The 72,089-nt window shown below is 36.7% G+C and overlaps 3 protein-coding genes across 5 annotated transcripts; 2 read left to right on the top strand and 1 right to left on the bottom strand.

Annotated features, from left to right (window-relative positions):
• The first annotated feature begins 756 nt into the window (after positions 1-756).
• Positions 757-1,600, top strand: LOC122304701. The gene is made up of 2 exons (XM_043116971.1): positions 757-1,032; positions 1,340-1,600. The coding sequence occupies exons 1-2, from the start codon at positions 757-759 to the stop codon at positions 1,598-1,600; spliced, it is 537 nt and encodes a 178-aa protein (XP_042972905.1).
• Positions 1,601-29,843: 28,243 nt separating this feature from the next.
• LOC122304055 lies at positions 29,844-44,708 on the top strand. Of its 3 annotated transcripts, none has more exons than XM_043116090.1 (5): positions 29,844-30,108; positions 30,209-30,747; positions 31,740-31,852; positions 32,980-33,084; positions 43,894-44,708. In XM_043116090.1, exons 2-5 carry the CDS (start codon positions 30,369-30,371, stop codon positions 44,575-44,577), a joined length of 1,281 nt encoding a protein of 426 aa, XP_042972024.1. In that variant the 5' UTR covers positions 29,844-30,108; positions 30,209-30,368; the 3' UTR covers positions 44,578-44,708. The 3 variants fall into 3 exon arrangements, with proteins under 3 accessions (XP_042972024.1, XP_042972023.1, XP_042972026.1); XM_043116089.1 differs by having other exon boundaries at positions 29,844-30,035; XM_043116092.1 differs by having other exon boundaries at positions 29,856-29,995.
• Positions 44,709-45,337: 629 nt separating this feature from the next.
• LOC122304056 (glutaredoxin-C9-like) lies at positions 45,338-46,127 on the bottom strand. The gene has a single exon (XM_043116093.1). It carries the CDS (start codon positions 46,029-46,031, stop codon positions 45,579-45,581), a length of 453 nt encoding a protein of 150 aa, XP_042972027.1. The 5' UTR covers positions 46,032-46,127; the 3' UTR covers positions 45,338-45,578.
• Between the last annotated feature and the right edge of the window lie 25,962 nt (positions 46,128-72,089).

A 72,089-nucleotide genomic window follows, 5' to 3' on the forward strand; every position in this document is an offset into this window, starting at 1 on the left:
TCAATGAGGGAACCATGTATCAAGGGTTTTCAAATATTTTTCTGCAACCATCTAGCCCCTCTTCCAATACTTGTCTAAATTGATTGAAGGAAGGAGATGGATGTATTGAAGTTGATTTAAGTGTGCTATTGTTTTTCAATAAAAACTCTTTGTACAGACTAAGTTTACCATATTTAGTCTTTGATGTTTATTAGCTAATCTTGGAAGTTGTTTTGATTAATGTTGATGTGAATTACAAGATTTCTTTATATATCTGTACATTTGGAAATGTAAAGAAGAGAACATTCAGAATCAATCAAACAGGTTGTTGATTGAAATTTCTCTGCAATACTTTGTTTTTCCTTTGTTTTCCAACAATTGGTGTCAAAGCTTGCCAGGTTGATCTAGGCAGTCTTTAATGGCTAATCACGGACAATCTACAATAGTTCCCATCTATGGTGGTGAGAACTATGATTTTTGGAGCATCAAACTAAAGACTTTCTTCCTATCTCAGGATCTCTAGGATGTGGTAAAAAAAGGTGTTTCAACCCCTGCATAAGGAGCTTTAGATCTGCTCAACTCAAACAGGAGAATACCAAGGATGTCAAGGCTTTGTTTATACTATAGCAAGCCGTGAGTGAATCCATTTTTCCTAGATTGATGAGGGCTTCTACATCAAAGGCGACTTAGGAAATTCTGCAGTTGAAGTTTCAAGGAAATGCTAAAGTAAAATTAATCAAACTTCAAAGATTAAGAAGAGAGCTTGAAAACTTAAAAATGAAGGAATTAGAAGATGCAAAAGATTATTACTTCAGATTGATTGAAATTGTCAATCAAATGCATGCCTATGGTGAAAAAGTTGCTAATCAAAGAATTGGTCAAAAAGTTTTGATAAGTCTCTCAGAAAAATATGATCATATTGTTGCTGCAATTGAAGAATCAAGGGATCTACAAACCTTGACTATTACAGAATTGATGGGATCATGGCAAGTTTACGAACAAAGAGTTGCTAGAAGAAGCGATGGCTCACTGGAGCATGCTTTCCAATCCAAGGTAAATCTGAAAAATAAGAAAGTAAAGGATTACAAGAAGAAGCCACAAGGTAATAAAAAAAGGCATATATAACACTCAGAAAGAAGGAAAGACAAAAGGGAAATAAAAGCAAGGTGAGTTTTCACCTTGGGGCATTTGCAAAAAAACCAATCATCTTGAGAAAAACTGTTACCATGCCAGGAAGCCTCAATGCTGGAATTGCAAGAAGTTTTGACATATGGAAAAAGATTGTCGATTCAAAAACAATAATCAAGCTCATTATTCAGAAGAAAAAGAAGATATTGAGCATTTGTTTTTTGCTTGTCAGACTCTTACAAAGGATGAAGATTTATGTTTTATTGATAGTGGTTGCAGCAACCACATGGCATCAGATGAAAGTATTTTTACTGATCTGGATTCCTCTATCAAAACTAAAGTTAAGATGGGCAATAGAGATTTAGTTGAATCTAGAGGCAAAGGTACAGTGGCTATCTCAACAAAGAAAGGTACAAGGTTCATTAAAGATGTTTTGCTTGTTCCTAGTCTTGATCAAAATTTGGATGATGAATGGTTATTCTTTATACTCTGAGAACAATCTGTGCAAAATATATGATGAGAAGAAGAAAGTTGAATTTGCTGAAGTTAAAATGGGAAGAAGTAGAAACTTTCCTGTTCAATGGAGTTTTCCTAAAGCTATGGTGGCTACAGAGGAAGATTCAATGTTATAGCATCAAAGGTTTGGACACTACAACCTCAACTCTCTAAGACAACTGCATCAGAAAGAAATGATGAGAGACGTGCCTCTCTTAGAAAAGAAGACACAAATATGCGAGGGATGCATGCTTGGGAAACAACACAAGCAACCCTTTCCTTCTGAAAGTACACGAAAGGCAAAGGAGAAGTTAGAGCTTGTTCACACTGATGTGTGTGGTCCAATGAGAACTCATACCCACAATCAAAAAAGGTATTTCATTCTTTTCATAGATGATTTCACTAGAATGACTTGGGTGAATTTTCTTTGTGAGAAATTAGAAGTTTTTGGAACTTTCAAGAAGTTCAAGTTAATGGTTGAAAATCAGTGTGGGAAAAAAATTAAAACTCTGAGAAGTGATTGTGGTACTGAGTATAACTATAAGGAGTTTGAGAAATTTTGTGAAGAAGAAGGGCTAGAGCATCAACTAACAGTTGCATACTCACCCCAATATAATGGTGTTTATGAGCACAAAAACAAAACAATGATGGAGATGGCAAGATCAATGTTACTGGATAAGTGTTTGCCTAAAAACTTATGGGCTGAAGCAGTTAACAGTGCTGTATTTTTGCTCAACAGAGTACCAACAAAAGCTGTAGAAAACCAAACACCTTATGAGGCTTGGAGTGGCATAAAACCCTCTGCAAGTTTTCTAAGGGTGTTTGGTTGTATATGCTATATTCATGTTCCATCTCAGAAAAGGCACAAGCTAGAAGAGAAGACTGAGAATGGCATTTTTCTGGGATATAGCACTAAGTCAAAAGGTTTTTAGAATATGAAATTCAATGCGTATGCTTCCTAGGATTAGGAAGCTGAGAAGGTGATTCAGTAGAGTGTTGAAGTTTCAATTGCTCAACCACCCGAGATAGAGGAAGAGTTGGAGGATGGCATGAGCAGTACTATGGAGGATGAGACGAGCAGTCCTATATCAACTCAAAAATTATCCTCTTCTAATAGTGATGATGATTCTTCACCAGGCTCACTTATAAGAAGAACAAGAATATTGAGTGAAATCTATGGACGTTGCTATTACTCTTCTCTTGAACCAGAGAATGTTGCAACAGCATCAAGGGAAGAAGTTTGGGTGAAAGCAATGGAAGAGGAGATAAAAATGATTGAAAAGAATGGAACTTGGGATTTGGTGATCAACCTGCAAACAAAGAGATCATTGGAGTTAAATGGATCTCCAAGATGAAACTGAATCTAGATGATTCAATCTTGAACAATAAAGCAAGGCTAATTGCCAAGGGCTATGTACAACAGCCAGGAGTTTACTACAATGAAACTTTTGCACCAGTAAAGTTTCACCAGTTGCAAGGATTGATACAATTCAAGCACTTGTTGCACTTGCAGCTCATAAAAGTTGGAATATTTACCAACTTGATATCAAGTCAGCTTCTTAAATGGTGTCCTGGAAGAAGAAGTTTATGTTTATCAACCAGAGGGTTTCATAGTAGAAAAAGGAAAAGTTTTCAAATTGAAAAAAGCACTATATGGGCTGAAGCAAGCACCCCGAGCTTGGTATGGGAAGATGGATATTTTTCAGACCAAGACTTCAGGAGAAGCAAAAGTGAACCAACCTTGTATGTAAAGGCACAAGGTAATACTGAAATTCTCATTATATCCTTGTATGTTGATGATCTAATTTTTACTGGAAACAGCGCAATAATGATTGAGAAGTTTAAAAAAGATACGATTGCTAATTTTCAAATGAGTGACTTGGGACTGATGAACTATTTTCTTGGAATGGAAGTAAGCCAAGAAAAAGATGGAATTTTTGTTCACAAAAGAAGTATGCAGAAGATTTGCTAAAGAAATTCAATATGTTATTATGTAAGTCAGTTGCAACACCATTGATTCCTAATGAAAATTGAGAAAATAAAATGTTGTCGAGAAAGTGGATGCATCAACCTACAGAAGCCTAGTGCGAAGTCTGCTTTATTTGTGTAATACCAAACCAGATATCTTGTTTGCTACAAGTTTGCCATCAAGGTTTATGCAAAATCCAAGTCAAGTTCACTTTGGAACTACTAAGAGAATTCTTAGATATTTGCAAGGAACAATCATCTTTAGTATATTGTATGAGAAAAGATAAAAAACAAAGTTAGTTGATTTCACTAATAGTGATTGGGCTGGATCAACTGATGGCATGCAAAGTACTTCAAGGCATTTTTTTGGTCTTCAATATGGTATATTTTCATGGAGCTCGAAGAAAGAAGGAAATGTAGCTCAGTCCACAGTTGAAGTTGAATATGTTGCTGCAGCTGGGGCAGCAAATCAAGCAATCTGGTTAACACGAATCCTAGAAGATATGAGGGAAAATCAACAAGGTCCAATTGATATCTTTTGTGACAACAAATCTGCAATTGCTATCACTAAGAATCCTATTCAGCATAGTCGTACAAAGCACATAACAATCCAATATCATTTTCTAAGTGAAGTGTAAGGACATTGAATTAAAATTTTGCCGCTTTAAAGATCAGCTTGCAGATATCTTTACAAAAGCTCTTCCTAGAGACAAGTTTCAGTTTCTCATAATGATGCTTGGAGTTTTAGAAAAACACATCAATGAGGAGTATTGAAGTTGATTTAAGTGTGCTGCTGTTTTTCAATAAAAACTCTTTGTATAGACTAAGTTTACTATATTTAGTCTTTGCTATTTATTAGCTAATCTTGGAAGTTGTTTTGATTAATGTTGATATGACTTACAAGATTTCTTTATATATCTGTACGTTTGGAAGTGTAAAGAAGAGAACATTCAGAATCAATCAAACAAGTTGTTGATTGAAGTTTCTCCGCAAGACTCTGTTTTTCCTTTGTTTTCCAACAAAGTCATGTGCATGTCTTGACTGAAGCACTCCACTTAAGCTCTCTCTTCTTTTCTCTACAAACCACCATCATATGTCCACCATTCAACTACTAGTCTTCATGTTGGGAAGCATCATTGGCAGCACCTGCAAAAGCTTAAAGACCATGGCACATGAGGGATCAAAATTGAGAAGGGTTGGACTGATTTAAAGCCAAAAATAGCCAACAGCTCCTAGTATTCAATGGGGAACAAAAAGTTTCAGATGTGAAGCTTGAAACCTTTGCACCTTTTCCACTCACTTGGTCTTGGACCTTAGGATAATAATGCATTGCACACACAAAGGAAATAGCAGCTGAAGTGGGTTAGCTTACAATGGCCAAGGGTTGGTAGTTCGACACAAAGGAAATGGTGGCTTGTGTGGCGGGTTCCATGGTAACTAGTCCTTGGTGGCAATAGATGGACCAGTACAGAAAGGGATCTGCAGCTTGAGTGTTTCCATGGTGGTGCTATGGGCATGGAAGAGCTACTGGATGCGGGGTTCTTTGCTGTTGTTTCCCATGGTTACCTAACCTGGGGGGGGGGGGGGGGGGGGGGGGGGGGGGGGAACGAAGAATAGGGAGGAAGGGTTCTTGTGTGTGTGTGTGTGTGTGTTATTGAATCCAATGTTTCAAGTTTCGTGTAATTATATATCTACATATTGATTTTGATGATAATAAATGAATTCAAAGAATAAAAGAGTCTCAAACTCAAGTTGTCTACACAATGGAGTTAAGCACATCAAGGAACCAAGTATGAGCAAGAAGGGAACAAGTTCACATTAAAGCTTATAGAGTAATTTTGTACATCTCTTGAAAAATTTGAAATTATGATTAAGGTTCAAAATTAATAATTTTATCATAAAACATTAAAATACATTTTTCACATGTGCATAAATATTTTGAAAATTAAATTTGAAAATTTTGAAAGATGATTGATTGTCATCTTTTACATGTGTATGACATAATTAAAGGTTTGAATTTTGAAAATATTAAAAATAATTGATTGTCATCTTTCACATATGCATGCTTTTTTTTTAATATTTTCAAAAGTGATTAATGCTCTTTTTTACTTATGCAAAAAGTAGATGATTTTTTTAAAAAATTTTGAAAATATTAAAGATGATTGATTGTCATCTTTCACATGTGCATGCTTTATTTGAATATTTTTAAAAGTGATTGATACTTTTTTTGACTTATGCAAAAGGTAGATGATTTTGTTTGAAAATTTTGAGAAGTAAATAGTACTTCTTTTGTCATATGCGAAAAGTAAAAAGATTAGGTTTGAAATTTTTGAAAAGTGAATGATGTTGTTATTGACAAATGAAAAAGAAGAAACTTTTATTTGAAATTTTTGAAAAAGTGAATGATGTTGTCTTTGACATGTGAATCTTTTTAAATTTGAATATGAAGTCTCATATGCCTATTAATAGATCGTTTGAGAGTTTCAAATTTATAACACCAAGAGCATATAACATTCATTCAAATCTTTCATTCTCTTTTCTCTAAGCATTAAGCCTTAATCCTTGTTCATTTTGAGAGAGATATAGTTTGTGTTGTATTGTTCTTATTTCACTCATTGATGAGTGTTCTTTGATAACCTAACCACTATCAACTCTTGTATCAGTAAAAGGGTGTGTATAACCCTTGTGTGTGTAGAATAATTGAATTATCACGTGTAAGGTGATTGCAAGTGTAGAGGGTGTTCTACATGTATCCTTTGTAGATGTGTTGTTCAAATGTGTAATAGGTTTCTATCTCCACCTGAAAAAGTTTGAATAGTGAATTTGGGGATCCTCAAGGGGTAGCTTGAGGGGAAAACGTAGGCAGTGGGGCCGAACCCCGTTAACATACTGAGTTTGCTTCTCTTTTATCCTTACTCTTTATATTTATTGCTGCTTTGTATTTTGTTTATATTTTATATTGTGTATTTGATATATAATTGTTAATTCTTAAATACAACTCAATTCACCCCCTCTTGTGTTAGTCATCTGGGCAACAATCAATATCAGAGTAAGGACTCTATTATAAGATTAACTATCTTTTGAGTTAAGATCTTATAACTAATATTGCAGTTTTATTTGGTGAAAGTCAATCTAGCAGTCGGCCTTCACTCTTTTGTGGAGATAATTACTCATTCTGAAAAATTAGAATGAGAATATTCCTTAGGATCAAGGTCAAGAAATCTGGAAATGCATTGTAAATGGACCTTATATTCCAACAAAGGTGGTTGATAGAGTATGGGTCAAAAAAGAAGAAGAGGAGTTTGATCGTGAAAACAATAGATTTTATACATTGAATTTAACTACTATGAATTTTTTATATAATGCTTTCAATGGAAATGAGTTTAATAGAATAATGACTTGCGCTGCGGCAAAGGAAATTTGAGATAACTTGGAAGTTACTTATAAAAGAACTTCGCAAGTCAATGAATCAAAAATTTATATTCTTACTCATGAATATGAAATGTTTAAGATGATTGATGATTAATCTATTTCTAGTATGTACACTCATTTTACTAACATCATAAACAGTTTGACAGCTTTTGGCAAAGTTTATTACAAGGTGAAGATAGTAAGAAAAATTATCAACTCTCTACCAAAAAGTTAGAAATCAAAAGTGACGCGATTCTTAAAACTAGAGACCTCATGTGACGCCCCCAAATCCCCACGCACGGACACGGGGAAATCGAGACGTCCGGATGGTGACAACCCGGGTCACCACCCTATCGACGAGTGCCAAGTGTGTGCAAAAGCAACATATGTGCACGAAGAAACACGCAGCGAATAACGAAAGTCATATAACTAAGTACCAGAATTTTTTCTTAATATAAAACAAGCTGTTTAAAACATACATAAATAAAATATTACAAAAACACAAATATAGTTTTAAACCAAACTATAAAGCATAACTTCGACTCAAAACTCTGGCGGAGCCGCATCCTCGGGCTTAGCCTCCTCCTCCTCCTCGAATCCTGCACCAAAATCTACGGAACCAAAAATGGTACCGCAGGTAAGTAAAATCCAAACACCACCAGATAAAAGCATATAGAACTCAAGCAATATGCATGAAGTGATGCCAATACGCAAACCCATAAAAACATATTTTTTTCCACACATGCCAAAAAATCTCATTTGGCCCAAAAACAAACCCTTTCCAAATATCACGCCAAAAGTCACATTTGGCCCATAACCATCACAAACCATTATCCAATTTAATCCGTATGCACCATGACCTCCCCTAAGGGTCATCCGCACACCCTGGCTCCAGTGCCACACCGCGGGTTACAACCACGCATGTGACACCTAACGAGCGATACCCAGTTCCGCGCCCCGCGCTTTCGTAGCCAAGCATCCTCTAGCCCTCACCAGTGAAGGGCCACGGAGTCAATGCGTAGAGCGATGTACGGTTCCGCGCCCGGCGCGTTCGTAGCCAAGCATCCTCTAGCCCCCGCTCCCGTTGTCCCAGCGACAACCCAGGGGATATCACTTAGTTTATTCTGCTCCCGAGTGACCAGAGGAGCTCCACCAAGATAATACCCCATCCCGGCTTGGGGTCGTGATACAGACGCACTCGTAAGTCCACTTACGCCAATAAACAGGCTTTTCTCAATTAAACAAAAACACACGTGCATTCACCATGTAAATGCTATATCAATGCAACAAAATAATCAACCAACATAAATCAATAAAACAAGCAACTTCGTCCTCCATCCATCCGACCCCCGAACTCCTCGGACTCAGTCCGGAATCAACCAACCAGCAGATAAAATTATTGAATGAGCAATATATATTTAAATCTGAAAATAGGGTTTGGAAAATACTTACGGCGCTATATGGTATTTTTAGAAAGCTTGCAGCGTTGCAAACGGCGGAGAAGAAACAACGTAACAGTGAAAATTCACTGTGGCCGTGGGTTGTAAAATATCCACTTTTGAACGGGGACAAACCAGGGCTTGGGATTGATAGGAAATGGTCTAAGGATGATTATGAAGCTATTGGAAGTGGTGGTTGGCCATGGGTGGCGGCGAAAACGGTGAAGGGAGGCCGGATTTTCCAAAAAGGAAAGTTAGCTCGTGGTAGCTGTTCCGGTGGCTATTAGGGGCCGGAAATGGGTGGGTTAGGACGGCAAGGAACCGGTGATGAAGTGATGAAGAAGTGGTGGCAGGAGGTGGAGCGACGGCGGTGGATCGGGGCAAAAACCGTGGGGCTTCAAGGGCGTTTTCCGGCCAAACAACTGGTCGGATGGGACTGAGGTTCAGTGGGGAGGTGTGCCGGACGGAGGGGCTTCGACTGGTGGGGGTGGTGTCGCCCACGGTGGCCGGAGGGCGGTGGGTCGGGGCTAGGGGTACTTCCGGCGTGGGAGAGGAGAGAGAGAGAGAGAGAGAGAGAGAGAGAGAGAGAGAGAGAGAGAGAGAGAGAGAGAGAGAGAGAGAGAGAGACGATCAGGAGAGGAAGAAAGAAGAAAAAGAAAAGAAAGAAAAAAAAAAAGAAAAAGAAAAAGAAAGAAGAAAAAGAAAAGAGAAAAAGGGAAAAAATGAAAAAGGAAGAAAAAGAGATGTAGGAAGAAATGAGGTCCAATCCTCACTCCGGACAACAAAACAAAACCGCCGAGAAAGAGATTAAAAACCGTAAAACAAATAAATAAATAAAACACAACATCCAACAAATAAAAGCTAAATTTAAAACGCAATAATTTAAAATAAATAAAGCAATATATTAATTAAATTAAAAACAACCCTTCAGTGAAAAAACACGTGAAAGCGGGTCATCACATCCTCCCCCCTTAAAACAAATTTCGTCCTCGAAATTTGCAAGATCAACCATCAACTTAAAACAAGCCACATAAAAACACATAAAGCAGCTGTGACCAAGATTAAGATACATACCTTCATTATTCAAACAAGTACGGGTACTGCTCCCTCATGTCCGCTACTCGCTCCCAAGAGAAGTCTTGAGCTAACGGATCTCCCCAAGCCACCTTAACCAGAGGTATCGTCTTAGACCTCAACTGTTGCTCCTTCCAATCCATGATCTGCGACGGAACAACCTCATAAGTGAGATCCGGTTGCAACTGAATACCCTCTGGGTCGACGAAGCGTGGCTCTTGCTGTCCAAAGCTCTTCTTCAGGAATGATACATGGAAGACATAGTGAATATCCCCAAAATACTCTGGCAAAGCAACTCTATAGGCGACGGACCCTACCTTCTCCAGAATCTGAAAAGGGTCGACATACCTCGGATCCAACTTCCTCTTCTTACCAAAACGCTTAACACCTCTCATGGGAGAGACTTTAAGGTAAACCCAAACACCAACTTCAAAAGATAACTCTCTCCTCCTGGTATCAGCGTAGCTTTTTTGCTGACTCTGAGCTGCCGCCATTTTATCTCTGATGATCCGGACTTGGCTTTGCATCTCTTGAATTATTTTGGGTCCAATTATCCTACTCTCCCCGACTTCATCCCAACACAAGGGCAACCTGCACTTTCTCCCATAAAGAGCTTCATAGGGAGCCATCTGAATGGTCGCATGGAAGCTATTATTATATGCAAACTCGATGAGCGGCAAATGGTTTTCCCAACTCCCTTGAAATTTCATGACACATGCTCGCAACATGTCTTCAAGGGTCTGAATGGTGCGCTCTGATTGGCCGTTTGTCTGCGGATGATATTCAGTACTGAACTTCAACTTAGTATCCAAAGCTGCCTGCAAACTCTTCCAGAACTGCGACGTAAACCTTGGGTCTCGATCCGACACTATACTCTTTGGTATGCCGTGCAGCCGCACTATTTCTTTCACGTACAAGCGTGTCAACTTACCCAAGGAGTCAGTGTTATTAACAGGCAGGAAATGAGCACTTTTCGTTAACTGGTCAACAATCACCCAAACAGAATTTTTCCCACTAGGCACTCTCGGCAAACCCACTACAAAGTCCATCGTGATGTCATCCCATTTCCACTCAGGAATAGGGAGGGGTTGGAGTATACCTGCAGGTCTTTGATGCTCGGCCTTCACTTGACGGCATGTGTGGCATTTCTCAACATATAAGGCAATATCCTTCTTCATTCCATCCCACCAGTAATTTTTCTTCAAGTCCTGATATATCTTTGTACTGCCGGGATGAACTGAATAAGGGGCCACATGAGCTTCTGCCATGATCCGCTCCTTAAATTCTTAATCTTTAGGGATCACTCTGCGATCTCGGAACCGAAGTATCCCATCTTTATCCATGCTATAATGCAACGGCCCTCGAGATTTTCTGACTCTTTTTCCGATATTCAGCAGCTTTGGATCCTTCCTTTGAAGAGTCTTCAATTCTTCAAAATCAGTTACCCGAATATCAAGAACTGAAGATAAAATCTCTTCTTGCTGCGAACTCTCAATAAGGAGCCTTCTCATCCCACAAAGCAACGAATCCAATTCTGACGGCTCGGCTTCATCTTCCAAGTGTGACTTTCGGCTCAAAGCATCAGCGACTATATTAGCCTTCCCCGGATGATACTTGATCTCACACTGATAGTCACTGATTAGCTCTAGCCATCGCCTCTGCCTCATGTTCAGATTTTTCTGGGAAAACAAATGCTTCAAGCTCTTGTGATCAGTAAATACCTCGCAAGCTTCCCCATACAAGAAGTGCCGCCAGATCTTGAGAGCAAAAACAATCGCAGCCAATTCTAAATCGTGCGTCGGATAATTCTTCTCATGGTCCTTTAGCTGACGAGATGCATAGGCAACAACCCGTCCTTCCTGCATAAGGACACAACCCAAACCAAACTTAGACGCATCACTGAAGACTACGAATGGCTTATGCGGTTCTGGGAGCGCTAACACTGGTGCCGTCGTCAACCTGTTTTTTAATTCTTGGAAGATTCTCTCACACTTATCTGATCAAACAAATTCTGTATTCTTCCGAGTCAAAGCTGTGAGAGGTCCGGATAGGCGAGCAAAACCCTCCACAAATCTTCGGTAATATCCGGCAAGTCCCAAGAAACTCCGGATCTCGCGCACTGTAGTCGGGCGCTGCCATGACAAAATGGCTTCTACCTTACTAGGATCAACAGCCACTCCGTCTCGGGAAATCACATGCCCAAGAAATTTAACTTCTTCCAACCAGAATTCACACTTGCTGAGCTTGGCGTACAACTGGTGTTCTCTCAATTTCCCAAGTACCAGACGAAGATGATACACATGCTCTTCAACATCTTGGGAATAAATCAGAATATCATCAATGAATACTACCACAAAGGAATCCAGATAAGGTCGAAATACTCAATTCATTAAATCCATGAAAGCAGCAGGGGCATTAGCTAACCCAAATGGCATCACCTTAAATTCATAATGCCCATACCTCAACCTGAAAGCAGTTTTAGGCACATCCTTGTCTCTGATCCTCAGCTGGTAGTATCCCGACCTCAGATCAATTTTAGAGAACACAGCTGCTCCTTGAAGCTGATCAAATAAATCATCTATCTGCGGGAAAGGATATTTATTTTTGATGGTCACCTTATTCAATTCCCGATAATCGATACACATACGGAGGGTTTCATCTTTCATTTTAACAAACAAAACTGGTGCACCCCACGGTGAAGTGCTAGGCTAAATAAATCCCTTCTCTACCAGCTCTTGCAACTGAGTCTTCAACTCTTTTAATTCAGCCGGTGTCATGCGATAAGGAGCTTTATGCACAGGAGTCGCTCCAGGTTCCAAGTCTATAACAAATTCCATTTCCCGCACAGGGGGTAGTCCTGGCAAGTCATCCACAAACACATCGGGGAATTCTTCCACAACTGGAATGTCTGCCAAAGACTTCTTCTCAGACGGCGTGGACACCATCTGAACCAAGAATGCATCTGCTCCCCATGCAATCTCTCTTCTTGCTTGAATTGCCGATATAATTATCGGCTTTTCTTTCAATTTACTCCCCGCAAATTCCAGACAATCACCATCTAGAAGCTGAAAGCTAATTACCCGACTTCTGCAATTAATACTCGCAGAATATCGGTATAGCCAATCCATCCCGAGGATGATATCAAAACCCAACAGCTTAAACACCACCAAATCAGCATCCAAAAACCTTCCCTCAAAATTTAACGGGCATCCCAAAGCAACCTTGGAACACCACACCATTTCACCATCGGGTAGAGCCACTGCCATAGACTCCGGCAACGGTTCCATGACCAAATTACACACCCGCGCAAAGGAAGATACAAACGACTGTGACGCACCAAAATCAAACAAAGTGCAAGCATAAAACTCATATAAACGGACTCTTCCTGAACCAAACACATTAACCCATGAAATCCAAAAAACAAAGGAGGAACCAAATACACCCAAAAATTAAATCCAACTTAAAATTAAATTAACCCATACCTGTAATTACTCCAGCATCATGGGTCGCTGGCGCCTCATCATCCACCTCTCCAGGTGTGACAGCATAAACCCGGGCTTGCACTGCTTGTCTCGGATTGGTTCTTGCACCGTGTCTACCTCCACGGCTTCCTTGAACTCTGACGGGGCATTCCCAAGCAATATGTCCCACTTGGCCGCACCGGTAACACTGGGGTCCACTACTCAGCCGGCACTCGCCCTCATGGGCTCTATTACATGCTCCACAAATTGGCACCCGTCCTCCCATACGAACACCTAAGGACGCTTGAGGTCGAGTTCCAGTCCGCTGAACAAATTTCTTAGGTGAACCCGAGCTGCTTCCTTCACCGGAAAAACTCTGCCTCTTATGTCCTGGAGGGGAGCCCATGCTCAGATTATTTTCTCGCTCCACAAGGGTGGCCACATCCATTAATTCCTGAAAAGTGGATATCCGATGGCTGACCACCATACGGCGTATATCAGGGCGTAGTCCCTCCTGAAAACGATTAGCTCGCATCTCCTCTGTGGCGATAAGGTGGGGAGCAAATCGCCCGAGTTCTATGAATCTCCGGGCGTACTGTTCCACTGTCGTGCCCCCTTGGACCAAATTTGAGAACTCTCTTGCCTTTTGCTTCCTTACCGATGCGGGAAAGAAGAGGTCATTAAATTCTTTCTTGAAGCACTGCCAGGTCACAGCAGCGAAAGATCCCAATTCTGATTTCAGCATCACCCTCTTGGTATCCCACCAATCAGACGCAGTGCCTTGCAACAGATAACTGGCGTAAAGTACCTGTTGCGCCTCGGTGCAACCACACACCTCAAAAGTTCTTTCCAGATCTTTGATCCATTTTCCAGCTTGAAGTGGATCCTCTTCTCCAGTGAAGTGTGGGGTTCTATGTGCCAGGAAGCGCTCATAGGTGCATCCGTCTTGCACCATGCTACTGGACCCTCCTGGGTACATCCAAGGCCCTCCCTGATGTGGCCAAGGACCTCCTGGTTGTGGCCAAAACCCTCCTTGCTGTGGACAAGGCCCTCCTTGTTGTGGCCAGGGACCCCCTTGTGGTGGCCAAGGTCCTCCTTGTTGTGGCCAAGGCCCTGTCTGTTGTGGCCTAATATTCTGCTGCATAAACTCCGTCATCTACCGTATTGTTTCGGCTATGGAGTCATCTCTTGAGATATTGTCCCGTGGCTCCTGAGTAGATTTCCTTGGTCTCCCCATTTTCCTGCCACCACAACCTTTGACCCCCTTTCAGAAAATAAAAAATAAATAAAACCAACAACCAACAAAAACAGAACCAAAAACCAACACCACATCACACACAACAAAAGAGACCAACTTGCAAAAACATAACTAAATAAATAAAAACAAACAAACAAGTTCAAACAAATAAAGCAATTAAAACAAATTAAATAATTATACTTAACATAATTTTTTAAAACACAACCTAAAAAAAAAACATTCTGGTACTACCTACGGGACATGTGGTTTTACCCAGAGCCAAACCGCTCTGATACCACCTGTGACGCTCCCAAATCCCCACGCACGGACACGGGGAAATCGAGACGTCCGGATGGTGACAACCCGGGTCACCACCCTATCGACGAGTGCCAAGTGTGTGCAAAAGCAACATATGTGCACGAAGAAACACGCAGCGGATAACGAAAGTCATATAACTAAGTACCAGAATTTTTTCTTAATATAAAACAAACTGTTTAAAACATAAATAAATAAAATATTACAAAAATACAAATATAGTTTTAAACCAAACTATAAAGCATAACTTCGACCCAAAACTCTGGCGGAGCCGCATCCTCGGGCTCAGCCTCCTCCTCCTCCTCGAATCCTGCACCAAAATCTACGGAATCAAAAATGGTACCGCAGGTAAGTAAAATCCAAACGCCACCAGATAAAAGCATATAGAACTCAAGCAATATGCATGAAGTGATGCCAATACGCAAACCCATAAAAACATATTTTTTTCCACACACGCCAAAAAATCCCATTTGGCCCAAAAACAAACCCTTTCCAAATATCATGCCAAAAGTCACATTTGGCCCATAACCATCTCAAACCATTATCCAATTTAATCCGTATGCACCATGACCTCCCCTAGGGGTCATCCGCACACCCTAGCTCCAGTGCCACACCGCGGGTTACAACCACGCATGTGACACCTAACGAGCGATACCCAGTTCCGCGCCCCGCGCGTTCGTAGCCAAGCATCCTCTAGCCCTCACCAGCGAAGGGTCACGGAGTCGGTGCGTAGAGCGATGCCCGGTTCCGCGCCTGGCGTGTTCGTAGCCAAGCATCCTCTAGCCCCCGCTCCCGTTGTCGCCCAGCGACAACCCAGGGGATATCACTTAGTTTATTCCGCTCCCGAGTGACCAGAGGAGTTCTACCGAGATAATACCCCATCCCGGCTTGGGGTCGTGATACACACGCACCTGTAAGTCCACTTACGCCAATAAACAGGCTTTTCTCAATTAAACAAAAACACACGTGCATGCACCATGTAAATGCTATATCAATGCACAAAAATAATCAACCAACATAAATCAATAAAACAAGCAACTCCGTCCTCCATCCATCCGACCATCGAACTCCTCGGACTCAGTCCGAAATCAACCAACCAGCAGATAAAATTATTAAATGAGCAATATATATTTAAATCTGAAAATAGGGTTTGGAAAATACTTACGGCGCTATATGGTATTTTTAGAAAGCTTGCGGCGTTGCAAACGGCGGAGAAAAAGCAACGTAACAGTGAAAATTCACTGTGGCCGTGGGTTGTAAAATATCCACTTTTGAACGGGGACAAACCAGGGCTTGGGATTGATAGGGAATGGTCTAAGGATGATTATGAAGTTATTGGAAGTGGTGGTTGGCCGTGGGTGGCGGCGAAAACGGTTGAGGGAGGCCGAATTTTTCAAAAAGGAAAACTAGCTCGTGGGAGCTGTTCCGGTGGCTATTAGGGGCCAGAAATGGGTGGGTTAGGACGGCAATGAACCGGTGATGAAGTGGTGAAGAAGTGATGGCCGAAAGTGGAGCGATGGCGGCGGATCGGGGCAAAAACCGTGGGGCTTCAAGGGCGTTTTCCGGCCAAACGGCTGGCCGGATGGGACTGAGGTTCGGTGGGGAGGTGCGCCGGAGGAAGGGGCTTCGACCGGTGGGGGTGCTGGACGGCCGTGGGTCGGGGCTGGGGGTACTTCCGGCGTGGGAGAGAGAGAGAGAGAGAGAGAGAGAGAGAGAGAGAGAGAGAGAGAGAGAGAGAGAGAGAGAGAGAGAGAGAGAGAGAGAGATGATCGGGAGAGGAAGAAAGAAGAAAAAAAAAAGAAAGAAAAAAAAAAGAAAAAGAAAAAGAAAGAAGAAAAAGAAAAGAGGAAAAGGGAAAAAAGGAAAAAGGAAGAAAAAGAGATGTAAGAAGAAATGAGGTCCAATCCTCACTCCGGACAACAAAACAAAACCGCCGAGAAAGAGATTAAAAACCATAAAACAAATAAATAAATAAATAAAACATAACATCCAACAAACAAAAACTAAATTTAAAACGCAATAATTTAAAATAAATAAAGCAATATATTAATTAAATTAAAAACAACCCTTCAGTGAAAAAACACGTGAAAGCGGGTCATCACACCTCAAGAAGCTCGAAGTAAATGAACTCATCGCGTTACTTACCACCCATGAGTACACTTTGAAAATAGGAGAATAAGAAGAAAAGCCAAAGAAGAGCTTGGCACTTTAAGCTGTTCTTCATGAAAGTGAAAGTGATGAAGATGAGGAAAATAACAACAAAAATAAAGAAGTTGCAATGATAACAAGAAGAATTAAGAAGTTCTTAAAGAAAAATAAAGCTCATCCGAGAAAATCTTTCAAAAAGTTTTTTAAGAAAAAATCAAGTAAAAATGACTCTTTAATTTGTTATAAATGCAATAAACCCGAACATATCAAGCCAAATTTTCATCTGCTAAAGAAAGATCAAAACAAGGGCAATAAAGCAATGAAAGTTATATGGGATGATGATTCAAGTAGCTAAGATAGTGAAGCAAGTAATAAAGAATCAGCAAATCTTTGTCTTATGGTTAAAGATGACTTTGAGGTAACAAATCTTAATAATATTAAAAATCTTTCATATGAAGAATTGCAAAATCTTTTAGAAGAGGTATATGAGGAATTTGAAAAATTGGATATCAAGTATACTACTTTGAAAAAGAAAAATTCTTCTTTAACAAACGAAACTAATGTCTTGAAAAAAGAAAACATTATTTTGAAAAATGAAAATCTTGAGTTAAAGAAGAAAATAACTGATTTAGAAAATATTATTGAAAACTTTACGAATGAAAAAAGAAATTTTGAAAAATTTCTTGGTAGTCAAATATGCGTTTTTGGCAAGGCAGGTTTGGAATATATGCCAAAACAAAAATACAAACCTTATAAAAACTTCTTTGATAATCCTTTTACATCAAAGTCCAGTATTCAAAATTCTTTTCATAAAAATAATTTTGTCAAATAAAAATACTATTACAATCACTTAAGTTTTTCATATATGTCGCATGCTATTTACAATTTTTGTAATAAAAATAGTCATAATTATCATGATTGTCCTATTAGAAGAAATCATACAATGACTATTAGGGTCATATGGGTATTTAAAAATCTTGTTTCTTCTAATACTAATAAATAAAGGATCCAAAGAACTTAGGTAGCAAGAAAAATCATTTAATTTTTTTTTATAGGTATGCATGAAGTCCTCCACAGGCAAAAACAAATAACTTTTAGATAGTGGATGTTCAAGACATATAACAGGTGACAAGACCAAGTTCTTTGATCATAGATCTAAAGAAGAAGAACACGTCATATTTGGAGACAACTTGAAAGGAAAGATCGTGGAAATAAGTAAAGTCGGTAATGAATCTTCTCTCATAATTGAAGATGTTCTACTTGTTGAAGGTTTAAAGTATAATCTTTTGAGCATAAGTCAATTATGTGATAAAAGATCTACAGTTACTTTCAAAATGGATAAGTGCGTTATTTTGAATAATCATGATTGCAATGTTTTTTTATTAATTTTAGAAGCAACAATGTTTATACAATCGATTTTGAAGAAATTGTCTCATAAGATGCTATTTATTTTTTAGCTCAAAATAAAACTAGTTGGCTATGGCATAGAAGACTAGGTTATGTCAACATAGAATTTATTTCCAAATTTTTAAAAAATGATCTTGTGAGAGCTTTACCAAAGGCAATTTTTCTTAAAGATAAAATTTGTGATACATGCCAATTTAGTAAATAACCAAAAACTTCTTTTAAAATCAAGAAACATATTTTCACTACTAAATCACTACAACTGATACACATAGATCTTTTTGGACCAAATAGAGTTGCAAGTATATGAGGAAAATATTATGCATTTGTTATTATTGATGATTTCTCTAAATATACTTAGGTCATCTTTCTTACTCATAAAGATGAGGCACATAATGTCTTTACCAAGTTATGCAAAAGAATTTAAAATGAAAAGGGTTATACAATTTCAAATATCCAAAGTGATAAGGGAAAAGAGTTTGTTAATAAAAATATTGAAACTTGTTGTGATGAAAATGGTTTTGTGCATAATTTCTCTGCTCCTTGAACTCCTCAACAAAATGGGGTAGTAGAGAGGAAAAATAGATCTCTTCAAGAGATGACAAGAATAATACTCAATGAGAACAATTTGCCTAGTTATTTTTGGGCTGAAGAGGTAAGTACTACGTGTTATGTTATAAATAGAGTTATAATAAGGTCTAAGTTAGAAAAACCCTCTATGAGCTTTGGAATGAGAAAAAACCCAACATTGGTTACTTTCATATATTTGGATGCAAATGTTTTATTTTAAATGATAGGAATAATTTATGCAAATTTGATACAAAATATGACGAATGTATCTTTCTCAAGTATTCTACTAATAGTAAAAGTTATAGAGTATTCAATAAAAAGATTTTGACTGTACAAGAATATATGCATGTAGTATTTGATGAATCGAAATTCTCTACTCTCCAAGAAATCCGTTGATGAAGAAACAAGAGGTATAAATAACACAGAAAGTCTCAATCTCAACAAAGAGAACACAATAGAGGAAGTCTAACATGGAGACATCAGGAAAGATCATCAAAATTTAATACAATATGCAACCAAACAGTAGAAATTTTTGAAAGATTATCCAGTGGAACAAACTCTGGGAGAACCCTCATGAGGTGTAAGTACTCGGTCATCTCTTAGAAATATTTGCAATCATTATTTTTCTATCTCATATTGAACCTAAAAATATTGATAAAGTACTTCTTAATGAATTATGGATTCTAGCTACGCAAGAAGAGCTGAATCAATTTGAAAGAAATGATGTTTGGACACTTGTTCGTAGACTCAAAAATCATACTATTATTGGAACAAAATGGGTTTTTAGAAACAAAAAAGATGAGTCCAGAGTCATTATTAGAAATAAGACTCGACTTGTAACCCAAGGTTTCAATCAATAAGAAGGAATCGATTATGATGAGACATATGCACCAGTCGCAAGATTAGAAACTATTCGAATGCTACTTGCATATGCTTGTTATAAAGATTTCAAAGTTTTTCAAATGAATGTTAAAAGTACTTTCTTAAATGGTTTTATAAATAAAGAGGTATATGTTGAGCAACCTCCAGGTTTTGAAAATCATATTTCTCCAAATCATGTTTTCAAACTCACAAAAGCACTATATGGACTCAAACAAGCTCTTAGAACTTGATAAGAGAGACTCAATGGTTTTTTTATTGAAAAAGGTTTTTCAAGAGGAAAAATCGATACAACTCTTTTCATTAAACACGAAAATGATGATATTTTTTTATTCAGATTTATGTTGATGATATAATATTTAGTACTACTAATGAAAATATGTGTCAAATTTATGCTAAGACTATACAGGAAGAATTTGAAATGAGCATGATGGGAGAATTTACATTCTTTCTCGAATTACAAATCAAGTAAGCAAAAGTAGAACATTGATCAATCAATCAAAATATATTAAAGAATTACTCAAGAAGTTTGAGATGAAAGGCACTAAGGAAATTAGAATACCAATGAGCCCATCCACTAAACTTGATAAAGATGAAACTGGTAAGCCAATTAACTCGAAAGTTTATTGAGGTATGATTTCTAGCTTATTATATTTGACAACCAGTAGACCAGATATTATGTTCAGTGTGTACTTATGTCCACGCTTTCAATCATTTCCAAAAGAATCTCATTTGATTGCAGTTAAACGCATTCTTATATATCTTAGTGGTAAAATTGACCTAGGGTTATAGTACCCTAAGCACACATCTTTCTATCTAATCAACTACACAGATGCAAATTATGCTGGTTGCAAAATTGATCAAAAAAGTACTAGTAAAGCATGTTATTTCTTAGGTCATGCACTAGTTTTCTGATTTAGTAAAAATTAAAATTTTGTTGCATTATCTATTGCTGAGGTAGAATATGTTGCTGCGGGTAATTGTTTTGCTCAAGTTCTTTACATGAAGCAACAACTTGAAGATTTTAAACTCATGTATAATCACATTCCAATCAAATGTGATAATACAAGTGCTATAAATCTTTCAAAGAACCCAATACAACATTCTAAAACTAAGCATATTGAAATTAGATATTATTTTATTTGAGATCATGTGCAGAAGGGTGATATATTACTAGAGTTCACAAACACACACAATCAGTTAGCAGACATTTTTACAAAACATTTACCAAAAGATAGATTATGTATGATTAGAAGAGAAATAGGTATGATGCATGCTATGAATATCTCTTAAAAGATAGACCAGAGTCAATAAAAATAGAGAGAGATTTTTTATAAATGCTTTTACATAAACTTGAGGTTCTTAGCCTCATGTTTGAGATGCTTATTCTCTTCATACAATATCATGTCATCCCTATCCAAGGGAACTGGCAAGTGGAATGAAGAATCCAATAGGGATTTCAATTGTTTATTCTTCTGCTAAAGGATTCCATCCCTTGTGTGAGACTCTTGAACAATTCGTTGAAGTACAATAATTTGTTCTTTAAACTTTTCAACCTCATAGTTTCTAGCTTGTAGCCGTTAGAAAAAAGTAACTATAGAGGAAGAGTAGCGAGTCTCGAGACTCACCTAGTCGTAGATAACATTAGAGCCTGACTTATTAACAAAATTATTATTCTCTTGCTGCAACATGGCACCAATGGTAGCTGTAGAAAGGACAGGAGATTGAGGTGTAGAATACCTTATTGATGAATCCAGAGAAATGTTAGAAGAATGAGCCATTGAGAAAAAGAATTGAAAGCTTAAAGTGAGAATATTGAAGGAATGCAAATGAGTTACAGAAATGAGAAGAAGATTTGATGCAGATTTGATGAACTTTAAGACTGATTTTATAGAGATAGCATAAAGAACAAGACAAGTTATCATCTCTTCAAATCTTATTTAGTCAAAAAAATACAAGTCGGGAATGTGATTTCTTTTTGGTATCCGATGGATGAAAATAATCATTTTTTAAAAAATTCAGGATTCTCAATCTCGTTTGTCAACAACATCAGGCAATTGTTTAAATCTCTAGCCGCACTAAATTCATAGAGTTAGGCCTCAAGATTTTGCAGCACTTGTTAGGTCACGGGCAGCTCTAATTTTTAACTATCTACAGTTGTTACTAACACACCATTCTTTTAGTCTATTTATTTACTGTGAATCTTTTTGAATAATGCCAAAAGGAGAAGTTTTAAACTAGAATATTAACATTGTTTGAATTGCTAAACTTATTATATATGCTTGGAATTATATTTATACTTCTGCTTGAAAAACTAATGCACATTCTCAGAGGAAGTTTAAGTATTAATACATGATTCAGGTTCTACCAAGTATTTGTCATCATCAAAAAGGGAGAGATTGTTGAACCCAAGGTTTCAAGATTCGTGTAATTATATATCTACACATTGATTTTAATGATAACAAATGAATTCAAAGAATAAAAGAGTCTCAAACTCAAGTTGTCTACACAATGGAATCAAGCACATCAAGGAACCAAGCATGAGCAAGAAAGGAACAAATTCACATTAAAACTCATAGAGTAATTTTTTACATCTCTTGAAAAATTCAAAATCATGATTAAAGTTCAAAATTAATATTTTATCATAAAGCATTAAAATACATTTTCTACATGTACGTGAATATTTTGAAAATTAAATTTGAAAATTTTGAAAGATAATTGATTGTCATCTTTCACATATGCATGACATGATTAAAAGTTTAAATTTTGAAAATATTAAAGATGATTGATTGTCATATTTCACATGTGTATGCTTTTTTTGAATATTTTCAAAAGTGATTGATGCTCTTTTTGACTTATGCGAAAAGTAGATGATTTTGTTTGAAAATTTTGAAAAGAACAAAGATGATTGATTTTCATCTTTCACATGTGTATGCTTTATTTGAATATTTTCAAAAGTGATTGATGCTCTTTTTGACTTATGCAAAAGGTAGATGATTTTATTTGAAAGAACACCAAATACTCTCATGGATAGCTTTTAAGAGTTCTTTTGCATGCCCATTTTGAAGTTTTTTTAAGTGTTTTATCATAACATTTCCTTCATAAAAGTTTTTCCTTTTTGAGTCTAGTTTACGTGGATATCTTATTTGTTCTATTTGAAAATCATTTGGTCAGTAAAATATTGTTTAAATTTCAAAAAGATCATTCTAGGCAATAAATTGGAGAGTAATAATTTCACTAATTACAGTTCCTCATGATCACACCTGAGCTTTCATAAGAAACACGGAGATCGAGGTAAGTTAGCCCTTAATGTACTAGTAGTTTACTGTGTATGTGTGCTAAGTAAAGGAATTACAGTGTATGTATGTGTGTTATCATATACTTCATGACATGCCAAGTTATTACATATTTGTCTATTACACAGAATTTATTCTATCATAAGTTACCCATCTATTACATAAAATATTCTGTCACGCATTACTATACACTCCAAGTACATTATGTTAAGTATGTCATCTATTACATGTATATCATGTCATTTTCATTGTTGCAAGTATGTCATCTTAAGTATGTTTTCCGTTACGTGTGATACTATGTTATGAAATATTATTTGTTACATGTTTATGTCACATTATGAATTATTTTTATCTCAAGTTAGTCATGTCTTTCGAGTTATGTTCAAGTCACGTTATGTTACGTTAGGGATTCTGTCATTTTGTATTCCAGTCACGTTTCGTCTTGAGTACATTGTGTGTATTTCGAGAACAATCAAGTCAAGTTATTCATGTCAATCACAACCCTAAGTGAAACACCTTTGTTCACGCTTGAGTGTTTAAATAGGTGTGAAATTTCCTGAGTTGATGAAATACTGTCAACGGGTAGTAAGCGGGGACCTAACAAGCTGGTCACCGAAGCGCGCCAGGCACTAACGCCGATGGAGCTACATTCAGTTTCATGGGGTCCACAGTGAGTGTGGCACACGAATTATGGGGTCACAGTAATTGTGCCGCATACACTACGTGAGACACAGCAATTATGACACGTACAATACATGGGACCACAATAACTATGGAGTATGTATTAATGCACTCACAGTTTGTCCATAGACCTGTGTTGTGATGCGGTAATTGGCAGGGACACATGGCTCTAGGGGACCCATGTAGCACCCAAGAAGTTGAGTTTAAGTAGTTAAAGAATAAGTTTCAGATCAAGTTCAAGTTAAGTCAAGTTTCAAAGCAAGTTCATGTTAAGTCAAGTTTCAAAACAAGTTCATGTTAAGTCAAGTTTCAAATCAAGTTCATGTCAAGTCAAGTTCAGTTTATGTTTCAATTTAAGTTATGTTAGTTATGCTATGTTGTATGTCAAGTTATGCTATGATTGCTTATGAATTTAATTATGCATTCATACTTTTACTATTATGCATGCATCATTAGCCTGTGTGGAGGTTTTTTGTTAACTTGCTGAGATTTGTAATCAAATCTCATTGTGGTAGTCTCAACTACCATTACCCACGAATGATAGATCTTGTTATAGGACCTAAAGGAGAATCGGGAACTGACCAACTGGACACAATCGACTGAGCGACTGTGCGACGTCAATGTTAATACAGTAGTTAACTTAAATTACTACTTATACTATGGAGTTGCATCTCCAGTACTCTTTTGGATCATAGCCATTTTGGACTAGTGTTGTGATCTTCGTTATTTAATGGGTCTTTATGTATGAAATATGTTTTAAGTATTTGAGATATTTTCAGTTTGGTACATAGTATTGCTAAAGAAAAAAATTTATTCGCTGCGAATATTACATAATCTTATATGCATGTTAGGAACATTATGTGTTATATGTCATGAACGGGGGCAAGTAACCTTGTGTTGCATGTGTCGACGCTTCAAATATCCATTCGATCCCAAGCGAAATTTGGAGGCGTCACAGTGATTGTGTTAGTGTTAGTGATGATAATACTTCTGCAAGTTCAAACACTAGCACTATTGTTACATCCCCTACACCTATCCTTACACCTATGGGTACACCAAAGAAAAAAAAAATGTCTCCATCGGGTGGGAACATTTTATAAAATTAGATGGTGTTGATCTAATAATCCACAAGAAAAATGTAATTCTTTTGGTGTTGTTTATCGTTGTCACTATTGTACATAACAGCTAAAAATTATTTGAAAGAACAATATAAAAAGAATTATATAAGATGACGTGTCTACCTCCCATTAAAGGCCCATTGGAGGGTGTGAACTTAACATTCACACCATATTCAATTTGAAGGCTTTCTCTATTTAAGATTCACATAGGCAATCTAGCATGAGAAAGAGAAATATCTTCAAAGAAGTTAGTCATATTAAATATTAATTAACCTACTATGTACATTTTGTAGATGTGGAGCCCGTTTCAAAGGTTGAGTACCTAATCCGTTTAAGGATGCATTACTTTTTGGATAGTCAGGTGTAGCTAGGTTGGGCCGTTTTGACTTTATGTTTTCCTTTTTCTAGCGCTATGGATCTTGTCCCTCTATCATTACAACCCATTTGTTTTCGGCCCAAGCCTGGGCCAAGTCCACTAGTTATATTAATCCATCAACATCGTTCTCTTCTATCAGTTGCTCTTTCAAACATATTCCGCATTAAAGTTGAGCAAAAGTCTGACTTGGAATCTGACAATCTAACTCAGCATCGTGAGAGTTAGAAATGTGTTTTGACCGACTTTGATTTGTACATATATTATAAAAATATATATTATTTATATATTGATAATATACATTATCTAGAATTTATATAATTAGATTTTATATATTAATATATAATAGCCAATGGCTCTGATACCATATACATATCCTAAGTAATATATAATAGATATATATTTAGCAATTATAATAATAGGTGGTATAACCTGCTTGTATTATATAAATGATAAAAGCTAGTAGAACCAGCATTTTGCATGAATTAAAATATTAGATAGAAGAGAATAAAATTGACTTCATTGAAAACATATCATAATACTTATAAGGAGATTAATTCTCAAATGAGTTGAGAGCATAAGACATAAAGAGAAGCTTAGTTTACAAGAGAAAATATTTGGAAGTAAGAGGACAAGAGAATGAATGGTTTCAGATGAAGAATTCTGAATGCCTTCTTTTACATATAGATTCTTTTTATATAGATACATGTATAAGGTGGATCAATAATATGTGTCATCAAACACTAATATAGTAAACACTTATAATATGTGACATCTGATATCCTAAAGATTAGAAATATACAAAATCTATTTTCCTATTAGACTAGACTTTGTTTTCTTATGTACAGTAAATATAACTCAAAATGTTCAAAGTCACTTGTCTTTTTAGTAGACATGAAAAATAATCTTGAAACACATATGTCTTTACTATTTTTGAATAGTGATTCTTGTCCCCTTGAATAATTATTACATTGAATCTAATAAGAATGGTGGATAGTAATAGATAAACTATTCCATTTATATAATACATCTGGTGAAAAAATAGGTCTTACTATATATTCTCTTTCTTTAAATTGCATATCTGGTAGAGTAAGCCTTGGATACCAATTACGAGTAATAGAGACATATTTTTTAGAATCCATAGCTGAATATTCATTAGCATAATCCTCTCTAATCTTATTTATTTGTAAATCTTTAAATTGATTTTTAATATTACTAATTTCATAATCAAATAAATTAGGTGAGTCTGTTTTACTTAATACATTAGTATGAGATTGTTTTGAAGTAGACGTAGTATTAGTAATATCTAATTTTTCTAATTTATTATAGATTTGTTCTAATAAATCATTTTTAATTTTGGAAAAATTAGATTTTAAATGAGAAGGAATTTCATGAAGAATAAATAAAGGAATTTCTTTTGCTTCCTTGATAGTAGTATTGATAGGAGATATTTGATTTTTAATTTTTTCTAATTTTTTACTCATGATTTTTATATATAAATTAGTATAATTATTTTTTTAGATTATATTATTAGTATTTTTACTTTCTGATATAGAATTATATTTCTTTATTAGCGAGACTAATATTTGAGTATTTCTTTGAATGTACTTAATAGCTTCAAAAATAGGATATTCTTCATAAATAATTTGATTATTAACTTCTTTAATACATTGATTAGTAGTTCTATTTATGGTTGATAATTGATTTGATTTATATATTTCAAACCATATAAAAAAGGGTATATTGATATGTATACTTTCTAAGTATTCATAATATTTTGTTTGGATATAATTTTTTTATATTTTTGTAAAAGTAGAGAAAAATGCTAATGTTTTGTGTTTATTTTCTTTTTTCATATACTATTGTTTTAGATAATTTTTATTAATTTTAAATTCTTCTTTAATTGGGGTAAATATTTGGGTATCGTCACCAACTACTTGTGAATATGTCAGATAAGAAGGTTTTTTTCTTTGTTGGAGATTTTGAGAGGTGGATGTTATATTATGATAATTAACAGTATATATTGGTGTATCAATAATATTTTCAGAAATAATTTTCCAGATCTGGGTATCTAGATTCTGAGATCTGATGTCAAAATTTTGAGATCTATTTTTAAAAATTGAAGTAAGAACAGATCTGGGTTTATGATAACTAGAAGGTGCTAGTGAAGAATAATGTGATTGTGATAATAATCTCTTAAAAAGTTGAAAGACAATTTGAATTGTTCCGTCCGATTTTGATCTATGTAATCTAGATCATTTTTAGAATTATTTTTTATTTTTTGGTAATAGAATAATATTTTCTAATTATCATTCATTAGGGAAAGTAATTTGATTTCAATTGATCTGTTTAGCAATTTGTATACTAGAATTTGGTATGTTAGATTGTAATAATAATATATAGCCTTTTGGACTAATAATAAGAGTTTGTGGTTCTAATATTGTTTTCATCAGTTTATAATAGATTCTATATATTACAGTTAAAGGATGTAATCCTTTTCTCATATGATAACAATTTGTTTTAATATTTAATGCTAAAGCATGTAAAATATTAGTATCAAATAATGAACGTGAATAATTAGGATAACAATTGAAATAGACTGATTCTTGAAACATGCTAGATTCTACAATTTCAAGTAATGAATCATAAAAATTATAGTATCTTCCGTCTCTTAGATAGAGTAATACAGAGGCATTTAATCCGCCTCTAGTGAGTGGTTTTAAGGTCACTTGTACTAATCCAATATGTATAAAAGAATATTTTTGTTTTTTATGGTGTTTAATATTCTCTTTTGTTAATGATTATAATGATTCATAATTATTATTTAGACTAATAGTTTTTTCTACCATTTTAATAATATAATTAGTAAGAAATGATAATTTATAAGAGAAAAGTAGATTATTTGTATATTTGATTCTTAGAAAGATTAGGAATTGTCCAGTCTTGTAAATTTATTTCTATGTCTATTATACTATAGTCTTCTTGGTTAATATTATCATGTTCTTATAGGTATATTAGTAGTAAATTCATCTTACTTAAATAAAGAATTCATTGAGACAAGTTTTTAAAATAAAGATTTTCTATATTCAAATAGAAATAAATAGATCAAAATCTTAAGGGAACACTACCGAGACCACCCTTAAAGTTTCTCTAGCATAGATGGGTTAACCAACGGATTTTCATGGTTTACCAACATAAAACTCTCAATATACTTCATTTTCTTTTATATAAGTTATTATTCCTTAAAAATTTTGTATCAGTGATTTTTTTTAATATATAAAAAGCAATAATACTTAAATGGTTTCTTATATTTTTAATTTCTTCTTTTAAGAACTTACAATGATCTTTTAATTCTTCTATTGCTGCTTGCCTACTTTGGTATATATGATATCTTTCCATCATTGAGCAAATCTAGTCTCATTTTTAATTATTTTTCTTTAAAATCCTTTATTCTTTCCATTAAATGGTTTTAATTCAAGTCTTGTATTATATCCTACACAAATTAATTCATTACGGTCACGTAAACTAGCATGAACAAAATAACAATTCATTATGAAATTGAAAGCAATAAAATATCAAATAAAATAAAATAGCAACAGATATCAATATATAATAGCTAATGGCTCTGATATCATATACATATCCGAGGTAATATATAATAGATATATATTTAATAATTATGATAATAGGTGGTATAACCTGCCTATATTATACAAATAATAAAAGGTGGTAGAACCAACCATTTGCATGGATTAAAATAATAAAAAAAAAAGAATAAAAGTGAATTTATTAAAAACATATCATAATACTTACAATGAGATTAATTTTTAAAAGAATTGAGAGCAGAAGACATGAAAGTAAGTTTAGTTTATAAAAGAGAATATTTGGAAGTAAGAGGACGAGAAAAGTAATGGATTCAGATGAGGCGTTCTGAATACCTTCCTTTACATATGGAATCTCTTTATATAGATACGTGTAATGTGAATCAATAATATGTGCAATCTGACACTAATACAGTAAATATTTATAATATGTACAGACTTGAAATATACAAGATTCAGATGAGGAGTTCTGAATACCTTCCTTTACATATGGACTCTCTTTATATAGATACATGTGTAATGTGAATCAATAATATGTGTCATTTGACACTAATACAGTAAACATTTATAATATGTATAGACTTGAAATATACAAAGTCTTTTGTCCTATTAAACTAGACTTTGTTTTCCTATATAAAATAAAGATAACTCAAAATATACAAAGTCACATGTCTTTCGTGGATATAGAAAATAATCTTGAAACACAAGTCTATACTATTATTGAATAATTATTCTTATCCCCTTGAAAAACTATTGCATTGAATATGATAAGAACAGTATATAGTAATAGACAAAGTTGTTTTTCTTATTTTTCAAGGAGATAACGAGATAACGCTTCTGACGACTATTAATTATTATAAAATAATATATTTGTATTATAATATAAATATTCTAATAATTTAATATATATGTGAACATCGTAATAACTCCTATAGAAATAACTCCAATATAATAACATGTAAACACTAGTATATAAATAAGTCTAATATAATAAGTTAGTAACACGTAATACTATAATATAATAATATGTAATTAAAAAATAGTGAATTAATAATTGTTAATAATCAATGCTACTGAAAAAATTATAAAAATCTTAAATAAAAAAATTATGGCTAAAACAAAATTTAAAATTAAAGGGTTTATGAAAAAAAAAAATTTGCCTAAAACAGGGTTTACGGTTAAAAAAAAAAAAGGCTTTAGAAGCCCAAAGGGCCGAAACGGTAGCAGCCCAGCTCTCTTTAATCAAAACGGATCGTTTGGTCGAAAACCTCCCAACACAGCCAAATTCAAGTCCCTTAATCTCAAAGTCTCACACACGTGGGCCCTCTCTTCGCTCTCTCTTTCTTCTCCCGCCGTGCGGCCGTCGCCGTCCCTGTCCCTGCCCCTTGCCGCCAGCCACCACTGTCACTCGCCGCCGGTTCATTCTTCTCCAGGCGTCACTGGCGTCTTCCCTCTCAGTATTTTTTTTCAAAATCTTAGATATTGTCTTTTATATTTCTGAGATCTATTATACTCCAGAGTCCAAGCAAAGTATCATTCGCTGTTTTTTTTTTTTTTTTTTTTTTTCCTCCTCTATTTCCTTCCTCTGCATCACTTTCTGCTGACTTCCTCTTCTGCCACTGCTTTGTAGTTGCGTCGCCGCTGCCTGAATTACTCCACCCAACCACCGCCCCCAGCTTCCCTTTAGCCGCTGAGGCATTTCGTACACTCTATGTTGTTTATAATCCTTTGGTTCTTTTCGGACGGTGAAGGATTAAAATTCGAATGACAGTGTGAATTATGTATCTGTAATGGATGTAAAGGCTCTGGCGAAGTCTAAAAGGGCTCATGCTCAACACCATAGCAGAAGGCCGCACGCCCCCCATACGAATCAGAAACCAAAAGCCTCGTCTGATGGTACAAACAGTGCTGCAAGTGCAAAGAAGCCATTGGGAAAGCAAGTTGGAGAGAAAACCCCTCCTCAGCCTCGGGGTGTCTCTAAACTTCCCTCAAATTGGGACCGCTACAAGGAAGAACTTGATCCATCAGCCAGTGATGGAAAAAGTCAACCTTCTGATGTAATTTTGCCGAAGAGTAAAGGAGCAGACTACGGTCACCTGCTTGCGGAGGCTCAGGCTCAGCAAAGTTTTTATGTGGATGTCTTTCCTTCTCTTGATGATGTAATACCTGGTGCGTCATTGATTATCTGGTCTATATTTTCATATCATTTACTGTTTTCATGTTTTTAATGCTCTGGTGATTTGTATTTCATCATTCCAATGAGATAGTTTTTGGAAACGGGCACACCCAATAGTTTTCTTATTGTCGATGAAAAGATTTTGGGGAAATTAAATTCTGCGTTTCCGAACTACTACCATCTATGAATTTGCACCATCAATTACCAACTTTTTGCAGTTTTTCACCTTAATTAAGAGCTGACCGCTAGAATCGATGAAAGGTAAGATTAGGTGGCACATCGTCACAGGTAAATTTTAAGCAAAGGTGCTAATTTCCATTTTTTGGTAGGCACAATTGTATCTTCACTGAGGGTTTCAATTACCAAATTTTGGTCTTTTAATGTTTACCTTGACCGTCTTGGAAGTTTAGGCTGCAAATTGGTAAAAATGGTGGTCGTTTGGGTGAAATATAGTTTTTCCAAATATATAGTCTTTTTAAGATATTGTACTTATTATTTGACAGCTTACCAAGAAAAGGAAAGTACCTGATGATTCAATTTAATCACCTTTCATGATTTTTCTAATAATTCTTTGAGCATTGCTTTATTGTGATTGTTTTTGTACATCTCCCATTTTGGAAGTGTGATATGGCTTTTCCAGGACATAGATCATTGCTCATGGCATGTAAAATTTGAATTTATCCCATAAGAGATGAACTGATGCTAACATGGGCATGTTGAAAGCCCATTTCCTTCATGGTCCTTGTATTTGAAACTGACTAATAAATCTGAAGGCATCAATGAAATTCTTCCATTTTTCTCTGGAAATCAAACTGTCCTTCAGTGAATTAGTTTGTATATCTCTTCACAAAATAATGAAATCAAAAAATAATGTTGCTGTAACTACTTTTCCACCGTTTGTCTGCGGCATTGTTAATTACATATATGCTGTTAAGGCTTCAAATTTAAGTGCTTGACATAAAAATTATTCATGTCTAATTGACAGGAGAGTTCAACCAAGGACTAGGCGCTATGCTGTCAGTTAGGGGAGAGGGCATTCTTTCATTGGTTGGAGATAATAATTTTGTTGTAGAGGACGAGACAGTAGCAACTCATGAGGTACTTTTCTCTTTTTTGGTTTTATTATCTATTCGTTGACCAGAGTTGGATTTCAAAAATGGAGAATTTGAGCAATTAATTCCTGAATAGGAAAAAACTAACATCACATTTTAAGCATCTCTATAGTATTTTTTTTAATGCTTGAGTATATTGGAGTTTTATGATTTCTATGCTTTGTTTAGTTGCTTTGTTAAATGCTACGAGTAGAGGTCTAACTATCTCTTGCTTTGAATTTGGACTCGTTACTGTCGCTCTTCTTGATTTGAAACTAACCCAAATTTATTGCCCTTGTCATTGGCTTGTTCGTTATTTTTCTTCTTTTACAAGTAGTTCAACTTAATTGAATGATGGGAAAGACACATCCAGTTACATTGAGTCTATATGAAAGAGTCAACTATCTAGAAATAGAAAAATACAAGAAAATCATGAAAAGATAGCCCATTAAATATATAGGGGATTTCAAAAGGAAGAGAATATTAATAAAATAAGGTTTTGAGCTCCTCCAACATCTGTTCATGATCCTCCAGATTATTATCGTTCATTTCCTAATGAACATGGCAGACAAGTAGGAATCATCTTCTACATTACTGCAATTTGTGAGCTTTCTCTTAACACTCTAAGGATAGAAAAGGTCCACTACCCTTGTGAGAATGAGCCAAGCCAAAACCAACCCATCTGAAGAAGTTGTTATACAAAGCCCTAGCCATCTCTCATGAGTGAAGGATGATCAACGGACTCTCCACTCTTACGAGTGCAGCATCAATCAACCTCACTGTGCGTCTTTTCTTAAGATTATCTGTGGCAACAATCTTTCTTAGAGAAGTTGTCTATGCAAAACCGTAGATCTCAAAGGGGCCTTAGTCTGCCAAGTACTCTTCTAAGGAAATGGATTGTAACATCCCGTCCCTCTAGGGTTAAGAATAACGTTACTTTTTAGAAATTTGGGGGACCTGGAAATGTAATGCTACTAACATTATCTTTTAAAAATAATTGTCTTCTTAAAGAAGCACTAGGAATAATAGATTCCATAAAATTCACTTATAAAAAAAAAAAAGATTCCAAAAGAATTTGAGTTTTGCTGTTTTCTTCCCCTGGTCTCTTTCTAACCCGGGCGGTTTGTTTTGCAGGCATCATTTCTCTCCCTTGATTTGCATGCTCTTGCTGCAAAACTTGAAAATATCGACTTATCACAGAGGCTCTTCATTGAAGAAGATCTATTGCCATCAGAACTGGTAGGTTTAATTTCTCATTGTGCTGTTTAAAATCATCTAGTGACTGTCTCGTAGTAATTTTTATGAGAGATTTTACCAATAAAAAAAAGTAAGTTATATGAGAGATTTCTAAAGCCTTGAGGTAAGAACCTACTTGTAAGTGTTGGAGTACACAGCATATTTCCCTACTCGTTTTGAGAGTTTCAGATATTCTTTGCAGCTAATATAATAGTCTTTGCTTCTATTTTTGGATAGCAAATTTTCATTCTTCTTTTTTCTGAAGAATCTAGCATGCATAAAAGGAGCCTTTCCTTTGTGATATTTGTTCAAGTTTATGAGCTTCCCAAATAAATAATTATTGATGGCTTTTTTAAGTACATATTACTTTTATGTGACTAAAGAACCTCTTTGGAATGCTTAAGATACATCTTGGCAATGGCTACAAATGGCTTGCTTATGCTTTTAAGACTGCTGGAGCTATTCTAAGAATATTTTTTTTTTTATAAGTGGAGCTATTCTAAGAACATTATGAGATATCTGGAGGAGTTATGATTTGGTAATGTTTGGAAAAAGATATAGCACTATCTTGATTTTTTTATTCTTACTTTCCTAAAAATTTTACTTCTTCCTAGGCTTGAAAAATATTGATTCTAATCAGGTATTTGATTTGGATCTCTTTGAAATTTTCAGGATTGTACTATCAAAAAACAATTTCGCCATAGAATTATCATATTGACACAGCATATCCTGTTTCCCAGATTGGCAGGCATAGGTTGAGTCATAACCAGAAGGTTCTCTATAGATTGGGCTGTTAGGGATCTTAGGTGCCATAGTTTTGGCTAATTGAGCATGATGTATCATCATCGGATCTGTGGATTAAGCTGATCAATTTCTAGGGAGATTTCACCTATAATCCTATCACTCGTTTCTAAGCTTTGATTAGGGTCGTATGCTGTCCTATAAATTGAATTGAGAATTATACGCTTCTATTTGGTCAAAAATAGAGGCCCATATAAAGTATCAAAGGAAAGCCTAAGCTACATCTGGGTTTATTCTTCAAAATGACTAGTTGATGCAAGAGGATGCCTGAAAATCCTAAACTGATAGATTTGACGTTAATAACATTGGTCTACCTTGAGAAGGCATATCAAAGCAAAACTGGTGGGAAAAGATGAAGGTTCCTCATTTGGCCAAGGAAATGGCATTTCTCGGTTGGGCGAGAAACGGCATTCCTCGGTTGGGCTAGAAACAGGATTCCTCGGTTGGCAAGAAAAGGGATTCCTCAGTTGGCAAGAATAAGGGGAGCGGCGATATTGCATGTGCTAGTATTTTGGCCAAAACTTTGGCTACTGGTGTCAATCATGCATATGACCCCAATTCGGAAAGTTCTTTTCGGTGAGACATTGTGGTCACCACGTTACGCCTGGTGGTCTCTGTTTCGACCCCAAAATCAGTCGTTTTCCCTCCAAATTGTCAATTTTAGTTATTTTTCTACTTTTGGTTGTTTTTCTTTTATGGTGATGTTTATTTTGAGGAACGATTTTATTCCAGATTTTCAACGAGATTTTAGCAAGATACTTATTTTATTCCATATTTTATTATTTGATGATAATTGCAATTTTGCCTCTTTTTCCTTAGCTATCTAAGCCTGGCATGTGGGCTTCAAAAGATATATTTGATTTTTATAAAGAAACCCTAATCTCAGAGTTTATCTCAAAGTCTCTTTGTTTGTGTTTTTTTTTTTTTTTTTAAAATCTCAATCTCTAACTTCCGTTGTTTAGCTAGCTATCAGAATAATCCTTATTCTGATCTGGCATCAATTGGCATTAGAGTTTTAGCATTTTCTTGGGGTTATTTATCATTAGTTTTCATGGCTGGTAGTAGAGTGTAACAAGTCTGGCCAAGCAAGAGGAACACACGGTGGAAGAAAATGGCAGCAGAAAATGGAAGTGGAACCCTACGTAAAGGAGATTGATGCCGACATAAAAGAGAAGAAGAAGTGAAGAGGTTCGGTGTTAAGTTCAAAAGGAAGTACACGGGTGTTCTGATGAACCGGGTTGTCTAGCACGTGGGCTTAAGTTCTATGGGCTTAAGTCTGGTTATGGTCCGAAGCAGTCCGGCGTGGGCTGGGTGTTGAGGGCCTTCTATGTTATTGCTTTTAATTTATTTGTTGAGTCTGTGTCAAAGGCCATGCGGCTGAGTCTAGTATTTCTTTTGTAGTCCATATGTAAGGTCCCTGTGGCCCAGTATAGAGTCCCTCTTATGTGGAATACCGGGAATAGAAATGGGATCGAACATTTTATCCAAAAACCCTATTTTCTCATCTCTTGATTCTGGAGGCGCTTTCCCTCGAAGAAAGCATTGCTACTTCCTTCCCTGTTTCTACAATTTCACCTATTTTACTCACAAAAGTGTTACAAGTGGTATCCAGAGACACCGATTCTCTATTTCTCAAACAACACAAAGAAAAATAAACTATTACAACTTGGCTGAAGGCACACGAATAAGTCTATTACAAGAGGGTCTTAATGCTGTAAAACAAACAACTGATGGGCTGGGAACCGAAGTATCGACCATCAAAAGACAGCTTGAGGCAGTCATACAGCAGCTAGCAATTATGCATGCTGAAATGCAGCAGCGGCGGAAGGGAGGTGGAGATTCTTCCTCCATGGTGGAGACTCATGAATTAGCGGATCCACATTGGCCACATGGTGAGGTCCAAGCTCGCACCATTAGACTTGACTTTCCTGTGTTTCACGGAGAGGATCCTGCAAGTTGGATTTACAAGGTGCATCAGTTTTTTTTCTTTCCATAATATACTACCACAACACAAACTTAAGCTGGTGTCATTTCACATGGAGGGTACGGCCCTCACTTGGTTCCAAGGAATGGAAGAATCTGGTCAGATTCCAGATTGGGAAACATTTACTAAGGCATTACTAGTAAGATTTGGCCCTAGTGTGTATGATGACCCCATGGAGGCCTTGACAAGATTGAGACAAAATGGAACCGTAGAGGACTATAAAGCAAGGTTTGAATCCTTAGCTAACAGATTAAAAGCATTAACAGATCCCTACAAGCTAAGTTGTTTTGTTAGTGGACTAAGTGATGACATCCGTTTAACCGTGAAAATGTTCAACCCCTCCGACTTAACCTCAGCCTACAGCTTAGCCAAAATACAAGAAGAGAAAAACAACCTCACCAAGAAAAACCCAACCAGATTTAACCATAACTACTCCCCAGGCCAAGGCATCCTCAAAACCCCCAACCAACCACCCTTGTCCCATCCAAAAAACCCACCATATGCCAATAAACCCTTTTCAAAACCTTCATTTCCCATACAGAAAATCAACCAACAGCAAATGCAAGAGAGGAGGGAGAAAGGCCTATGTTATTATTGTGATTCAAAATGGCAACCGGGGCACAAGTGCGAAAGGCCTAAGCTGTATGTATTGGAAGAGGTGTTGCTGGAAGTTGATTTAGCAATGGCTGCATGTGAGGAAGGGTCGGGTGAAGAGGTCCTAAATGAGGAAACAAACCCAACCAACTGTGTTGAAGCCCAAACCAGCCCTGAAATTTCACTCCATGTGCTCACCGGGTCCCACGGCCCAAGAACCATGCGTGTGAAAGGAAAAATTGGCAACCAATGGGTTACTATCTTGGTGGACACAGGGTCTACTCAGTTTTTTGGACCCAGCAGTGATAAGTAAAAATAAACTTTCTCTCAACACCAACGAGAGGGTGAAGGTGAGAGTGGCAAATGGTGAAGTGCTCCCTAGTGAAGGCAAATGCAATGGGGTCGAGGTGTTAATCCAGGGAACTGTTTTCACAGTGGATGTTCATGTTCTTGTCTTAGCGGGTTGCGAAATGGTGTTGGGAATTAATTGGCTGAGAGACTTAGGTCAATTTTATGGAACTTTGAGAAGTTTGTTATGCAATTTTAGTACCTTGGAAGGTCGGTGTTCATTCATGGGTTGGCAGGGGCTAAAATGATAGAGGAAGGAACTTTTAAGAGGCCCGATGGATTGGAAAAGAAAGGCATTATATTGCAAGTGATGGAAGGAGTTAAGGCCACCAGTTCAACAACTGTAGAGGAAGTTCCAGCAGTGATTCAACCACTGTTACAACAGTTTGCTGATGTGTTTTCCGAACCTAATGGACTGACCCCATCCATAACTCATGACTATGCCATCAACTTAATACCCGGAACCAAACCCATCTCCCTAAGGCCATACCGTTACCCATATTACCAAAAGGAAGAGATCGAAAAAATAGTGAAGGAACTCCTCTCTACAGGGGTTATACGGCCCAGTCAAAATCCCTACTCATCCCTGGTGTTGCTGGTCCGTAAGGCAGATGGCACATGGAGGCTATGCGTCGACTACCGCGGCATCAATAAGGCCACCATCAAGGATAAATATCCTATTCCTGTGGTGGAGGAGCTTATGGATGAATTGTATGGAGCAAAAATTTTTTCCAAGCTAGATTTGAGGTCGAGCTATCACCAAATTTTGGTCAAATCAGAAGATATATCCAAGACAGCGTTTAGGACGCATGAGGGCCACTACGAATTCTTAGTTATGCCCTTTGGGCTGACCAACGCACCATCCACTTTCCAAATCCTCATGAACGAGGTATTTAGGCACTACTTGAGGAAGTTTATACTTGTTTTTTTTTTTTATGATATACTTGTGTACAGAAAAACAGTGGAGGAACATGTCCAGCACCTCCAAGTGACCCTTGACATTCTACAACAACATAGGCTGTATGCCAAGAGATCCAAATGCCACTTTGGATGCAAGGAAGTAGGCTACTTGGGTCATCTAATCTCAGCAGAAGGAGTTCGGGGGCAGATCTCGATAAGCTACTGGCCATGAAGGATTGGCCACTACCTAACTCCCTTAAGGGCTTGAGGGGCTTTTTGGGCCTAACGGGTTACTACCGTCGGTTCATAAAGGGATATGGCGGGATTGCCTCCCCCTTAACCCAAATGCTGAAAAAAGATGCCTTCAAGTGGAGTGAGGAAGCACGGCTGGCCTTTCACAAGCTCAAGGAGGCCGTCACCCTACCACCGGTATTAACACTTCCGGATTTCTCAAGACCGTTTACTATTGAGTGTGACGCCTCGGGCAATGCCATTGGGGCTGTCTTAATGCAGCAGGGTAAACCCATAGCTTTTTTCAGCCAAGCATTAAAGGGAAGGGCCCTTATGATGTCTACGTATGAGAAGGAATTATTTGCTCTAGTTTCTTCTGTTCTTAAGTGGCGACACTATCTACTTGGGCAAGCTTTTGTGGTACGTACTGACCAGTGGAGTCTCAAGCACCTTTTGGACCAAAAGGTGGGCACTCCAATGCAACAACGTTGGATTACTAAACTACTAGGGTATGACTTTGTGGTGGAGTACAAAAGAGGGGTGGAGAATAGGGTTGCCGATGCCCTATCAAGGAAGGAGATGGATGGGACAGCGGAACTAATGCTCATTTCATTTCCTAATGTGCAATGGCTAGAAGAATTAAAGTCAGCTTGTGGAGGGGATGCACAAATACAGAGTCTTGTTAAACTACTCACAGAAGGCAAGCTAGGCCCTAAATACACCATGAGGGAGTGCCTCCTGCTGTACAAGGGCAGATTGTACGTCCCCAAACACGAAGGGTTCAAGAATAAACTGCTAGAATTGTTGCATAGCAGCCCTTGGGGAGGGCATTCAGGGTATGACAAAACTATTCACAGAACGCGAAGAGATTTCTATTGGGAAGGCCTTAAGAAGGATGTCAAAGCTTTTATCCGGAATTGTGATTTGTGTCAAAGGGTTAAGGTTGACAACACCCTGCCAAGTGGGCTCTTACAGCCACTACCATTGCCAACAAAACCATGGGCCCACATAACCATGGATTTCGTAGAAGGGTTACCCAACTCCTAAGGGTTCAACGCCTTGTGGGTAGTGGTTGATAGGCTGACCAAATACAGCCATTTTGTCCCTATCAAGCATCCCTATACAGCTAGGGATATTGCTAATCTGTTTTTTACACAAATCTTCAAGCTCCACGGGCTACCACAGTCCATTATTTCTGACCGTGACAGCACCTTTACAAGCCAATTCTGGCAAGAAATCTTTTCCTTGCAGGGGGTTCAACTCTCTATGAGCACAGCATACCATCTACAAACGAACAGTCAAACGGAGGCGGTGAACAAAATCTTGGAGAATTATCTTCGATGTTTCAGTGGTGACAGGCCTAAGGATTGGGCGAAGTGGATTCCCCTAGCCGAGTGGTGGTACAATTCCACTCATCACTCCTCCACACGGATGACTCCCTACGAGGCCCTCTACGGCCAACCACCACCTAGGCTACTGGATTACGTGCCAGGAACAACACACCATGAAGCCGTAGACACTACTCTAAGGACACGGGACCAAATCTCAAAGGTGCTCAAACAAAATCTACTCAGTGCACAGAATAGAATGAAAAAATACTTAGATCTCAGGCGTAAGGAGCAACAATTCAGTGAGGGAGATGAAGTATACCTGCGGCTTCAGCCCTATAGACAGAGCACGGTGGAACAACGGCGTAACCTGAAGCTGTCCCCCCATTTCTTCGGTCCATTCCGTATCATTAAGAAGATCGGACAGGTGGCTTACAAGCTCAACCTTCCATCCACTTCACGGATTCACTCCACCTTCCATGTCTCCCAACTCAAACGGAAACTGGGATCCAAGGCCACGGCACTGCCCACACTACCACCCGTAGACGAGGAAGGGCTTATTCGGCCAGAGCCCATATAGATCCTGAACAGACGCGTGGTAAAAGCTGGAAATCAAGCTCGGACGGAGCTTTTAGTCCAGTGGCAGGGTTAGGCAGTGGCCGACGCGACATGGGAGGGCTATTTGAAACTCCAGGAGGACTTCCCTCACCTTGTGGGTAAGGTGTTTTGAACGGAAGAGACGTGTAACAACTCTGGCCAGGCAAGAGGAGCACACGGTGGAAGAAAATGGCAGCAGAAAATGGAAGTGGAACCCTACCTAAAGGAGACTGATGCCGACAAAAAAGAGAAGAAGAAGTGAAGAGGTTCGGTGTTAAGTTCAGAAGGAAGTACACGGGTGTTCTGATGAACCGGGTTGTCTAGCATGTGGGCTTAGGTTCTGTGGGCTTAAGTTTGGTTATGATCCGAAGCAGTCCGGCGTGGGCTGGGTGTTGAGGGCCTTCTATATTATTGCTTTTAATTTACTTGTTGAGTCTGTGTCAAAGGCCATCCGGCTGAGTCTAGTATTTCTTTTGTAGTCCATATGTAAGGCCCCTGTGGCCCAGTATAGAGTCCCCCTTATGTGGGATACCGGGAATAGAAATGGGATCGAACATTTTATCCAAAAACCCTATTTTCTCATCTCTTGATTCTGGAGGCGCTTTCCCTCGAAGAAAGCATTGCTACTTCCTTCCCTGTTTCTACGATTTCACCTATTTTACTCACAGAAGTGTTACATAGAGGTCATGTTTGGCATGGACAAATTCCAATTGAGGAAGTCCCTCACCGCGATCGTAATAGCAGAATTATCCCAGCATCTAGAAGTGCAAAACCTGGAGGGTCAGACATATGATCAATATTCTGACTTCAGTTTCAAGAACCTGTATCACAATCTTGCCCCATTTCGGGAGTACCATGGTAGGGAGAAGAGCAGTGGAGACCTAGGCTTCAGAGTTTATCTACTGGAATTTTCTAGTACTCTACAGGCTGAGGGCTTCATCAATTGGTTGCACGTGGTGGAACATATCTTTGATTACAAAGATGTCCCAGATTATATGAAGGTGAAATTGGTTGCCATTAAGTTGAAAGGCTGAGCGTGTGCCTAGTGGGAGCAGTTGAAGTGGTCCTCGAAGCAACAGGGCAAGGCCAAGATTGGCAAGTGGGAGAAGATGGAGAAGAAAATGAAGGGTCACTTTTGCCCTTCGGATATACTTAAACCAACGACTTCACGCGTTGAGGCAGGGGTGAGATTCGTTGATGATTACACCAAGAATGAACAACATGACGCCCTAGGCTTCAGAGTTGACTTACCAGAATTTTCTGGTACTCTGCAAGCTGAAGGTTTCGCTGATTTGTTTCATGAGTCCAAGTGGAATTACTAATTTGAGGAAGATGACTTTGAAGGCGAACATTATTCCATAGGGTGGAACCCTACACTGATTTACGATATCTATCCCGATGAAGATGATGTCGTAGAAGAGGTAACTATTTTTTTTGAAAATATAGAAGATTTTGAAAAGGAAGATGGTGGTGGAAGTTTGAAGTTTGAAGATGAAACAATTGTTGAGCCAATTAAGTATTTTGATTTTCTTGGAATTGAGGAGTTCTTTTCAAGTTCTCCAAAGAAAAATATTGTTTTTGGATTTGGGATGTGGGAAAGAAACTTGATTTTAGAGTATGAGATGCACAATATTCTTTCATTGCGAGCTGGTCAAATCAATGTCAATTTGCTATGATCGTTGGGATCGGACTACAAAAGAAGATAAAGATGGGTTTAATTGGACATCCAAAAGACCGAGGCAAGAAATTTTAGAATTCGAGGATGAATTCTCATCAGCCTGGTGAGAATGGTGAGCCCAAGTGGGGAAAAAATAATAATAAATAAATAAAAGGAAATCCGGGTCCAGAGTCTAAGTTGGTTGACCCTTCCCAGTCATTTGAGAACCTTTAAGGTATTCAACGTCAACACCTCAGTCCATGCTTTGTAGATGCTGACGTGAACTCGAGGATGAGTTCTTTTCAACCTGAAGAGATTGATGCAGGAGGATTCGCGCATAAAAATGTTGAACTGATTGATTCAATATTAATAGCACTGGACTACCTCGAGAAGACATCAATGCAAACCGGTGGGAAAAGATGAAGACTCCTCGGTTGGTGAGAAAAGGGAAGCTGTGATATTGCACACATGTCAGTATTTTGGCTATAACTTTGGTGTCAGAATTGTGCATATGACCCAAATTTAGAAAGCTCTCTTTGGCACGAATGTCGTGGTGTCACTAGTCAAAATTACAATTAGAGCTCCTTGAAATCATTATAAGCCCAGTTTCATCTAATAAGGAACCAATGTGAGATCTGATACTTATACACATTTATGATTACTTATTTCACTTTTATTGTAATCCACCTGTAATATCTCGGACTGAGTTAGTAAATGGGGATCTCACATTACTTAAAGTGGTAGAAATTATTATTATTTACAATGATTTCAATGGGCTCTAATTGTAACGTTGACAAGTGCTTATAGAGTAGGGGCTTGGCTATGGTTTGGCCTTTCCTAGAGAAATGATATCAAAGGCAATCCCAACCAAAAGTGTGAAACTTGAGATGTGCCACGTATGATGGAATGACCTTATGAGGATATCAAGGTTAAGGATGGAAGATTGTAATACCTTCAAGTGAATATAGGAAGATGCCAAATGGGGTCCCACATTATTTGGGAGGTAGAAATTCTTGTCTTTTATAATAGGGAACTAAAAAAATGTATTAAAATTAATTTCAAAAGATCACAAAATAAATATTTAAAAACACGAAAAAAATAGAAAATAACAAAAATGTTTGTTACAAACAAAAACTAAAGAAATTTATAAACTAAATTTCTATAACACAAATTATAGATAAAAAATTATGAAAATGTTAAACACTATTATTAAAGCACTTGAAAAGGTAATAAAAGGATAAGAGTACATTAAGAAAAAATTTTAAAACAGAATTTTACAAATTGAAATGAAATTTAAATAGAAAACAAAAACTGTGGTGCACAACCACCAGTAGATCCGCCTGGTCAAATTGGGGTGGTCACAGCCACCTCTGATTCTTCTTGGGGTGACTGTGGCCACCCCAGATCCACCTGGGGGTTACCACAATTGGCCTGGCTGTCGGCAACCACAGGCAGATCTGGTGGTGGCTGTACAACACCCCATTTGTTTTTTTTATTTATTTTTGAATATATATGTAAATATATTTATTTTTTACTTTACTGTTTTTAATTTTTATCTGATTTTTATTCTACTGAGTGCCCTACCCACATGATGTTTAGTAGGTCAACTTGATGCCAATTTGAGCTCCTTGAAATCATTATAATGATCAGTTCCATCTAGTAAGGAATCAGCGTACGATGGGGGACTTAAGTGGGCGTGTTACATAGCTGATACTTAAATTGTTCAGTGCATGCAGTTTAAAGGAGATGAGTTGGATTTGGGTTGACTTGGTCATTGTGCTGGCCAAATTAGCAAGTATTGAATTCACAAAGGCTTTTTGGGCACAATTTATGAGGACCATGACTAATAGTCTTTTATTGATTATATAGTCTATTGGATCAAATTACTTTCTTTGTGATATGAAATACTTTCTTCAATGTTCTTTTTGTCTGTTGGGCAACTTTTTTGGTATGGTCCCATATTTTTCTACTTTTTTCCGTATTCCAAAATGACATCAGTGTTCATTAAGGCTCTTTTGATAGGTCCAAGATCTTCAGACTGAATATTAAAAAAATAAAACAGTGAGAATAATTGTCAGAGGGAAAGAATCTTGTTTGTTTCAAATATTGTTTGAGGCAACCTTCAGGAGTATAATGGCAGAATTAGTCTGAAGCCCTATTACTCCTGAAGCCAACATAGTTCCAACTTATGTCTCAAGTTCAAAGCCACCATGAAGACAATTTAACATTTATGTTGTGGTAAAATTTTGCTACATCTCATCAAGAAAGTTCGATTTGTTGTATGGGGCATATCAAGCCCCACTTAAAAATGATATTAATTAACTTTATACTCAAGACATCTTCTGCTACATCTGACATGATTTGTATATCAGTGCACAGAGGGACTAAAGACTAGCAGCTCTCAGGAATCTAACCAGATAGAGACATGCTATGCTGAACCAGCAACGGCAATATCTGAAGAAGTTTTGGACAAGGTAAAGATTGCAGGTCAAAATACTGAGCATACATCTTTCGCCACCTCTGGAAGCAGCAAGGCGGATCAAAGGTTGTCTAGCCAAGGGTTAGTTTCAGTGAGTGCCATCAATGTTGATCCGAGACAAATAGGCAAATCTAGTCAAAATAAAAAACCAGAGTCAACAGAACAATTTGATGCGAACTCTGTTTGGGAAACACAAACGAAACTCTCCTCATTTGCGGCGGAAGAGGAATTGGATATGCTTCTAGACTCTTTTAGTGAGACCAAGAAGATCGTCAATCCCTCTGGCTTCAGGTCCAATGATTCCTCTCCGGTTTTACAACAAGAAGCTTCAATGGCTCCATTCCGGCCACTTTCAAAACCTGACCGAGATTCATCTAAACCTTCACCGTTTATTGCTACTCTAGACGATTCTCTTGATGACTTGCTTAAGGAGACATCCAATGTGATGAGCCAAAATGTCTTACCTCAGTCGCTGGAAGGGAAAGCCGATCTTTATGCTGTCCAATCTTCTACCTCTCATTCTGGAACCATGTCCAAAGTGTTAGATGAATTTGATTCGTGGTTAGATACAATTTGATTGTTTGTACGCTAAAAATTCTAGCTTGTACTAAATTTCTGTACAATGTTAGTTCTGCCCTTCACAAGTAAAACGCTTTGGAGGGTCAATTACAGAGGTTCAATGTGATGAGAAACAGCTCTTTACCTACATATTTGATTGCACTTCTATGATGGTTCTGGACGCTTGGTGATTTGATTAGGATTAATGCTGGTTGTAAAAATTGTTCTTCCGTGATAAAAAAAAATCAGGCAAGTGTTTTTGTAAATCATCAGAACATGAAAGTAAAAGCAGGACAGCAGTTCATATTGATCAAAGCAGAAGCATTGTTCATCGCACATTTAGAGTTCGTGGTTGTTTCAAAATCTTATTTGATATTCTATATAAAAGGCCCGCTGCTATGTATGCTCGATTGCCCTTAACCTTTCGACCTTTCTACCAAATGACATAATCAATCATCTATTTATCTTTATGATTTGGTAGAGAAGACCATAATCACAGCCACTAACAATGCTAGTTCATACAAAGTTCCTCTAATATAGATCAAAATATTCCTACAGCTCAAAAGTCGGTGGCGGGTGAGATGGGATTTCCACTCTTTTTCATCAACCCTTGAAGAAAAACTTAATAAACTAAAAGGATTAGGTGGCCGGGTATGATATACGTTTCCTCCATTTGATGCAAAGAAGAATCTTTTGACCAACAAAAGAATTAATTCATAGGTAACAACTGGAAACGGCTATGCATTTCCAAATGGGAAAACCAAAAACAACAGAAGCTCTTGAAAACAAGAAGAAGATTTAAATCTACCATTCTTTTTTATTTTTCATCTCTTTTGCTCACAAAGAGTACAACATTACGTTCCCATTCTGAAAAGAAGGAAAAAAAAAAAAATACTTCGTTTCAGTTAGTACATGATCTTCAGAAGGAGGAAACGAAACGAACCAAAAACTGAAAATCTGTGAGTAAAAAATAATGAAAATGAAACTGCTTAATTAGATTTACAAGACGGAATGAATAATTCAAAGCCACAAGGCCCCGGCATCTTTCAATATAGGAATCAAGTCTCCGGAAATATGAGTAGCCATAACTCGATCCAATCCTCCGAACAAACTCCCACCAATAAAAACAGACGGAAACTGCACCTTCCCATCTTTCCCGTTGCGGATCAACTCCAATTCCTTAACAACAGCAGCCTCATCCTTCTCATCAACCTCATAAACGGCAGGGTTCACACCGAGGCCCAAAAGCAAGCGCCTGACGACATGTCCCATGCAGCAGCCACGCCTGGCAAAGACTATGACAGCACTCTCCGATACCATGCTGAGCATATCCTCCGTTTCCTTTAGAATGGATTTAGGCGAGACTAGGCCGGACTGATTGGTGTCGTTGAGTAGGGTAAAGGATTGTTGGGTGCGGCCGGTGTTAGTGTGGAGTGGCAGCTGCCATGACTTGTAAGGGATTGCTTGCTGCATATCGAGAGAGAGAGAGAGAGAGAGAGAGAGAGAGAGAGAGAGAGAGATTTGTGGTATTGGACCTTGGTAATGGAGATGGAGGTCGACAATGGAGGTTGTGGGAGGAGTGATAAATATAGTTGGGTGGGGATGGGATGAAGGTGACTCGAAAGTCCTACGTCAACGGCTGTTGGGGATATGGCCCTCGTTACGCGTTTGTAATACGTCATTTAGGTTGTGGCTGACGTTTGTTTGTTGGTCACTCTTTTATGTTCCATTGCCTACGTCACGGGTACATACCCAGCAGCGGGCCAGCGGCTGCCCTCCTCAGTCATTCAATTTTTTTAAAAGAAATATTCTAAAAAAAAATTAAAAAAAGAAAAAAAAGAAAAACCATGCACGTTGTGGATCCCGCCATTATATGATGAAAAATTCTCCGTCAAAGCGTACACGTAATAATATTGTTTGAAATAAATTAATAAATCATGTAAAACTCTTACCATTACGTCCGCATGAAAATCATGTTGTATGCTACGTACGCGTACTTAATTTTTAGGTAAGTTTGGAGTGTATACTACTGTTTATATGGTAGCTACCTCCTAGGGGCCGACTTACCTTCCCAACAATTTTTAAAAATTTATTTTACTACATGGTTTTTTAAAAATATCTTAATATAAATATAATTTGTCCCTCCAAAACATTGTCAAAAATCTTACTTAGTGCTTAATTGTTTAGGTTTCTTTTAATTTTTCAATAATTTTTTATACTCGCACATTTTTTTTATCATTAATAAAATCTCGCATTTACATTTTTTTTTCACATCTCATAAGAGGCAAGAAAATATCTTAGTCACTTTTTATAAGCTATTTGATAAATTTACAATCTCCTTTTTTCTATTTATTTACACTAAACTATTTGGTTTTATCTTTGCCTGCCCCTAACTAATTTACTAATTTGGATTAGTTTTTGTTGGTAAGCATAACTAATTTTTATCGTTTGTTTTAACAAATCTCACATAATTATTTTTATCATAATTTATGCCGTTCACTTAAGTCTAATAGAGATCAAGTACTGAAAGGTTTAGATTGACGACTTTAATAATTTAGTTATCTTTAGATAATTACCTTATATGGTTAATGTTAAATATTAGTGACACACTTTGCTACCTTAAATGTCGGTTACAGTCCATAACCCATACATACGACACACTTTGCTAATTCCTTCCCCCCCCTCCCCCCGGGACCAAATTCTAATTCCGCTCCTGCTACCTTCATTCTATTTTGAAAAATTGCTATTTTTCTCACTAGTGGCTGGAAGTTATAACTATGATTTTGTTTTTAATGATTATGTAAATATTTTTTTAATAAAATTGTGAATTTTTTTATTTTTTAAAAATATTTAAAAATGTTAAAAAAATACATGTAAAAAAAATAGAAAACAACTATCAAGTCCCCAACAGGAGCTCTTAGCAATGGGAGTAGCACCACCCTTCTATTTTTTTTCTATACGATGTTAGAGCATTTGGCTTATAAATGTCATTGCATCTTCAAGATTTGAAAGAAAATAGATAAAATAAGTTGTATTGGAGTAATCAAATAGTGATAATTAACTTTAAATATGAAATACAATATTTTCAAAGCTTTCTTTATATTTAGAAATGCACTGTTCATCTTCAAAAGTAATACTTTTTTCTAAAATATCATACACAACTACTGCTTCATAACATTTCCCATATTTTTCATTTTCAAAAGAGATATATTTAAAATTAATATTTATTCCAAAATATCATTCCCATGTTTTCCACAATAATTTCAATAAGAATTAAATTATTAATTAATATATGGTTAGTGTACATGGTTGCAAATTATGAAAAATAAATTAAAAATATTATTATTAAAAAATAATATTATATTATTATTTTGATTAACTAATGTGAGGTATAGCTTGAATGGTTTTGGGATTTATGAAAAACATATGCTTTTAACTATATTTTGGAGATGACTTTAAATAAAACAAATTTTTAAAGAAAATTTATATATCCACGTGTTTTTTCACAAATTTCTTCTTTATATATATATATATATATATATATTTTTTTGTATTTTTTAATGAAAGTAGTGTAAGATGAGAAACCTATATGAATAAGTAAGTTTTTTGTGAATACAGTTGCATTATCCTTTTTATTTGAGAAATAATACAAACACAATTATTTATAATTTTTATATAGTTTATTAATAAAATTGAGTAATATTAGATACAATCATAAGTTGTGCAAGCATTGTACACTCATTCTGAATAAAAGTGGAGTTTATCATTAAAAATTAATATTTTTTGTGAATCTTATATTTACTTTTTTATTTTAACAACACAGACAATTTATACATTTTATAACTATAAATATCATTTTCTATTATTCTATTATGACACAACAGTCTGGTAAGACAAATTCAACTGCAAGGTGTTGTGGTAGTTCTAGTACTTTATCTTGAATGCCCTCTAAACTCTAAAAAAGTTGAAACAAATAATGTAGATTAAAGATATTTTTGGGTAATTTGTTGGGTAATTTAAATTAGTTTTTTTTTTTAAATTAATACTACTCTCCATCTATTTTATTATTATCCTCTCAATTTCTAATTAATTATGTGGTATTAAATGATTAAATATAATTTATTATATCCTCTTGTGAGTTAATTATATGATGTCACATGTGACGTATTATATCCTTTTGAGAGAAATGATCATGTGGTAAATCCATAAAATGTTGAGAGAAATGGTAATAAAATGAAGTACTATTTATATAAAGATTTTCGATTTTAACGGTCATGCATCCAATTGTAAAGCATATATAATAAAAAGACAAAGAAAATTGTTATAATATGCCAGCATTTTCCCTATATTATATTAATTCAGCATTAGTACCATTTATACTCAATCATTTAGATTAAGTCTAAGCTCATATTTGAAAAAAAAAAATCATCTATTTAGTGTAATCTAATTAAAGGAATTTAGTGTGTTCAAATAAATGAAATTTATAATCATATCACGATCATATTTTTTATTCATTTAAATATTGTTTGAATAATGAGATGAGATGATTTTATATTAAATTTAATAAAATATTATTATTATTTTAAAATTTTTAAAAAAATTAAATTAAAATTTAAAAAATTATAATAATAAGATGAGATAAAATAAATTAAAAATTTTTATCCTTCCAAACGGCCCTGATTCGGTATAAAAAAAATGTAAAAAATCTGCCTATATAGACGAGGTTGGTGTTGCCACGTAGAATTATAACATACGTAATAATATTAAATATAGTTTCAGATTACTGTACAAGTTGCGCACTCATCTTTAATATATATATATATATATATATTTAAATCTTAAATTTATTTTCTCAAATATAAAGGACAGATATTTGGCAGAAAGTGGGCGGACGGTGCGGAATGACCACGTTAGCGAAAAGTTGAGGGGCGACGTTAATATCACTCGTGGTTCATTGTCCGTGTAGTGTGATGTCACTGCCGGGCCCCTCCACGTGGCCGTATAACCCGGCCTCACTCATATCACGTAAAACCTGACCTATTTCGTTTTTAATATTCTATTCTTATTGAGATCCACCGCGTGGCGCAGAGCCAACGCGACATTCCCGTCTGGTGACGACATCTTGGCGTCATCACAGTGGTAACGCACCGAACGTCGTCACCCGGTTCCTTTGGAATTGTCGGTCACGTGTTTCTAGCCTCGTTCGAAATTTTATCCAATGCTTTGCGACGCAGAAGTTAAATCACGTACGAGTACGACACGTATAATGTCATTGATTGATCTTCCGTTACCAGCTTTTTAGTCCTCCAGCCTGGTTGCAAGATTGTCTTCCTTTTCGATGGGAGCCACGTACTCTGTGGCTATGATCGATTTACAATCTACAATGTGAGAGAGAAAATAACAATTGCTTCGAAACGATCCTATCTTGGCATCAAGCCAATTAGAACGAAGGATTTTACTACACAATCTTCTAACACTTCAATATTTTACTTTTTTTTTTAATTTTTATTATTTTATCTTTTATCAAATATTTAATATATAAATAATAAATAAAATAATTAAATTAATTTAAAAAAAATAAATTAAGAAAAATATTAAAAAATTAAAAAAATGTGGGATGTTGGGATATTGGAAGGTTGTGAAGATTTTTTCTAGAATTTATCGAACAGGCTTGAAGAAGCCATTTCCCAAAATATACTTTATTCATAAAAAATAAAAAAATCTTGCTATGTAATTACTGAGTTAAGAGTGATTGTCAGGGTCTTGTATATTCCTCACTATCTGTAACTTGTGATATTGATATTGTTAATATAAATTTGCACAATAGGTGTAAATAATAAGAAAGAGTCATCCCAACCAATGGAAGTGATTCGAGCCACAATTATGAAGTTAAGAAATCCGTGGTAGTAGTTTGGATGTCGATACGATACTCAGGCGTACATCTATGAGAATAACTAATAAATAAAGATACAAAATAAATAAAGAGAGAGACACTAATTTATGTAGTTCAACTTATATGGTTCGGTATAAAAACTTACATTTATGGGTTGTTTAGAAGCAAAATTTACTATGATGGATGATTTTACAGTCTCTCGTGACGTTACATATCTCTCAATACAATTGAAGGAATTAAGGTTTTGGAGGTTGAAGAAGATGCTACCTTATAAGAAGAGGAGATTTTTGGAGTCATTTTGCATAATGGAGACCTTGCCAAATCTGAGGAGATTTCCTTCCTTAAAGTTATTAAGTCGAACTTGCCTTATGAAACTCATTCCTTATACGTATCTAAGTCAACTTGTTTTTATTTCTTCCTGACTTTATTTTTGGACTTGATTCTTAGTTGTTGCTTTTATACCTAACAAATATATTATTATTGTTAATGTGTAAAATCGCTCAACAGACCAAAACGAGAAAATGAGTCACCTTCAGCCTAGCGAGGTGATTCAAGCCACGATGGAGAAATTGAAAGCCAATGATTCTGGTTTGGGCGTTAGTATGGTGCTCATGTGTGCATCCATGAAAACAAACAATAAATAAATACAAGAAAGATAAATATAGGCTAACACACGGATTTACGTGGTTCGGCATAAAACCTACATCCACGACGTGTTTGGATGGCAAATCCACTATAATGAATGATTTATACATCTCACATGATCTCTCTTGCCTCACAATACAATGGAGGTTGATGACCCATTTGCTTGGAGAATGTAATCTCTCTGGAGTTTCCTGGGTTGAGATTGAAGAAGCCACTTAAGAGAGCCCTCCGAAGGTTGTCCACAAGTCTCTCTCCGATCAGATTCAAATTCATCCCCTTGGCTTTGGGTAAGCAAGCCCCATTTATTAAGACATTAGGAGTGGTTGGTGAGGAATTTCAGCTTTATATCACTTCACTTGATCCCATTGTGTGCCTGACTTCACTTTCTTCCACAATCCTTGTCTTGTCTTGTCCTCCTTCCTTTTCCCTCTTGCTTCTTGACAATAGCTTTATGGTAGGTTGAGCCTAGTGTATCTTGGGCCTGATATAATTATCCTTAACCTGCAAATTCCTAAGGATGACTTGTCTAATAGGACAGATTTGGAGATCTTTTAATTAACCACAATAAAGATAATACGTGGAAGTCGCAAGAAGATAAATAGCATCAACTTCTCTTTAGTTTTTACTTGTTGTGCGGTTCAACAGTACGACTCCTCGAGGATGGGCCTTGAGAAGACATGTAAATCCCATTAGGGCCACTAAGGGCGGGCCTTAGGATGCTTATTATGGTCGTATGCAATCATTTTAGCAATTATTATGGAACACGCGCATTTCCCTTTTTGGTTTTGCTTGCATTATTGGATCCTTTGCTCTTTTGAGGTGATTTTCTGTTCGTATTGATGTTAGAGGTTGTTTGTTGTAACCTACGCTAAATGATCAGGTAGCTTGTTGACCCTTGGATCCACCTTAGTCAACTATAGAGACCGTCAACTCATTCTCCAAGGTAACCCATGCAAGGCGGTAATGGAGTTAGGTAATTCATTGGCGGCGGTTGTGACATGAGTGTTGACACTCGAAGCTTTCTGAAATAGGCGCTCATCCGTACTAGCTAGAGTTGTAAGGAGTTCGGCTCGAACTAGAAAAACTAACCAGACTGATAGAGAGATCGGCCAAGTTCAATCTTCCCATTGTGAAATTTTTAGTTTTCAGTCTGGTCTCGGGGTGGGGTTTTTTAACCCCGACTGATCGAATATAAATATACATATTTTTAAATATTATTTTATATATAATTATATAATTAATTATGTAATTTTCATCTAACCTATCACTATTGACAATATAAAATGTTAAATATATAATTACTAATATGCTATCAATTAACTAATGTATTATATCAATTAACTAACCTATCACCATTAACTAATTACTAATATATACATCTAATCAACAAAAATTAGGTAAATTTTTTGTAAAATACCTAAGTTGCAAATAAGTATAAAGTATACATAGTCAATGACAATTATTCAGTAATCATATACAAAATGTTAAAATCTTGATATAGCCCATTATGTATTAATTATCATAATACATTTACATACTCTAAGTTAGTAACAAATTAATAATTAACATCATAAATATAATTATAATTAATTATTTTTTAATAATTTAGTTACATAATCCACATTAAAAATTTCACTTAATTTTAATTTTACTAATTTAAAGAATTTTTTTATTAATTTATGTGCCAAAAAGAGAAAAGATAAAAAAAAAAAGGGTCTAACTCGTTAAAAAGGGGCCCCATTTAGGATAAAATTAGACCGTTTAGGTCCAATGATAATCAAAATAAAAACTCAAATTTTTTTTTCCTAAATAACCCGTATGTTGAAACAACGTTTTTAGGGTTATTTTCAAGGGAGATGATAGCCTTACAATTTATCTACAATTCATTTACAACTTATTAATAAAATATTATTTTTTTTTAAATTTTAAACACATAAAATCAAAATCAAAATTAAAATAAATATTTAAAAAAATATTATTTTTTTGAAAGGTAGTACAGAAATTGTAAATGAGTAGTTATTTTATCATTTTCCTATTTTCAATCCAAATGGCATTGTTTGAAGACATGCCCTATGAATTTTGAGTTGGCCCTCCGAATCCCTCCCATTCTCTGTTTCAAACCCTAGTAGTCATTATCCCTCCCCTTTCCTACCTCCCTGTTGCAGCCCCTCTGCTGCACAGTGCTGCTACTGTCGTTGGTATCCACCAAAAAAATATGCCCCAAGTAGCCACGGATTGCATCTAAGGTATGGCTCGAGACTTTGATTTGCATGCTTCATTTGCACACTCCATTTTGCTCAAAACCAAGACCCAACCTCTTATGCTCCTTTGTCAAATTGTTCTTCCTCTTCTCACACTTTCCATTTTCAATTGCTTAAGCGACACAAAAATCCTACTAAAATTAGTGCTAAGCCAAGAGAGAGTAGTGGTTTAGCAAAGTGAGAAAATCATTTTGGTGATGCGTGAGTTTAATTTTCCATTTAGACTTTCGGTGTTTGAATGATAATCATGTAAGTGAGTTATAGTTATCATTTTCTGGGAATAAATGGTTAACTTGTGAAGTTTGTGTTAAATTGATGAATGATGATTCTATTAAGCATGCTATTAAAAGTTTATGATGATGCAAGTTTTGGGTGTTAATGTTTAAGCATGTATAGGAGCTTTGTGATGATAAAGAGTTTCAATTTAAGCCTTTGATATGAGTTCGGTTTAAGCCTTTGAAATGTTGGATTTTATGATGAATACAGTTTCTATTTAGGCTTATAAGAAGTTGTGTTGGTCAAATATGAAATAAATACTTAGGATTTAATATGTGAATTTAATCTAATATGAAATAAATAAGACTTTATATATAATCTGTGTGTTGTTCATATACGTAATAAATATTTAGGCTTATAATAAGAGTTTCGATATTTCTTCTTGGATTTATGTTTAATCTAATTTTTGTTTGATTATTTTTCTAGATAGACCTTACAAAAGAAATGATTTCGGGAGACTACCGTGGGTGATGCTAACGAGTCAACACAAGGGTCAACACAAGGGTAAGGCATTTCTCCACTCCCACCAAATGTATATATTAAATCGAGTGCTAGTGGACCTAGTAGTGGTAAAACTAGGTCAATAGTTTGGGATCATTTCACAAGAATGCTAAAAGGTGATCCAACTAAACTTGGGACTGCACGTAATTGCTGTGGTACTTCGTATACATGTGATACGAAGACCAACGACACAAAATCCATGAAATATCATATTGAAAAATAATGTAAGAAATGTCCATTTAATAAGATGGATAAGTCTCAAACTACTTTAGGTTAGAAGACCAAGGATGAAGGAAGTGATAGTTGGGGACTTGTTCCTATAGCATTTATTGTCGAGGCTTGCATACAAACCTTAGTAAAAATGATTATTCATAATGAGTAGCTCTTTAGGTTCATTGAAGGGAGGATTTTGAAAAGCTTATGCTTGTTGTTCAACCTAAGTGGGTAGGGATCCCATCTTGTGTTATGGTTGCTAAGGATTTTTTTTAGTGTGTATTTGATGGAAATAAATAAGATGAGGAGTGCTCTTCAAGGGCAACGGATTTCCCTTATCACATATATATGGGCATCCGTGCAAAACCTCAACTATATATGTCTCACTGCATATTTTAATGATGATGACTAGAATATACACAAGAGGATTCTATCTTTTTCTTTAGTTGGTAAGGCCATAGAGATGTGCTTTTGTGATCGGGGGCGACCAAAAATACTTGCAATCACTCTTGATAATACAAGTTTTAATAATGGAGTAGTTTCTTTTTTGACAAATAAAACCAAGCATAGGAGGGACAATAGTTTACAACATAAATTCTTGCATGTTCAATGTTGTGTTCACATTTTAAACTTGATTGTTCATGAAGGGTCGAAAAATATGATGAGTTTATTGCCAAGGTAAGAAGTGTTGTGAAATACGTTAAATCCTCTCATTAAAGGTGGAGTGTATTTAAGTCATGTGTATAATTAGAAGAGATTACGTACAAAAGTCATGTTTGTCTAGATGTACCAACTAAGTGGAACTCTACCTATCTTATGTTGGAGAGGGCTGAAATTTTTTGAAAAGCATTCGAACGGTTAGAGGAAAAAGATTCAGGGTTCTTTCCTAGCATTGGATATGAAAATGATGACAATGATGATACGATGAGGATGAGAAAGTAAAAAAAGTTAGGGATTCTCAACAATGATAATTAGGAGAAGGTAAGGTTGTTTATAATGTTTCTTCAACTATTTTATGATAAAACTTTATGTTTCTTGAGAGGTGAATATGTAACTTGCAACTCTCTTTGACAAAGTTAGTTACAACTCAATATACGATTGACATAGAGTATGAAGAATGAAGTCTCTTGTAGGATTAATGGCAACAAATATGAGGAAAACAAGTTGACAAATATTGGGGCAACTTTGATAACATGAATATGTTGTAATATGTTGGGCTTATTCTTGATCCTTGGTACAAGATGTGATATTTTGAGTTTCCATTAGAATCAATGTATGTCCATGATTAGACAAAAGCGGTTGATTTGACTTTAAATGTGAAAAGTACTTTAACCCGTATGTTGCATACATTGAAAATGAAGAATGAACAATTCTGGTCAACAACAGTAGTACACAAGTCCCCCACATGAAGATGTAAATACTACATTTACTAGATTTAAGGATTGGAAGGCACTAAGCTTGGCCCTATTTAAGCAACGGTTACAATTGAAAAGCTCTTTGAAAAATAAGTCAGAGGTTGATAGATATCTAGTTGAAAGCTTTGAAGAATTTAGTGCTAATTTTGACATTTGAAATTGGTAGAAGGTTAATTCCGTTAGAAATCACGTACTTTCAAAAGTCACACGTAATGTTCTTGTAATACCGGTATCTACAATAGGTGGATGGCCTAATTTGTGCATAAAATTGGCTTTGTTATTTTTCTATTGTAGTTAACCTTTAAACTTTAATGGATGAGGTGGAGGAATTTGAGAAGTAGTTGGATATAGGTATGTAGCAAAACTTATTTCCTTTTATATCTTTTCATGATTCATTGATTTATATGTATGTAAATTTTTATAATTTGTTTTATTTTATCTTTTATGTATATAATTTGTTGGAGAGATTGAAAATTATATGGAGCCGTCTTATATAGTGTCTACACCCAATACATATGATTGAGGTGAGAAAAATATACTACTATACTAGTTATTTTGGTTAGCATGAAAAAGAATTTAAACTAAGATTTATATTATTTGTTTGCTACGTTTTTGCAATAAAATCATTTTTGCGAGTTGTGGACTTGGAGACTTGAGTTTGACTTGTGGCTTTATTGTCATTTAGTCATTTCTTTTTTTTTTTCCTTTTTATATTACCATTAAGTTATTTGTAATATTTGTAATTTGTAATATCACTTTATACATATGTGGGTTACGGCTAGATGTATGGATTGTAAAGTGTAATAATTTTCGTGTGTTGGTTACCTTTGCTTTCTTTTTCTCTATTTTTTATTTTTAATTTTTAATTTTATTAGTAAGATTGATAACCTTTTTTTTGATGGATATGGATAATTTTTACTTTTACTTTTCCCCTTTTTATATATTTCTCTTTTATTTAGAGTTTGGATGTTATTGGCATATTGCATTTTTTTTCAAGTTCTTTTTTTCTATTTTTTATATAAATATTTTTAAGTTAAAAATGGGATAAAAAGTTACTTGGGCAAAAATCTGACTAGAAATGTCAGTTGGGCCAAAAAACATAGAATTGACCCATTTGGTATTGGGCTGGACCGATAGCTAACATTCCGGTCCAATCCATAAGGGTATTTGGTTTAGTACTGGGTGGGAAAATGGTGGACTAATATGGTTTGGTCCAATCCCAAAACCCTTTTATAGATCAATTGGACCGGATCGAATTCACCCCTAGTACTAGCTTTGTGGGTGAAAGTCAAAATAATCAAGGGACTGTCATTGCCCTTTAATCGATGTGTCAGTCTAAGGACTCGATTTTATGGGCAAGAGTTGAAGTAGACAAGAGAATGTCATCACCCGTTAATCATCGTGCAAGTGTAGGGACTCAGTTTTGTGGGCGAGGGTCAAAATGGCCAAGGGGTTGTCGTCACCTTGTAGTCGTTGTGCTAGCTTTACGAGTGACGGTTAAAGCAGCCAAGGGATTGTCTTTGCCTTTATGCACGGTGCAAGTCTAAGGATTCGGTTTTGCGAACAGGGGTCAGGGCAACCAAGGGACTGTCACTACCCTTTCATCGGTGGTCAAGTTTTGTCATTCGAGTCTAGGAACTTAGTTTTGTGGGTGGGGGTCAAATTAGCCAAGAAATTGTCATCACCCCTTAACTGTTATGCAAGTTTAGGGACTTAACTTTGTAAACGATGGTCGAAGCAGTCAATAGACTGTCATTGACAATTGTTTGCCACAAGTTAAGGGACTCAGATTTGTTGAAGGATAGGTTTGACCTCGTTGCTGCAGTGGGAAGCAGGGCTCGACCATGCTGATGTGGTAGGAGGCAAGGCTTGACCATGCTACTATGCTGAGATATAGGGCTCGACCACATGGTAATGGCGAGAGGCAGGGCTCAACCGTGCCAAGTGATAGGGCTTGGCTGCATTGTTGTGTCGAGAGATAGGGCTCGACCACACTGCTGCAACAGTAGATCGGGCTAGACCGCGTTGTTGTAGTTGAAGGCAAGGCTGAAGGCAGGGCTTGAGCACAGCTGGAGGCCGAGCTCGACTGTTGTGGTATGTTTTTGCCAAAAAGTAAATTTGTTAGCATCAATAATATTTAAATAATGGGTTTTAGAAAAGCAAACTAGGTTCTAGTTAGCTGTCATTTTCAACTCTTTCTTGATTGGGACTATTTGCTGCTGGATAATTTTTGCATAAGAAAGTTATCCGTCTTTGAGCACATTTGTAGCAAGCCATACCCACTATGACAGTGAGCAAATAATTGTGTGGTGAGCAACTTATGTGGGCAAGCAAAACCTACTGTGGCGGTGAGAAAAGTAGCAGCAAGCTCTTTGTCTAGCGACTCATTGTGGCGAGGAAGGTGGCAGCAAACTCTTTGGCTAGCAATCCACTGTGGCCAGAAAAGATGCCAGCAAGCTCATTCTTTGTTGGTCCAAACAGTGGTTGGGTGCATAGAAACTTTTCACGATGATGCTGGAACTAGGCAAGTCTTGTAATGGTAACATATCAAAATGTTGCGGATTTTATTATTGATCTCTAGCAACTTTACTTGGTCATGGTGACCTTCGTATGCATTTGTGAGAAGGGACCATTGATGGAAGACCCTGCTGTCTCTATATGTATCCTCCATGTTGGGGGACACTATGATAGCTGCTTGAGTCATGATGGGCGAGTAGGATGCAAAACAAAAGTTTGGCCTAGTGTGGCACCAATGCTTTCATCGTGCTCCTGACACTTTTGCCAACATTGCTTGCAGTGTGTCCTTGCCTGCCGTGTGAGCTATTCAGGATTGTCTCCATGGGCAAGGACACTTTTGTGGCAAGCAGAACTTTGGTAGTTAAGGATCATCACATTGGTGATAGAAAATGCTGGTGAGTCTGGTGGTGCTTGTCGATGACTTTGCTAGTTCACAAGCATCATGAAAGGTGCATAATCATAAGGACTTCTCGTTAGCCTAGTTCTAGGACATCTAGTGATGAGGAATCGATGGGAAACTCTTGTCATCTTTGTCTTTCCATCTGGTGAGGTGACCACATTTGGCTCACACCTTGTACAAGCAATGGCAGTACGACGACGACGTTGCCCTTTTAAGTGCATTGTGCATGGTGTGCATGCTACACCCTTTACAAACATAGTGCACACGTGGTGATCGCCAATGAGGTCCTTAGCGTGGAGGTAGTGCCTAGTGGGCGAGATCCCACCGTCTCCATCTGTGCGCCAGATGTGGTGCCTGGACTTGGCTCATGCTGTGCTGGACGGGTAGTGGGTAGCATTCCGTCACATAGGATTCTTGGGTGCACGACGATCTGCACCCTTTACGTTCTTTATGCACAATAGTTTCTTTTGCTGGCAATCTCTATGGCCTCCCATGGCAACCCTGTGAGTGCCCATGCTGCCGAGTAGCCGCTGCAAGAATACAACAGATGGGTGGTTTACTTGCCAACTTCCAGTGCACGTGGTGTGCCCACCGTGAGGCATAGATACATTGCGTGCTCATCAATGATCTCTAGGTTGGGGAGCTTCATGGCGGCAAGAAAGAACACCGATGAACCAGACAACGGTCATTGGTGCTTCATTTAGTCTTGGTGCGGAACTCTTGCGGTGAGGAATTGTGATTGTGGCGAGGAAGGGCAGAAAATAGAGCATCTGTCATTTGGAAACCACCTTGTTGACGATCGAAAGAGCCATTGATTTAGGTGTTGATCACCAGTAGCCTCACTTGGCTCATGGCTGGCTAGCAAGATATCCTCGTTGGCCTTAAAACATTGAATGGTGAGATCTAGGTGGAACGATCTCTGTTGGCTCTATCCAAGCTCACAGAGTAGTTGACACAAATGGAACCATTAGAGAAAAGAGGTGGGCAGCCCATTGCTCCACTATTCATGGCATGCATAGTGCACTCAAGTGCATGGGCGCGAAATGATTCTCCTGGGCATGTATAGTGGGTGCATGTGCTATATGGGTACTTAACTATAGGGTGAGGAATGATTCTTTCACCCCTTTTTTTGTTGTAATAGTGTTATCCAAAATAATAAAATAAAAATAATGGCAAATGAAGATGTGAGTGGAATTATATCTGCTCCTACGCACAATGTCTTCAAAAGCTAGGGAGTCATCCATTTCCTACTTTCGATGTATATAATAAGTCAATGCCATAGATGGAAGCAAATGTTAATGTGTAAGTATGATTTGGGAGAAAGAGTCATCCTCGACCCACGGAGGTGATTTGGGCCATGATGGAGAAGTTGAAAGCCCACTATTTTGGTTTGGGAGTTGTACGATGCTCATGTGTACATCCATGAAAACAACAATAAATAAGTATAGGAAAGATAAATATAGGGTGATACATAGGACTGTAAATGAACCAGTCTGTTCGATAACTCACTCGGTACTCGCTCGGTTAAACTCGAATCGAACTCGATTCTTGAAAAAAAAAAAGCTCGTTCATTAAAGCAAATACCCGTTTGATTTGTAAATGACACATACCCGACAAAACTCGACTCGACTCGGCTAAGGCTTATTTAAGCTCGAGTCGACTCGATTAAAACTCATTTATATATTGATAAATATATACATACACTTATGCATGTCTATATGTATTAGCTAATAATATAAGCATACCACTTTTATAATTAAATATATAATATGAATTCTAATTACTTATGTTTATATAGTAAATATATTTCATAAGTACATTTTATAATTTGTATAATAATTAGTTGATAAAATTTAATAATTTCATATACTAATAGGTGGGAACCATATATGAAATAGATATATGCTATTATATTAAGTGTATGTATTAATAATATATGTAGGCATATAATATATTGTTATTTTAGATAAATATCAACTAGTTATATATTAATTATTTATAATTTTTTAAAATATATAATTTAATAGAAGTTCTATTTGTTAGTTGTATAAATTCAATATTAGTTATTTATTTATTTATTTATTTGATTAATTATTAAATCTTATTTAAAAAAAAAATTCAAGCTCCAGCTCGGCTCGACTCGAACTCATTTGTTGGACGAGCTCGAGTTGAGATTTTAATTTATCGAGTTGAATTCGAATAAAGAATTAAAAAAATCTCGAGTTCGGGCTCGAGTATTTTGATTCGAGCCGAGCTCGACAAGCCAAAAATTGGCTCGGCTCGATTGCAGCCCTAGTGATACACATTTATACACTATAATGGATAAAGTCTACATCCAGTATTTAGAGGACAAATCCACTATTATGGATGATTTATACACTCACGATCCCTTCAGCCTTACAATACAATGGAGGTTGATGACCCATTTGCTTGGTAAAAATAATTGCTTTGGAGTCATTAAGTGGTAACATTTGGTTGAAAGGTAGGGTACGTAATGGATGATCAAACCTTAATCTTTTAATTTTTACTCAAACACAAGTTAAATTCAAAATTTTCATTGAACTAAATTTTATGTTCATGAATAACTCATTTAATATTTGAGCGAATTTGAATTTATTTGCAACTTAGCCTGTTTCATTTTGCTCTAAGGTGTTATTTATATTATTTTATAATAGAAATTTACTACTTATTATCTCTATATATTGCACACCACAAATTATACTTATTATTATTTTTCTTTTTTATCATTTTATTTTATTTTATTCTTCTTAAGCTAATTAAATTCTTTTATTTATTATCATTACACTACATATTTGAGAAGAGTAAAAAAAAAAAAATATATATATATATATATAGTATATAGAATGATAAATAGAAATTTTCTTTATAATAACATAGTGTGCATGGAGATTTATAAAACTATAGTCTTTGTGTTGTGTTTTATTGGAGGGTGCAGTGTTTTATACCATATCTCCATAAATGCGTTCCCATTAAAGAAATATAAATTTTTTTTCGGATTTCGACCCCTATCATCCTAAGAAATTTACATTGTCTATGTATCTTTCTTCGGAATGAATTGATCTTAAATCGGGATGTGGTGTAAAATTGGATTCTTCACCCTCCAACGAACAACCAAAAACTGTCGTAACAGCATTTTTATTATAAGTAAAATACACTCACCCACACACAATCGAAGCTTAATTTTTTTTTAAAAAACTGGTGGTGGAAAAGGTGATCGGATGTGACTTAAAAGTTAGGTGGGAAGCTATGGACAGAAGTATGGGTGTAAATGAGTCGAGTTTAGGTGAACACATCAGAGCATGCAGCAGTAGTGTAGATGGAGACCACCTCAGGATGGACCAGTGAAGTTAAACATGGATGAGGCTAATTTTGCAGATCAATGTATTACTGGTGTTGGAATGATTCTACAAAATGACAAAAGAGACGTATTATTATAAGCTAGTAAGAAGGAAAGAGAAGTTAATCATCCACTTGAATTGGGTTGCTGGCTGTGGTGCGTGGTCTGCAGTTTTGCATTCCTCTCGACATTGCAAGCTTAATTATTGAATCTGATTCTCTATTGATAGCAAATGAAGTGATGAGTGTAAGAGAAATTATGACACAATTTGGCAATCTGGTATATGAAGTTCAGAGGTTGATAAAGTATTTTTCAAGTTGTGAGATCCAGCATGTGGGAAGAAGTTCCAATGATGCAGCTCATAAGTTGGCTAGATATGCATGACATATTGAAGATTTAGTTATGTGGTGAAATTCATGTCCTGATTTTATTACTCAAACCATTTGGGTTGAGTCTTTGATGTAATGTTGGTTATATATTGGAATAAAAGTCAGATTTTTAATTAAAAAAAAAAAAAAAAAAAAAAAAAAAAAACCCTCATTACAAATAAAGAGTGAATGCTATAAAAAAGAATACTAAATACAAAGTTATTTGAATGTATACGAATTTATACAAGTTAAATCGAGCATTTATCTGAAATGCATTATTTAATAATCAATCATAGTTTTGTATATACGAACAATTTATTATTTTTTTAAAAAAATAAAGATATACTTACAATTCTTTTATAACTATTTTAAAACTCATTTTAAATTAATTAATGTAATTGTAATATTTCATTAAAAAATAATTTTAATTTTGCCTAAAGCAGTAAAATAGTTATAAATTTCTCATTTTTCATAAAATAAAAAATCAGGATAAACTCAAATTTGACTGAATCGATCTCCAACAAGTCGGAGAGTGGCCTTATTTATTTACAGTCCTAAGCCGGCCCGGTCTTCCGGTAGAGCATAGACCGGACTCGAGAAAATATTTAATTGACGGACGAATGTGAACTACATATATTATAACAACTCTCCCTTTTAATTAATTAAATAACTTGGAGGGTAACGTGTCCTATTATGTATGAAGTGTCCGTGACTCCGTGAGATAGGGGAGTCAACAAAAAGCTCGTCAACGCGTACAAATAATTCAGATCAAGGAATGGAATTGCCAATTGTCATGCCATAAGAAAATGGCCTTAAAAACGTTTCATTCCTTTTAACACTTTCTAGAAGGAGAAATCATAGAAGGTATAAATATTGTATATGTTTTTGAAAAATTTGAATAAATATAAGATACATTAAATTTTTTTTTTTTTTAATGGTAAATCTCTTCTTTTTCATCAGGAGTATGCGATGCTTACACAACTTATGACTGATCTAATATTATTTAGAATAATACTCGATAAAATCATGAATTATGCAAGTATCGTGTATTTTTTCTTTTAAAAAAGAATGAGATATATTATTAAAAAATTAATTTTTTCATATAAATTCTTACTTTAATCACTTATTTTAAATTAAAAAGTATGCTATGCTTGCACATTTTTACTGTCAAAATCATTTGTGCAAATAGAGGAAGGAGGGCGTTTGCCTTGGCAAACTCTATCAAACTGTCGTTAGTTTTTCCCCTGGCGCAAATAAAGGAACAATTTGCAAGGGGCCGCTACAAGACAAACTAACAGAATTCATAGCCAGCTTTTAATTAGAAGACCCATTCAAACATTAACCATTCAACGTTATGTAAAACAAAGGAGGTTATAGCTAAGAGACAGCCGATTTTGGAACAGTGACATGAAATCTGACCATTAGTTTGTTAATTCACCAAGATACAACAAAAGTTTTGATGATCCTAACGATCAGTAAGCTTCTACCAATGAAATTAAGCCTTTTTTTGGGTTCAATATTGAAATTATTTGAAAATATACGGAGTGATGATCCATGTGCAATCCTTTTTATAACTCTTTACACAATCATGTTTTAACTTGAAAATCTAGAAACGCCCCTCATTTAAAATAAGATTGTATAAAGCATTGTGAAAAAATGATTGTATGTCTCTCATTTTCCCTAAAAATAAGAAATACACGTCTCTTAAATTATATATTTGAAAGCTCGTCTATTGACACAAAATATATAACTAATATAAAAGTCTATTAAATTAGTTAATTAGTCTGAAATATTATATATAAAAGTTTGATGGGTTTTATATTTTCTGCAACGAATTTAAGTAATTCAAAAAGTCATTTTTCTTATAATGAGTGCTTTAATTTTTTTATAATTATTTGAAATCTCGTGATGTTTCTACCCTCAAATTAATAAGTTTTTAAGTCTGAGAATTCTATTTGAATGTCAATATATAGTTGAGATCAAACATCTTTTTATTGCTCATGAAAGTGGCAGTTTCTTAAATGGTTCAATGTTTTTATGGCATACTTCAGCGGTCTTCATTTTGAATAGGAAAATACTTTAAACATAAAAAGATTAAGTAAAAATATATTTATAAACTGACGTGATCTGATGTAGTACGTTAAATTATAAAATTATTTTTCTTGTAAAATGAAAATCTAACAAATTTTATAAAAATCACATTAATTTATAAATTTATTTTATATAATCTCCTTTAATGTAACAGTTTTCTTCAGAATATCCATCGATCATATAATTCAAACCATTGATCATGAAGATGAATCGGATCAAGAGTATGCTTGATATTCAAAGTCAACGTCTGCATCCAATAGCTGAATATTGGAGATTGGACCTAGTACAGTAGTACTATCTACTCCTGGTTCAATTTTTCAGAATGGGCTTCTTCCAGTCAATAGGCCCATCGATAAAATTTATTAATTTCTTTCATTCTTTTGTTATTTCCAAGATTCGGTAGTTTATCGGACCCACCAATATCAATTCTAACTTCAATGGTTGAAACTTGAAAATGGTAAGAGTTTTCCTCCGAACTTAATTAATTAAAAGAAACTACCTCCAATCCATTCAAAAAATTTTCATACGTTCCTTTAGCATTTTCTTTTAATGAAAGGATACATGTCAGCTTTTTGACTTAATAGTCCTGAAACACTACGTGCTTATCACATGATTAGGTAGAAACTTGTCGTTTTCATCATACCATATGAAATGTAATACTATTGAATTTTATGAACGATTCCAGTTTATTATAGTGAGATAAGATAGAGTAGGATGAGTACATGATTTGTAACAATACACATATATTTTGCTCTATTGTTTCCATGTGATATATAGTGCCGTGGGCCAAATAAATTGAACCTCTAGCTCCAAACATCAGCAATGCCAAGTCTAAAAGCTAGCAGACCAAAGTGTTAAGGATAAAATCAACCAAGTCCAGCCCATCATTAGAAGTGGAAGGAAAATAAGTATGAGAAAGAAAAGACAAAAATTAGAGAAGATGAAATAAAGAAAGTCAAGTCAGACACGTAAATAGGAAATTTGAAAAGGACGTAAAGCTGATAAGAGATCAATCACTCCCAGTAAATCTTGATAAATGAGAATTTTCCTACCAATACCATTAGCTATCGGGGGCTTCTTCTACATTCCTCTTGTCCAAATACGCCATCTTCTTCCTCTATATAAAAGGGTCTTCAACCTCAATTGTATTACTTCTATTATACTGAGAGATACATGAGGTCATGAGAGAGACTATGGATTATTAAGTATGGTGGATTTATCCCTAAACAACTCGTAAATGTAAATTTTATGTCAAATCACATAAATCTGAATCTCTTCTATTTATATTTTATTTATTATATACTTTGATTGATGGATGAAAGCAAAGATACCGTATGCCCTTCAATCACTATATAATCAGGCTCCGGCTTGAACCGAAAAATGCATCGACACTATGAATAATTGTCTTTTCTTAACCATTCACAATAGTTTATAACTTTTATCGGGGAATAGAGAGAAGTAGTATGATGCATGGTACCAACCAATTATGCGAAGAATTGCCTCAGTGAGCTTTTTGAAACCAAGTAGCAACTTCGATTCATGCTGCCCGCAAATGAAATATAGCCATAGGTTATTAACTCCCAAATGCAGCCCTTACTTAAGAGAATAAAAACAAAATCCAACTATACCAAATACCGTTAGTATTCATAATGAACTTGTACGTTACGTACTTCAATGTCAATACATATTTTGCCAAAATTTGCTCTGGTTAGACAATATCTTGACATTAATTGGTATGAAGTCTTTTAACAAGGGCCAGATTTGCGACTTTGGGAGCTAGAACAACAGCAGGAGTGCAGTCACTTTCTCAAGTTAGGAAAAAACCCTCCATTTTCTCTTCATAAAACCCTAACAAACCAGATCAACCGACGGTGGCTCCTTTCCTCTCTCTCTCTCTCTCTCTCTCTCTCTCTCTCTCTCTCTCTCTCTCTCTCTCTCTCTCTCTCTCTCTCTCTCTCTCTCTCTCCCCTTTCCCCTTCTTCTCTCTTTTTGCTGTTTTGTGTTAGCTTTCTTTTTGTTTTGGGTTTTTGTGTGTTTTCAAGTAAATAAAGGAGGGGAGTTCCGGCAGGACCATTTCCAGCCACCGACCGTCAACAAGCAACCCACCAGAGCTTTGGCCAAATGCCGATCTTCAAGACCACCGAACGCGGCGCCATAAGAGAGGGAGCGTAGCCCCCACACGCGGGATGGAGTCTCGGACAGAACTAGAGCGTGGTTGTCACGCGTTACCGGGGAGCCACCTGACAGATCAAAACTTGGCTTTTCTGAGTCCTAAGACTCCGGGGTAATCAACGAACGACCATCAGACCCCCTCTAAGATTGGTTGCATTGCACGCACCATTGATTTTGTTTTTTTTTTCTTCCATCTGTTTTATTTTTTTTTTTTGGTTTTCGTCTATCCGTCTGTCAGTGTTTTTTCTGGGCTTTGTTTTGTTTTTCTTGTTGTAAACTGAGCGGGTGATGGGGTTTTTTTGATTGGACACAACTCGGAGCTTGTGCTGTGGAGAAAGGCAGTTGGTGTTACGGCCAGTGGATGTACGACCAACCTCTGATGGAGGTTCTGTGGTCCGCATGCGAGCTGGGTACTCGTGTTGTGCTTGGGCTCCTGATGCCGTCTTCTGGGGTGGGTGTATCGCCGGGCCCTCACTGCTGCTCGGTTTCGTTGGTGTTTGGTTGTATGATAGTGTAGTTTTTATGTTCTTTTGTTAGTAATAACTTAGGAGTACACTTTTGGACTTAGTGTCCAAAGCAGTGATGTCCCTTAGCTCACCTTCTTAGAAGATTGGAAGGGCTGGTCATTATGTTTTATACAGAGTACTTTCTGTGATGGCCCGCTTTTACGTGTATTTTCACTGAAGGGTTGTTTTTAATTTAATTAATATATTAGTTTATTTATTTTAAATTAATGTATTTTAATTGGATTTTATTTATTTGATGTTGCGTTTTATTTAATTAGTCGTTTTACGGTTTTTAATGTCGTTTTCGACGGATTCGTTTTGGTTTCCGGAGTGAGGATTGGACCTTATTTCTTTCCTACATCTTTTCTTTTCCCTTTTTCCTTTTTCTGTTTTTCTCTTTTCTTTCTTTTTTCTTTTTTCTTTTTCCCTTCCCTTTTCCCCTCCCCTCTCCCGCGCGTAACCCCCCTGTTCGTCTCTCTCTCTCTCTCTCTCTCTCTCTCTCTCTCTCTCTCTCTCTCTCTCTCTCTCTCTCCTCTCCCACGCCGGAACCATCATCAGCCCAGACCCACCGTCACCAGCCACCGTGTGGCACACCACCCCTACCAAAATCTTCCCCTCCCTCCGGTGAACCACCCCACCAATTTTCACCGCCAACGGAGCCGCCGTTTGGTCGGAAAAAGCCCAACAAGCCTCATGGATTTTGCTCCGATCCGCCGCCGTCGCTCCACCTCCGGCCACCATCTCTTCACCACTTCATCACCGGCTCCTTGCCGTCCTAACCCACCCATTTCCGGCCTCTAATAGTCACCGAAACAGCTCCCACGAGCTAGCTTTCCATTTTGGGAAATCCGGCCTTCCTCCGCCGTTTCCACCGCCACCCACGGCCCAAACTTCACTTCCATTAGCTTCATAAACATCCTTAGACCCTTCCCTATCAATTCTGAGTCTTGGTTTGTCCCCGTTCAAAAGTGGGTATTTTACAACCCATGGCCACAGTGAATTTTCACTGTTACGTTGCTTTCCTTTCGCCGTTTGCAACGCCGCGTGTTTTCTAAAAATACCATATAGTGCTGTAAGTATTTTTCAAACCCTACTTTTAGATTTAAATATATTTTTCTCTTTCAATAATTAATTGTTGTTGGTTGGCTGATTCCGGACTGAGTCCGAGGAATTCTGGGGTCGGATGGATTGAGGACGGAGTGATTGGTTTTGCTTGTTTGTGTTTGCTTGATTATTTGAGCTATGAGGCGTGAGTTGCATTTTGTGTTTATGTGCATTCTATTTTAATCGAGAAAATTTCGTTTTATTGGCGTAAATGGTTTTGGGTGCGTGTGTCTCACGAGCCCAAGCCGGGATGGGTTATTATCTCGGTGGAGCTCCTCTGGTCACTCGGGAGTGGATAAAACTGAGTGACATCCCCTGGGTTGTCGCAGAGCGACGACTGTATTGCACGATATGGTAACGCGGTCGTGTCGACTCCGTGGTCCCTAGAGTGGCGGGGACTAAAGGATGGCCTGGCCAGGTACGCGCGGGGCGCGAGTCTGGGCATCGCTCGTTTAGGTGTCACATGCGTAGTCGTTACCTGCGGTGTGGCACAGAGCCAGGGTATGCGGATGATCCCTAGGGGAGATCATGGTGCATGCATAACCGGATTGTTTTTATGGTTTTTGGATGTGCACCATTTTCTGGGAAAATGGAGATGTTTGGTTTTCGAGACTTTGGATCCATTTTCTGGAAAAATGGTGGTTTGGGCCATTATCTGGGATAATGGCGAGGCTTGGTTTTAAGGATATGTTTTTGTGGGCCAAATGGGTTTTTGGCGTGCGTGGAAAAAATTATGGTTTTATGGCGCATGTGCATTGGTTTTTCTTTCACGCATATTGTTTGAGTTTTATATATTTTTATCTAGTGGTGTTTGGAGTTTACTTACCTGCAGTACCATTTTTGGTACTGTAGATTTTGGTGCAGAGATCGAGGATGAGGAAGAGGAGGCTGAGCCAGAGGATACGGCTCCGCCGGGATGCTGATGTTATGTTTTGTATTTGATTTAAAGTTATATTTGTGTCTTGTAATATTTATTTATGTATGTGTTGAACAGTTTTGTATTAAACAAGAAAAATTCTAGTACTTAGTTATTGACTTACTTTTCGCTGCGTATTTCTCGTGCACATTCGTCACTTTTTTCACACATTTGACACACATCGATAGGATGATGACCCGTGATGTCATCATCTGGACGTCTCGATTTCCCCGTGTTCGTGCGTGGAAATTTGGGGGCGTCACAGGTGGTATTAGAGCGGTTTGGCTTTGGGTAAAACCACATGTCCTGTAGGTAGTACCAGAATGTTTTAAGGTTGTATTTTAAAAATTATGTTAAGTAAAATTGTTATTTGGTTTGTTTATTTGTTTTATTTATTTTATTTGTTTGAGCTAGTTTGCTTGTGTTTGTTTATTTATTTAGTTATGTTTTTGTAAGCTAGTTTCTTTTGTTTCTTGTGATGTGATGTTGGTCTTTGGTTTTGTTTTTGTTTGTTGTTGGTTTGATTTGTTTTTGTTTTCTTAAAGGGGGTGAAATGTTGTGGTGGCAGGAAAAATGGTGAGACCAAGGAAATCTACTCATGAGCTACGGGACAATACATCAAGAGATGACTCCATAGCCCAAGCAATACGGCAAATGACGGAGTTTATGCAGCAGAATTTTAGGCCACAGCAGACAGGGCCTTGCCCACAACCAGGAGGACCTTGGCCACAGCAAGGGGGTCCCTGGCCGCCACAAGGAGGGCCTTGTCCGCAACAAGAAGGACTTTGGCCGCAACCAGGAGGTCCTTGGCCATATCAGGGAGGGCCTTGGCTTTACCCGGGAGGATCTAGTAGCATGGTGCAAGCCGGATGCACCTATGAGCGCTTTCTGGCGCATAGGACCCCACACTTCACTGGAGAAGATGATCCGCTTCAAGCTGAAAAGTGGATCAAAGACCTAGAAAGAACTTTTGAGGTGTGTGGTTGCACCAAGGCGCAACAGGTACTCTACGCCAGCTATCTGTTGTAAGGCACCACTTTTGATTGGTGGGATACCAAGAGGGTGATGCTAGAAGCAGAGTTGGGATCATTTGCCGCTGTAACCTGGCAGCGCTTCAAGAAAGAATTTAACGACCGCTTCTTTCCCGCATCGGTAAGGAAGCAAAAGGCAAGAGAATTCTCAAATTTGGTTCAAGGGAGCACGACAGTGGAACAGTACGCCTGAAGATTTATAGAACTTGGGAGGTTTGCTCCCCACCTTATCGCCACAGAGGAGATGCGAGCTGAGCGTTTCCAGGAGGGACTACGCCCTGATATACGCCGTATGGTGGTTAGCCACCGGATATCCACTTTTCAGGACTTAGTGGATGTGGCCACCCTTGTGGAGCGAGAGAATAATCTGAGTATGGGCTCCCCTCCGGGTCATAAGAGGCGGAGTTTTTCTGATGAAAGAAGTAGGTCGGGTTCACCTCAGAAATTTGTTCAGCGGACCGGAACTCGACCGCAAGCATCCTCAGGTGTTCGCATGGGAGGATGTGTGCCTGTTTGCGGAGTTTGTAATAGAGCCCATGTGGGTGAGTGCCCTTCTGGTGGGGTTCGATGTTATAATTGTGGCCAGCAGGGTCACTTTGCCCGAGAGTGTTCAAGACCAGTTCAAGGAAGCCGTGGAGGTAGACGCGGTGGAAGAACAAATCTAAGGCAAGCAGTGCAAGCCCGGGTTTATGCTGTCACACTCGGAGATGTGGATGATGAGGCACCAGCGACCTATGATGCTGGAGTAATTACAGGTATGGATTAATTTAATTTGATTTTATATTGGATTTAATTTTTGGTGTATTTGATTTCTCCTTTGTTTTTGGATTTCATGGGTTAATGTGTTTGGTTCAGGGAGAGTCTGTTTGTATGAATTTTATGCTTGCACTTTATTTGATTCCGGTGCTTCACAGTCATTTGTATCTTCCACGTTTGTGCGGATGTGTAATTTGGTCATGGAACCTTTGCCAAAGTCATTGGTAGTGGCTTTACCCGATGGTGAAATGGTGTGGTGCTCCAAGGTTGCGTTGGGATGCCCGTTAAATTTTGATGGAAGGTTCTTGGATGCTGATTTGGTGGTGTTTAAGCTGTTGGGTTTTGATATCATCCTCGGGATGGATTGGCTATACCGATATTCTGCGAGTATTAATTGCAGAAGTCGGGTAATTACCTTTCAGCTTCCAGATGGTGATTGTCTGGAATTTGCAGGGAGTAAGTTAAAAGAAAAGCCGGTAATTATATCGGCAATTCAATCAAGAAGAGAGATTGCATGGGGAGCAGATGCATTCTTAGTTCAGATGGTGTCTACGCCATCTGAGAAGAAGTCTTTGGCAGACATTCCAGTTGTGGAAGAATTTCCCGATGTGTTTGTGGATGACTTGCCTGGACTACCCCCTGTTCGGGAAATGAAGTTTGTTATAGACTTAGAACCAGGAGCGGCTCCTGTACATAAAGCTCCTTATCGCATGGCACAGGTTGAATTAAAAGAGTTGAAGACTCAGTTGCAAGAGCTGGTAGATAAGGGATTTATTCAACCTAGTACGTCGCCGTGGGGTGCGCCAGTTTTGTTTGTTAAAAAGAAAGATGGAACCCTCCGTATGTGCATCGATTATCGGGAATTAAATAAGGTGACCATCAAAAGTAAATATCCTCTTCCACGGATAGATGATTTATTTGATCAGTTTCAAGAAGCAGCTGTGTTCTCGAAGATTGATTTGAGGTCGGGATACTACCAGTTGAGGATCAGAGACAAGGATGTGCCAAAAACTGCTTTCAGGTCGAGGTATGGGTATTATGAATTTAAGGTGATGCCATATGGGTTAACTAATGCCCTGCTGCTTTCATGGATTTAATGAATCGAGTA

This window comes from Carya illinoinensis, chromosome 3 (genome assembly GCF_018687715.1).
Source record: "Carya illinoinensis cultivar Pawnee chromosome 3, C.illinoinensisPawnee_v1, whole genome shotgun sequence".
NCBI classification, from domain to species: Eukaryota; Viridiplantae; Streptophyta; class Magnoliopsida; order Fagales; family Juglandaceae; genus Carya; species Carya illinoinensis.

Excerpts from the sequence above, each read along its gene's own strand:
- LOC122304701 (XM_043116971.1), top strand. The coding sequence starts at position 757 with ATGAAGGAATTAGAAGATGCAAAAGATTATTACTTCAGATTGATTGAA. Across the intron at positions 1,033-1,339 it reads AGCATGCTTTCCAATCCAAG|ACTCTTACAAAGGATGAAGA; the intron begins GTAAATCTGAAA and ends TTTGCTTGTCAG.
- LOC122304055 (XM_043116090.1), top strand. The coding sequence starts at position 30,369 with ATGGATGTAAAGGCTCTGGCGAAGTCTAAAAGGGCTCATGCTCAACAC. Across the intron at positions 30,748-31,739 it reads TCTTGATGATGTAATACCTG|GAGAGTTCAACCAAGGACTA; the intron begins GTGCGTCATTGA and ends TCTAATTGACAG. Across the intron at positions 33,085-43,893 it reads ATCTATTGCCATCAGAACTG|TGCACAGAGGGACTAAAGAC; the intron begins GTAGGTTTAATT and ends TTTGTATATCAG.
- LOC122304056 (XM_043116093.1), bottom strand. The coding sequence starts at position 46,031 with ATGCAGCAAGCAATCCCTTACAAGTCATGGCAGCTGCCACTCCACACT.